At 37.6% G+C, this 72,089-nt stretch overlaps 1 protein-coding gene across 1 annotated transcript; it reads left to right on the top strand.

Moving 5' to 3' along the window:
• The first annotated feature begins 46,707 nt into the window (after positions 1-46,707).
• Positions 46,708-48,993, top strand: LOC143547188 (uncharacterized). The gene has a single exon (XM_077038674.1). The coding sequence runs from the start codon at positions 46,708-46,710 to the stop codon at positions 48,991-48,993; it is 2,286 nt and encodes a 761-aa protein (XP_076894789.1).
• The last annotated feature ends 23,096 nt before the right edge of the window (positions 48,994-72,089 follow it).

Raw genomic sequence — 72,089 nt, 5'->3', positions numbered from 1 at the left:
AATCTGAAACAACTGGTACTTCTTCCAACTTCTTTGATTCGGGTTCTTTGGTTACAAAAGCCATAAAAGCAAGACATCCCTTACCTAAACAACAACGAGCTTTTATCTTTGAAATTATTCCAACTTTTCCTGCCTCTTTATCTCCAACTATCCGAATGATTTTACTATTTGGTGTTCGAATTTCAATTGCCTTATCACTACATAGGATACAGGCTTGGTTCATTGCCAACCAATCCATACCTAAAACTACATCGAATCATGCTAAGGTCATGGGTAACAGTCGTACAGGTATATCATAACTAGCTAATGAAATTGTTGCATTACTTAAGGCCTTAGTTATTTTAATCAATTCACCATTAGCAGTTTCAACTTCAAAATGATCATTCAATTTACTAGAGGTGTATTTAATAGACTACAAAACTTATGGTCTATGAAAATTTGATTAGCACCGGAGTCAAATAACACTCTAGCATAAACGTTATTAATAGGAAACGTACCGGTAATCATGTCCGGTATATCTGCTGCCTTTTGTGTATCGAGCATAAAGACTCGATCGTTTCCCTTTCGACCATCTTTTTTTGCACCACTTCCACTTGCTCCAGCGGTGGTGACCATTGGCTTCCTCTTTGGGCATTCTGTACTAAAGTGCCCCTTCTCTTCACAATCAAAACATACTACCGTTTTTCTCTTGCAATCAGCTTCCAGGTGACCAGGCTTTTTACAAAAGTTACAGATGACGTTGTTGACTGGTCGTAAACATTTACCATAGTGCCTTCTTCCACATGACTTACAAAAGGGACGAGTGTACATAAATGTGCCTTCCTTTTTCTTCTCGACCTTCCTTATCTTCCCTCCAACAGGCGACTTCTCCTCAATCTTCTTTCTCTCGTCATGATTCCGGATCATCCCATCCATCAAATGTAAGACCCCAAATCCCGGGAATCCTACAGTTGGTATTCATCCATAATACTTATAAAAATACTTAAAGTTGAAAACAGTTCATTCCATTAAAGCAACCAATTCAGAGTATAATTCAGCGGAAAACCATAAGTAATAAAATAAGTTCGCAAAACCCGGGAATTATGCCCAAAACCAATTTAAATGTATTTGATAAAACTTGTAAAAAGTAATGTTCAATATTTAAATCTTCCATCCCCGTATGCCCTTCACCGTCCAATTAGCTTCGTGCACGTCCAAGCGGTAAGGCATCCTCCTCCTAACCTGAAACTCACACTAACATGCACACAAAGTCGGCTTGAGCTGAGTGAGTTCAAGTTTTAATAAATAACATCAATAATTAATAATCATAACAGTCATTCCAAGGATCTTAAAAATAAAAAGGATACATCAGTTAGGCCATCATCATCAATAAATAATCATCCTTATATAATATATACATATATATATAAACATCTTTATAAGTACATCCCTATATATATATATATAAACATCCAAGTAATAACATCAGGGTTGAGCACACGTACAACCCAAACACGTAACATCTTATCCAACGTATGCAAACACGAAGTAGGCATACGTAAACATCCGTAGGCGATAACGACTACTAAACATCGCCAAATATTGGCCATACAATAATATATGTACAAAAATACTTACATCATACAATAATATCATCTCAAGGCCTACCCTATACAAGTAAGCCTATCCAAAATAATTTAAACAATTCATCAAGCAAAATCGCTTAGGTGTGCATGCTAGCCAAAAATCTTAAAAAAGGGTAAAAAGGGGCATCATGAATTCACCTGACACAAGGCACAATTTCACCACAAGCTAGAGGACCCCTAAGTAATCCCAAAACTCAAACACCTGTCGGTTTACATTTAAACATTACTAATGGCATCGAAAGGACTCGTTTATCCTACGAGACGTTCTAACATGGTTCGGGTTACTTAAAGCCTCGACCTCATCAAAATCAATCGTAACAGCCCCCGGGGCCTTACATACACCAACACGACCCTTAGATACTCCCGAGAATAAAGAATTTCCCATTTACCCCCGGAAGCACTAGGTGACACTAACACGCGCGTTTAAGAGTCGTTTAGGCCATTAACATCCAACTCAGCCCCGTGAGGACCCAATATGATAAATTCACAGCCAACAAGTCCACACGACGCTACACGAGTCAAATAGGTCGTTAACTCGCAAGTACAACGCACCAACTATTCAATAAACGCAATTGCAAGTTATACCAACCCGTTTGAGTAACTGACAACCAATTCAGCCCCATAACTTATAAAAATGATTTTTCAACAGCCCGTACATCAAACCAAGTTCACCCGAGCTGAATTGGTCGTTAATCACTTGAACCCTCGCATTAAACGCAACAATCAATAATTCTAGTCAACCGAACACAATCTTTCAAACTACAACTAGTTGACCAATCTAATGAACACCAATGAACATGATTTTTAATTATGATATACTAGACATACCTAGGAGGATTTTGCTGCAAAAGCCTCAACCAAAACAGTCCCGAAAAGGTTAGAATTGACAGCCACCCGATAAGCCTACAACACGCAATTTAACGATCAATACGCGTGATATCAAGATCAATTAAGATGTAAAAGACTTGGGGAATCGTAGAACTAAACTTCAATTGATGTTTTATGCTCAAAACTTAGCTGGAGAGAAGAAAATCGCAGGGGGGGGGCTTCTTGCTGCCGATCGGAATAAGAGAGGGGAAAGGGGTTAGGGTTAGGTTTATGATATAAAATTTTTTGACATCTAGCCCTTCAAATTTCAAAGAATTAACATCTTGGCTGAAAAGTTAAATGTTTAAACGAACCGGGATGACGAGAAGGTTTCCGAGAATTGTTGGTTAAATCCCGAGAAATATACATACTTTACAAGCTTCGAATCCTTGAACCGAAAATTAACGGGCGTTACAAGTCCACCCTCCTTACAATGGGATTCGTCCCCGAATCCCGATGCTACAGGAACAACTGCGGATATAGTTTCCTCATCTCGTCTTCGGACTCCCAATTAACCTCGGAACCCCTGCGGTGCCTCCACTGCACCTTCACCTGACTAACCACTTTATTTTTCAAACGCCTTTCCTGACATTCAAGAATAGTGATAGGCTCTTTAACGTAGTTCAGCTTACTATCAAGCTCAATATCATCAAGAGGCACATGGGCCTCCTCATCAGCTAAACATTTCCTCAAATGGGACACGTGGAAAGTAGGATGAATCCCCTCAAGCTCATCTGGCAACTCCAGTCTATACGCTACCTCACCAACATGGGACAATATACGGAACGGACCAATGAACCTCGGACTAAGCTTCCCCCTCTTACGAAAACGAATAATACCCTTCCAGGGAGAAACTTTAAACATAACCCGATCCCCAGCCTCAAACACAATAGGTCTTCGCCTTTTATCCGCATAGGACTTTTGACGATCCTGAGCGGCCTTCATAAAAGCCTTAATCTTATTGAGCTTCTCAATCGTAGCCTCAACCACCTCCAAACTACCCAACTGTTTCTGACCAATGGAACCCCAACAGACTGGAGTCCTACACCTCCTACCATACAACATCTCAAACGGTGGCATCCCAATCGTGGCGTGATAATTGTTATTATAAGAGAACTCGACTAACGGTAAATGACGATCCCAACTACCACCAAAATCGATAACACAAGCTCGCAACATATCCTCGAGAGTCTGAATGGTCCTCTCGGATTGACCATCCGTCTGCGGGTGATAAGCGGTGCTGATGAGGAGTTTGGTACCCATCTCCTCATGAAACTTCTTCCAAAATCTGGAGGTAAGACGCGTATCCCTATCCGAAACAATAGATACCGGCACCCCGTGCCTAGAAACGATCTCACGAATAAATACATCGGCCAACTGCTCGGAATTAAAAGTTTCTCGGATCGGCAAGAAATGAGCGCTCTTGGTTAGTCTATCAATGATTACCCAAATGGTGTTATAACTACCCCTAGGAGTACGAGGCAGTTTAGTCACAAAATCCATCGTCAGATGCTCCACTTCCACTCAGGTATTTCCAAGGGTTGAAGTTTCCCGAAAGGCTTCTGGTGCTCGGCCTTAACTTGCAGACATGTCAAATACTTACTCACATACTGAGCCACCTCAAACTTCATCGCAGGCCACCAATAAATCTTCTTCAGATCTTGGTACATCTTGGTCGCGCCCAGATGAATGGATTAGCGCGACTTGTGTGCTTCATCCAAAATTTTACCTTTCAATCCCCCATACCTCGGTACCCATAAACGCCCATCTTTATACTTCACCCCATCACCGACGTCTTCCAAAAATTTCTCTTGACCCCAAATACCCTCTGACATAATCCATTCCACCTGTAAAGGTTCATTCTGGATGTTGGCTATCTGTCTTAAAATATCGGGTTTAAGAATAAGCTGATAAGATTTCACACAAATAGGTTTCGGTCTCTCCTTCTGGCTCAACGCGTCGGCTACCACGTTAGCCTTACCGGGATGGTACATAATCTCCAGATAATAATCCTTAATCAACTCTAACCATCGACGTTGTCGCATATTCAGTTCCTTTTGTTCGAAGAAATACTTTAAGCTCTTATGATCGGTATAGATAACACAAGGAACACCGTACAAATAATGCCTCCACAACTTAAGCGCAAATACGACCGCCGCCATCTCCAAATCGTGAGTAGGATAATTCGCCTCATGAGGCTTTAACTGCAGTGAGGCATAAGCGATGACTCGACCTCGCTGCATCAGAACACACCCAAGCCCCTAGTAAGAGGCATCAGAATAAACCACCAGATCATCAGTGCCATCGGGTAAAGCTAGAATAGGGGCATGCGTCAACCTGTTCTTCAACTCAAGAAAAGACTCCTCCTTCTCATTACCCCAAACAAACTTAACGCTCTTCTTAGTCAACTTGGTCAATGATGAAGCAATTTTCGAAAAGTAGGGATTGAAGCGGCAAGAATACCCTACCAAGCCCATAAAACTTCGAATTTCGGATGGAGACTTAGGAGATTCCCATTCGTTTACGGCCTTCACCTTTGTAGGGTCAACCAAAATACCACTCGGGTTAATAACATGACCCAAGAACTGAACCTTGCGTAACAAAAAGGAACACGTAGAAAATTTAGCATACAACTTATTCTTTCGCAGAGCTTCCAAAACTTCTGTGAGATGACGGCGTGATCGGATTCGCTTTTGGAATACGCAAGAATGTCATCGATGAACACAATAACCGAACGGTCAAGCATCGGCCTACACACCCGGTTCATAAGATCCATGCACCCGGTGCGATGGTCAAACCGAAAGACATCCCAAGGAATTCATAATGCCTATAACGAGTGTGGAAGGCAGTCATAGGAATATCTTCCTCCCGAATTTTCAACTAATGATACCCGGACCTAAGGTCGATCTTCGAGAACCAACTAGCTCCTTGGAGCTGATCAAATAAGTCTTCGATCCTTGGGAGAGGGTACCGATTTTTAATAGTGAGTTTATTCAATTCACGGTAGTCAATGCACATCCGCATGCTACCATCCTTCTTCTTAACGAATAGGACCGGGGCACCCCAAGGTGAGATGCTCGGTCGAATGAAGCCCTTTTCGAGCAAGTCTTCCAATTGAGCCATAATTTCTTTCATTTCATTCGGTGCTAGACGGTAAGGGGCTCGAGCAACGGGTTTGGCGCCTAGTACAAGGTCTATCTGGAACTCGACCTCGCGATCCGGCGGCACATCTGACAAATCATCTGGAAATACATCCGGGAAATCCCGAACAATAGGAACATCACCGACGGTAGCCACCTCAGTATTCACGTTTAATGTTACGCCATATACGCCCCGCACCCCCGCTGCATCAACTTTCCCGCCTTAAGCATGGATATGATATGTGGCGTCGCACCATTCCGATCACCGAAGACCGTAATTTGGGTCCCATCCGGGGCCCTTAGACGTACAAGTTTCTGACCACAAACGATCTGAGCATCAACACTTGCGAGCCAATCCATCCCAAGCACCACATCGAAACAGCCAAGCGGCATCAAGTACAACCACACCGGAAATCTATACCCATACAACTCGATGGAACAACACTAAATAGCCCTAGGCACGGAAACGGACTTTCCTACAGCGACCTCAACCTCAAACCATTGACTACGCGCTCAGGTGATTTATTCAACGAGGAATAGAAAGCGGTAGACACAAAACTTCTGCTGGCACCCGAATCAAATAAGACTGATGCCTGCAATTCATCAAGTAAAAAGGTACCTGAGATAATATTACACTACTTCATAGCTACATGATAATCACATACTATTCCAAAGGAATGAGAAATTATAACGGTGGAATAAAAGATGAATAAGGAAAAAGTACCTGAAACAACGTCCGCGTCGTCCTTCACCCATCTCTTAGAGATGTTGAAGGCCCTCGCTCTGACCTTCGGCTTTTCTTCCACCTTCCCCCTCGAGGAAGTCTCCTGACCGGACCCCCCCCCCCCCCCGCTTTGCTGGTAGGACAGTTCGATGCCAAGTGGCCGGCACCCTTACTGCGTAAACAAGTCAACGTCGGACACTCGAAATGGGGTTGTCCAACCTTATCACATCGGAAACAAGAACCAGACCCACTTTACATTCCCCCTTGTGCGGTCTCCCACACTTCTTGCAATTTCCAACCCCTGCATCTCTTTTAAATTCTGAAGGCTTAGTCATTACTCTCTTTTCGGACGAATTAAAATTGTTTCCCCCTGGCCGCTTACCATACGAATTTGAGTTCCATGTCTTCCTCGTCTCAGCCGGTGGTAACTTCTCCCTCTGATCATACAATGTACCTGCTAGGGTAACCACCGAGTGAAACGAGCTCATGTCGGTGGTCACCACACCCCTACGAACATCCACCTGAAAACCTTTCACATACTTCTTAATCCTCTTAGCTTCAGGAGTAATCAAATCGGGACATAGTCGAGCCATCTTATTTACTTCGTGGTATACTCCCGATCCGTCATACTACCCCCCTCCAAGGTCAAGAATTCATGTTCAATATTATCCAATTCATGTGGAGGACAAAACTGATCAAGAACCAATTTCTTCAATTCATCCCACGTCATCCTCCTAATCGAACGATCACCCATGGCCTGCGCCAGATTATTCCACCAACATAGTGCCTCGGAACAAACCAGGCAGTAGCATAAGTCACCATGTCATCCCCCTTGCACTTACTAACTCTCAGAACGGCCTCCATCTCCCTCACCCACTGATGTGCTGCTAACGCATCTTTAGTACCATCGAAAGAAGGAGGATCACATTTCTTAAAGTCACCGTACGAACAACCCCAGGTAGACACACTAATAGTCCACACATCGTCTTCATCCCCACTCGGCACATACACCTCCTCTTCCTCCTCGACCTGCGTCTCCTTACCCTTTCTTTCCTTACCCGAACTCTTACTGCTAACGACTCCTCCATGGCCTTAACGGCCTCAGCAACGATCTCGGGAATGGCTCTATGGAGCACCTGGTAAACCTCGTCCGCGATAGCCGCGCGCATAGCAGGATCTAAGGCGGGGTTATCCCACTCCTCATGAATCGGGTTTTCTTCCTGCTGGGAAGTAGGGTTCTCACTCTGGGCTTCGGCACGTGGCTTACGACCACGACCACGAACACTAGGACAGCCTCTCTTAGCTGCACGAGTGTTAACCATGACTTATCCCTACAAAGACAGAATTTTAACACGGTCAAGTACAAGTGGCATTTAAAACATGTAAGGTAAGGGTAAACTGCTAATGACATTGATCAGGTGTAATTAGTCGTTTACTTTACCAGCCCGTCCTAATCACCCCCTGCCCCTAACCACATTAGCATTCTATCTAACACTTAATCAATTAATCACATAGTGGAACTTTAAAATTCAAAGGAATGACTAAACAATTTAAAGTTACCTCTTGGCGTGCAGCTACTCACGGTGGGCATACTAGTCTCTTATCTTACAGTTCGAGTCCAAGCATTCGGGGATGCTCGGATCCCTCGAACCATGGCTCTGATACCAACTTGTAAGATCCCGAATCTCGGGAATCCTACAGTTGGTATTCATCCATAATACTTATAAAAATACTTAAACTTGAAAACAGTTCATTCCATTAAAGCAACCAATTCAGAGTATAATTTAGCGGAAACCATAAGTAATAAAATAAGTTCCCAAAACCCGGGAATTATGCCCAAAACCAATTTAAATGTATTTGATAAAACATTTAAAAAGTAATGTTCAATATTTAAATCTTCCATCCCCGTATGCCCTTCACCGTCCAAGTAGCTTCGTGCACGTCCAAGCGATAAGGCATCCTCTTCTTAATTTGAAACTCACACTAACATGCACACAAAGTCAGCTTGAGCTGAGTGAGTTCAAGTTTTAATAAATAACATCAATAATTAATAATCATAACAGTCATTCCAAGGATTTTAAAAATAAAAGGGATACATCAGTTAGGCCATCATCATCAATAAATAATCATCCTTATATAATATATACATATATATATATATATATATATATATAAATAAACATCTTTATAAGTACATCCCTATATATATATATATATATATATATATATATAAACATCCAAGTAATAACATCAGGGTCGAGCACACGTACAACCCAAACACGTAACATCTCATCCAACGTATGCAAACACGAAGTAGGCATACGTAAACATCCGTAGTCGATAACGACTACTAAACATCGCCAAATATTGGCCATACAATAATATATGTACAAACATACTTACATCATACAATAATATCATCTCAAGGCCTACCCTATACAAGTAAGCCTATCCAAAATAATTTAAACAATTCATCAAGCAAAATCGCTTAGGTGTGCATGTTAGCCAAAAATCTTAAAAAGAGTAAAAAGGGGCATCACGAACTCACCTGACACAAGGCATGATTTCACCACAAGCTAGAGGACCCCTAAGTAATCCCAAAACTCAAACACCTGTCGGTTTACATTCAAACATTACTAATGACATCGAAAGGACTCACTTATCCTACGAGACGTTCTAACATGGTTCAGGTTACTTAAAGCCTCTACCTTATCAAACTCAATCATAACAGCCCCCGGGGCCTTACATACACCAACACGACCCTTAGATACTCCCGGGAATAAAGAATTCCCAATTTACCCCCGGAAGCACAAGGTGACACTAACACGCGCGTTTAAGAGTCGTTTAGGCCATTAACATCCAACTCAGCCCCGTGTGGACCCAATATGATAAATTCACAGCCAGCAAGTCCACACGATGCTACACGAGTCAAATGGGCCGGTTACTCGCAAGTACAACGCACCAACTATTCAATAAACGCAATTGCGCGTTATACCGACCCGTTTGAGTAACTGACAACCAATTCAGCCCCTTAACACAGCCCATCAAACCAAGTTCACCCGAGCTGAATTGGTCGTTAATCACTTCAACCCTCGCATTAAACGCAACAATCAACAATTCTAGTCAACCGAACACAATCTTTCAAACTACAACTAGTTGACCAATCTAACGAACACCAATGAACATGATTTTTAAGTGTGATATACTAGACATGCCTAGGAGGATTTTTGTGCGAAAGCCTCAACCAAAATAGTCCTGAAAAGGTTAGAATTGACAGCCACCCGGTACGCCTACAACACGCAATTTAACGATCGATACGCATGATATAAAGATCAATTAAGGTGTGAAAGACTTGGAGAATCGTAGAACTAACCTTCAGTTGATGTTTTATTCTCAAACCTTGGCTGGAAAGAAGAAAATCACAGGGGAGGGGGGGCCTTCTTGCTGCCGATCTGAATAAGATAGGGGATAGGGGTTAGGGTTAGGTTTATGATATAAAAATTTTTCACATCTAGCCCTTCAAATTTCAAAGAATTAACATCTTGGCGGAATAGTTAAATGTTTTAACATACCGGGATGACGAGAAGGTTTCCGAGAAATGTCGGTTAATTCAGAGAAATATACATACTTTACAAGCTTCGAATCCTTGAACCGAAAATTAACGGGTGTTACATCAAATATTCGGCCAACTCTATTGCTGATTCAATTGTCGCAGGCATGTGTGAACGAACCAGATCTTGGATTTTGATTGGTAATCCGTAAATGTATCTAGTTACTTTGTTAAACTCAGGGGTGACTAGATGTGGAACAATGCGACAATACTCCAAAAACTTTGTGTTATATTCTTTAAATTAGTTCTAATAACCCGATGATTCAACAACATTGTTTGAATTTAGCCAATTTCATTGATTGGGCAGAATCTTCTCAAAACCATTTCCTTAAACACCTTCCGCTCCAAATTGTATAAATTCTCTCTACCTTTAACTTCGATGAGAATATTCCACCACTCTAGTGCCTCTCCCTTAAACATCTGGGAGGTATATTGAACTTTCTCAGTTTCAGAACATTTGCTGATAATCACAATCGATTCCATCTCCTCCAACCATCGGAGGGTTACAATCGCTCCCTTATCTCCATGAAATTATTTGGGGCTATAAACTTTGAATACCATAAAATCACATCCTTCTTGAAGTTTTAATTTCTTTGTTTTATTTGGTAGCTCGTTTTCTGCAGTCGAGCTATTAAAACTTACTTCTTCTTTCTTTTCTGGTTCTTTCTTTTCTGTTTCCTTCTTTTTAGACTCTTTCTTTTCGGTTTCTTTCTTAGTTTCCCTTTTTGACTGTTCAGTTTCATTTTTGCTTTGACTTGGTCTTTTGGAACAGAATGATGCTCTACTTGGATTATTTTTCATCAATTCAACTAATGGGTTAATAGCTTCCTTAACCATATCACGAATACCACACACGTACTCGGGGGGTATTGCTCGAATATTTTCCTCTACTTTCCTTTCATTATTGTTATTATCTTGGACATTTGGGTTACTATCAGCTTTCTCTTTTCCGGACATGTTGTAAAATAAAGATAATAATAGTTTAAGACACAGTAGTATGACTTTTCCATTTCACTTTGATTTATGATACATTGGAAAGGGAAATACAACAACATTACATAATAGTTCATTCTAATCTTTGACCCACTTTTTGACAAGACTTTTCATCTTATCACACTTCTTTATTATTTTATTCCCTATTTTCTTTTTATCTTGTTGATACATGTTTTGTACGTCTCGATCTTTATCAGGGTTATTAATGTAATAGTTTAATGTATAGGGGTTATAATGTAAATATGGCTAAATAAGGCACATTCGTTACCCTGTAACGAATGTGTCACATTCGTTTAATGTACATCCCATTCATTAACCCATATTAACAAATGGAACATAACGAATGTTGGCCATTCGCTATCTTTAATGTAATAACGAATAAGGTTGTTTATTCGTTAAGTAAGTGTAACGAATGACTCATTCGTTAAGTTTATCTTAACAAATGAGGTCGTCTCCCTATATATACCCCTGTAATCTATTCTATTTATAACAGTTCTGATATTTACAATTTCTCTCTCGTTACTCTGTCGAATTGTTCACTCAACATACACACTACACACACATAACGTATGCAAGCCTAATCGTATCAAAATCAACATGTGTATCGTTGTTATCAAGATCTAGATCCGTATAGGTTCTTTCAAGTGGTATCAGAGCATAGGGATCTGATCTTCGATACTAATTGTTGGATTAATACTATAATTGAACGTATATTTGATTAGTTTCATGATGAATTGACAGAGATTGAAGTTCAATTGAAGGTTTGAGAAACAGAGACTGAGTAGAGTTGCAATTAAACAAGTCTAATGGGTGATCGTAAGTTCGGACTAGTTCAGTGAGTTTGGATTTGGTTTAGGAACAATTTGGTTTAGATTTTAGGTGCTACGGACGGATATGGACGAATCTGGACTTAGTTGAAAAGTTTGAATGTTTGAAGACTGATTCGTTAAGGTTTGAAGATTGATTCGTTAGAGTTGTAGACATTCGCTAATATATTCGTTATGATCTAATCAAGATTCGCTAAATCTCAGTCGCTAAACTTCATTCGCTAAACGAATTACCATTCATTTGTTAAGCCATTCGTTAAGCCATTCATTCGTTAAGGAATCGTCTCATTCATTACTGTGTCCATTCGTGTGAACAGTAGCCAATTAACTTTGAAGATTTGACAAAATTGCTCCTTGAAGTTTAAAAAGTTGTTTATTCATGGCTTCGCAAACGCGTCTTACTATGCGTTAGCTTCTCAGAACGTATTATTGCAACAAATGCTGACCATGGATAATGAAATCGGAAGTTATAACAAATGTCCCAAATTGTTAAAATTGTCAGACTTTGCTCGCTGGGAACCGAGGTTCCGTGCTCATTTGGGATCTGTGCATCCTAGTAGTTCACGGTTTCTCGATGATGTGTATGCAGCACCGTTGATAGGAAGCGACAACATGGGATGGACTCTGAAACCATTCAAAGAGTATGAGACTCAAGAGCTAAAAGATTTTGAGAGTGAAACTAAAGCGTACTCAACTCTCACCATGGCATTACCAGAACAGATTTTTCATCAATATAGTCCTATCAAGATCTGTGCTTCATTGTTCACAACTCTGAAGACGAGAAGTTTGGAAAACACTCTTGAGATTAAAAAGACTCTCGTAAAATTTCAATTCAGAAATTTTATTTTGATGAAAAACGAGACAGTTGAAGAGATGATTAACCGTTTTAGTCATCTGATTGTGGAGATGCCAAGTGTCAATCTCGAGCCAACTGAGACAGATAAGATTGATACACTGAAGAATGCTTTACCTTCCTTATACTCGACTTTCTTGTTTGTATTGAAAGAAAACGGTTTCTTTCAAAACACTGAGCTTACTGCTGTGCAATTTATAAACAGGATTGAGGAAAGGGAATTTGATATCAAATGTCAAAATTCATTGAAAGAAAATCAAAACCAACATTCTTCAACTCAGAATCCTTTACTTTTTGGAGGTGCTTTGCCTGCAAATCATTCTTCAAGTTCTGTGCCAATCAATGCATTCTTTGCTCAATCTCAAGACGATTCTAATGTAAACTGTTCTCCTGATGTATGCTTTATGGCTAATGGAGCAAATGCAAACTCAAATGCTCCATCATCAAGCTTTCCTAAAGTAAATCTGCAAGATGCTGAAAAACAATTTGCATTCTTGTGTGCTTTCATGACTTCTTATGAACAGCTTGTTGGAAGCAAGATTGCTACGAGCGAACTGACGGATGAAGATTATGATCAAATCGACCTGGATGATCTTGAATTAATGGACCTTAAATGGAACATGGCCATGATTGTTCGTAAAGTCAAGAGGTTTATGCAACGAACTGGGAAAGATCTTCCTACGTTGAATAAAAGGGTCGGATTTGATAAGCTGAAGGTAAAATGCTATAATTACGGGGATTTTGGCCATTTTGCCAAAGAGTCTGATAACCCAAGAAAAGAATATTCTGGCCCACGCAATTCTGAAAGGTCTTCAGGAAAGAATTCATCTGGTGGGGATAAGAGTAAAACGAATACATCTGGTGACCAAGATAAATCTCCTGCTACTCAAGCTCTGGTGGTTAATGAAGTTGTTGATTGGTCTCAACATCTATTGGGAAATCAAGCAAATGTGGCAATTGTTGAACCAGAAGAGAAATTCGAAGATGCTAGCAGTGATAATGTATCAGAGGGAAGTGATTCATCTGACTCTGAGACAGATACTGATCAAAGCCTGTCTTCTCCAACTGAATCAATCCCTGATAAAGTTGAAACTTATGCCTGTATGGCTAAGATTGATGAGGTATGTTTCAAACCTCAATCTAAAATATCTGAACCTTCATCTGAAGTGATTAATTGTGCTGAATGTGCTGTATTAAAAGTCAAACTTGAAACAGCAGTTAATCAGACAATACTCTCACAAAAGATCACTTTATGATCAATGAATGCTACAAACAGAAAACAAAATTATTAGAGCAATCGACTCTTAAAATTCAAACTCTGTCTGAAAGCAATCATGATCTTAAAGCTAAGGTTCATTGCAAGATCATTGAAGTTGATCAACATTTTAAGGAGATTCTACGACTCCGAACCTGTATTTCCAATCTTGAAAACGAAGTAATGGAACTTAAAAATAAGCTTGGAAAATTCAGAGATTCTTCATTTCTATTGAATGAAATAATCGAAGTTAATCATTTATATAAGAAAAATGGAAAACAAGGTTTGGGATATGTCGAAATTCCACCTCCTTTTAAGCATGATTACAGTAGCATTCCCGATGTGAAAAAATGTTTAGATATGCCTACTGTTAAATCTGAAAATGTTGATACAACTGAAACTACTCGTGAACCGATTCATATCGAAAGTATAAGAGTTTTTTCCGAACATGAATTGGATGGTTCAATCGAGGAGTTGTCTGAACCAGATGTTATTGTCAAAAATAAAAACATTCCAATTGACAATCACATTTTGTGTGAACCTAAAGATTTTGAACAAGCTGTGTATGGTTCAAAATCTTCGGGTGTTTTTTCAAACACATCAAATAATCCTAAGGTAAATCCTAAAGTAATTCCTAAGGAAAAATCTAATGTATCTAAATCAGAAAAGCCTTCGGTGTCTGATGAGGAGTTGATGCGATTCGTTAATCCTCACCTGAAATCATCAAATGGAAATGTTTTTAAATTAAAGGGTTTATCAAAAGTGTTTTCTGACAAAGAAGTTCCTTTAAATCTTCTTAAACCTGAAATGATTGAAAGTGTATTTCAGGATGACACTTCAAAAATGACTAAACTTGAACAAAAATTTTATCAATAAAAAATTGTTAATGTTCAAGAAAAACCAAAAACTAATGTTTTTAAACCTATCACGTTCATAAAATCATCAGGTTTGGAAAATTCTTCGAATTTAACAAATCTGGAATTCTATAAGAAAAGAAGGGGTTTAAAACTCGAAACACCGAAGAAAGTTACAATTGAGAAACCCAAAGATGATATTCAGAATTCTTTGCTATCAAAGACTACATGTACTTTGCCACAAAACACTTTGGACTCTAGATTATGTTTCAAATGTGGTGAACCGAGTCATGTTTCCAAAAAGTGCAAAGCAAAGATTGATGATATCAAAGACTCATCAACTCGAAAGATTCACTCATTATCAAACTTAAAAGAAAATCAAGTTGATGAGTGTGTTATAATGTATTCGAATATTAATCCGAAGAAAGTTATTCGGATTGATTCGGATAATGTAGCAACCAAATGTGTTGACTGTGCTCAACCAATTTGTTCAAATGTTGATTCGGGAAGAATACATGATGGATACTTAAAGAAGAAAACTAATAAAACCGTCACATATTCTCAAGTCCCGAATGTTAGCATTAATTTAAATATTTCTCCTAAAGTATCAAAGGAAGAGCCCAAGATTGAGGCTTGGGCTGCCTTTTTGAACTAATCATTTTATTTGTTTGTGCAGAGTTCATCTAGGTCTGTGTCTAATCACAAATGGATATTGGATAGTGGATGTTCTCGGCATATCACCGGCAACCTGGATCTTCTGAATAACGTCAAAGATATTCAAGGGGGTTATGTTGCGTTTGCTGGTAACCAGGGTGGAATGATTACGAAAGAGGGAGAATTTTCAAATGGGAAAGTGACGTTTGAGAAGGTTAATTATTGTGAAAAGGTGGATCATAATCTGTTGAGCGTGTCACAGATTTGTGATAAGAAATTTACCACTATTTTCACCGACAAGGAATGTGTCATCCTTCAACCGGGATACACGATTCTAGAAGACATGGTTGTCATGCGATCACCTCGATCAAATGATATTTATATACTTGACATGAGTTATGATGTACCGGTTTCACCCTCAGCTACTTACTTAATGTCAAAAGCTACTGAAAAAGATTCTATTCTTTGGCATAGACGCATGGGACACATCCACTTACGAAAGATGAACTTTCTAATGTCAAATGATTTAGTGGATGGTGTGTCACTCAAGAATTTCAAGTTCAATGATCACTGCGTCGCGTGCAAGAAGGGGAAACAAAAGAAGAAATCACATCCAAGCAAGTCACTAAACACTATTGTTACTCCTCTGGAACGACTTCATATGAATCTCTTTGGTCCGGTGAACCGTGCTAGTATTGCTGGAGATTTTTACTGTTTAGTAGTAACGGATGATTTATCACGTTACTCATGTGTGTTATTTATGGGATCGAATGATCAGACTCCTGTCTTAATTCAGAATCTTATCACAAAGATCGAATCACTTTATAAACTGAAAGTGCAAGAATAATGTATTGGATTTCTTTTGCATTCAAAAAGGAATTCAACGGGAATTCAGTGCACCTTATGTTCCACAACAGAATGGTGTATCTGAAAGAAAGAATCGTATGCTGATTGAAGCTGCAAGAACAATGCTCACTGATTCAAAGCTACATGTTCAATTCTGGAACGAAGCTGTGAATACTGCATGTTATACACTGAATCGCGTACTAATTTTAAAGATGCTCAAGAAGACGAGTTACGAGCTTCTGAATAATCGTAAACCGAACTTAAAGTATTTGGAGCCATTCGGGTGTCCGTGTACTATTTTGAAGAAAGTTGTTGGAAAATTCGATCAGAAAGCTTTTGAGGGTTATTTCTTGGGATACAACTCTCCTAAGAAGGGAATATTCAATATTTCTTCAGGTTGTGTGGAAGAATGGTATCACATTGATTGCCAAAGTTATTCTACTCCGCCAACTGGTACTGGTCCCGATTGGATGTTTGATTACGATGGTTTATTTAATTCGTTTACATTAAATGTCGAAGAAGTCCCTGAAGATCTAATTAGATCTTATTTGGAGGAACAATGTCTTCCGAATCTAAGGTGTTCTTCAGTTAATGTAAATGACTCTCCTAATGTATCAGAAACGTCGAACGAAGTTTCTGATTCTTCCGATGATGTTGAGTTTGTGGATTCATCGTCTGTTATATTAGATGAAGCTCCAGAGACAACTGAGCCAATTCTACTTAGTGATGATTCACCATCTGTCTCTTTCGATTCAGCGGCTGAAAATATTACCAATTCCTTAAGGATTCATTCGAGTCATCCGCTGGAACAAATAATTGGCGATGTGAACGATGGGGTTCGCGCAAGACACCAATTGGCTAATGTATGTGATGATTAGGTTGATTGTAATGTATCTCCTACTGAGGATTCGATAGTTTGTGCTTATGCGGATTTGCACTCATTGGGTATCCTTAGTATCGCACAATACACCTGCTTCCTATCATAGATAGAACCGACTAGTGTTGCAATGTCACTCAAGGAACCATCTTGGATTGAAGCTATGCAGGAGGAGCTGCAACAGTTTATAAGACTGGGTGTATGGGACTTAATAGATAAACCCGATCGCGTAAAAAAGGCGATTCCAACTAAATGGGTCTTTAAGTGCAAAAGGGACGACCGCGAGGTAATCGTGAGAAACAAACATGATTGGTCGTACTTGGATTCAATCAACAAGAAGGCATAGATTAAACTGAAGTATATGCTCCGGTGGCCCGACTGGAGGCTATACGTATCTTTCTTGCCTATGCAGCCTACAAGAATTTTAAGGTTTATCAAATGGATGTGAAATAGACATTCTTAAATGGAGCTATTCATGAAGAAGTATACGTGAAGCAGCCTCCCGGTTTCGAGGATTCAGACTTTCCCGAGCGTGTTTATCGATTAAATAAGGCTCTTTATGGTTTACATCAGGCCCCAAGAGCCTAGTACAGCACGTTGGCTGACCATCTCCTAGAGAGTGGATTCACGAGAGGGACTGTGGATTGTACGTTATTTTATAAGAGCGTGGGTGATAATTTGCTCCTCGTCCAAATCTACGTGGACGATATTATTTTCGGTTCAACAAACGACAGCTTGTGTAAAGATTTTGAAAAGATGATGCAAACCAAATTCGAGATGAGCTCGATGGGAGAGATGAACTTTTTCTTAGGATTGCAAGTTCACCAGTCTGATTCCGGGATTTTTATCCATCAGACAAAATATGTGAACGATGTCTTGAGCCGATTCAAGATATCCAACGGCAAAACTCCTTCGACACCTCTTCCCGTGGGTCACAATTTATCACCGGATGAATTGGAGGATATCATTGATCCAACCCTATATCGTACTATGATTGGTTCTCTCATGTATTTGACTGCATCGCGACCTGATATTATGTTTGTTGTTTGTTTGTGTGCTAGGTACCAATCGAGTCCCCGAGTGACTCACCTGGCGGCAGTAAAGCGCATCTTACATTATCTGAGAGGAAATCCAGACATCGGGTTATGGTACCCCAAAGACGATAAGTTCGATCTCAACGCTTTTACTGATTCGGACTATGGAGGATACAAAATCAACTTCAAGTCTACTACAGCGGGATGTCAATTCTTAGGAAACCGGTTTGTTTCCTGGCTGTGTAAGAAGCAGACAACGGTCTCAACTTCAACAGCCGAAGCGGAGTATGTGGCGGCCTCGAGTTGCTGCTCACAGGTTCTCTGGATCCAGCAACACTTGCGGGATTACGGTTTGAAGTTTCTTACTACTCCCATTTATATTGATAATTCTGCTGCAATTTCAATCACCAAAAATCCGGTTCACCATTCGAAAAACAAACATATTGAAATCCGTTATCACTTCATACGTGATTGTTTTGAAAAGAAATTAATATCAATTGATAAAATTCACACGGATTTTCAAAAGGCTGATCTTTATACCAAAGCATTTGACAAAACACGTTTTCAATATTTGCTGGGTATAAATGGTTTAGAAACTTTACAAGATATTCAAAAGCTTGGTTAAATCATTTTCTTTCTTGTTTTGTTTTGATTTTTGTTGTTTTTAGGGGGAGAAAATATAAAATCCAAAAACATTGTGTTTCAGTTTGTAAAGAGAAATTTGAAAAACTCCAAAAACATTCAAATATTGAAAATTTTCAAAAACATTGAAAAATACTCCTCAAAATGAGTTTTGAAGCAAAAAGGGAAAATGATAGTACATTGATGGGATTGATCTAGTACATGGATAAACTAGATTAAAAATTACCGTAAGGCCAGCAATATGATATGCAAAGATAGGCTTGACAGACTATATAGGAACTGATAAGATATAAAGATAATGAATGCCGAACCTAGTGGAATTATATCTTGAAAGATTGATACTATATCTGATGTAAAGAAAAGTCAAAAGTCAAAATGATTACTGTGTGTGCATGTTTTCATTTTTGAAGAAAATTCTGCTTTGTTTTATTTTATTTTGCAAAGAAATTCAACTTTATTTTTTCTTTATTTTTATTCAAATATTGGATCCTCTCCTGCGCGATAAGATTATCCGACCTGAGGGTTAATATTTGGGTATTTTGCTTTATTTTCTTGGTGTTTCGTATAAAATCTTAGACTTTTTCCGCGCGATAATACGGTATTATCCGAATTGAGAGTTAAGATTTTATGCAATTTCAGCTTATTTTTATCTTTTTATTTTGTTAAAATGGAACCTTATTTGCGTGTAGTCATACCGACCTTAAGGGAAAATTTTAACCTTCTGTTTTATTTTTCCTTTTATTATTTTTCCATGAGTCACAGTTAATCAAAATTTGGAAAATCAAAAGAAAAACGTACATGTGTTATTCACTGTATAAGAGATAAAAATGCTATATCTGATTGATGGGTTCCACATATGGTTTCGTGCCTAATTGAACCAAATTAAAGCATATCGTAAAGTTTTCGACAAGTCTGTGAAAAGTTTAAGAGGACAATTATATTTGCACTCATCGTTGGGTTACGCGTATCATAATCATCGAAATTGAAGTGTTACTTAGTGATATTTTCGTCAATATGATTCCCTGCTCAACTCACAAAAATATGTACTGCTTTAATTGTTTAGTCGTTTATTATTTTTCGTTATTTGTTATTTGAAAATTTTCGAAAATCCAAAAAGATTTTTCTTTCTTTTTCTTTCTGTTCTAGTTTCGATTTACCAAGCTAGTGAATAAATTCAAAAGAAAACGAAAAAGATTGTTCCCCAAAAAGTTTTAAGTTAATCGTGCTTAACGTATTATCAATTGGTATCAGTTGATGTATTTGACGTAAAAATCCGTTTAAGTTAAACATTACCGATCCTTGATTGATCGGGTATTTTAATGTATGCGATTAAACCCTAAAATTGGATTTAATTGATTATTTAATTCATTATTAAAACCCTAATTGGTTTTAATATTATTTAATTCCTTAAAAGAGATTTGCATCTCATTCGCTAAGGAAAACAGAGTGATTCGTTAAAATGTTTAACGAATGTAAAGTCATTCGTTATTTAAAACATAATGAATGAGTTTCTCATTCGTTATAAAGACATCCGCTTCCGTTGTGCATAACGAATGGAGGACATTCGTTTAAACATTTAACGAATAGAATGTATAATGTATCATTTGTTAAAGATTAACGAATAACTTCTTTATTCGTTGAAAGATTTGACGAATCAGGATCATAAGTTAACGAATGAGGCCATTCGTTAGTTCAAATTTTGAACGATGACCTCGGGAAATGTGAAATTATTGAGTTTATAATCCCAAGGGCAGACGAATGACCCTTCATTCGTCCGTTCCTATTACATTGTCTTCTCAAGCCAACCTCTTGCCAAATTTTTTTAAGAATTTAGAACGTGCATTTCAGATCATTTGAATAACAATTTCTTATTCTACAGGTAAAGGCGATCTCAAGGATATATTAAACATGTGATTTCATCGGATAACTAGGGATCAACAGTTTGAATTTTTTTGTGCATGTTAATCGCTCAGTTAAACTTCAATTAAACCTCATAATCAAATCAATTTTTGAATAAATGATTGATGAATGGTGCATTAAATTGATTATCGATTGTACTGGTTATGATTGATTGTGAAATGTTTGAGTAATCGATGATTTCGTCATATAATCTTCATCGTGTTTGACTTTGATTAGTCAAAATTAAAAGTAAATTGACTCTGGTTTAGTCAAAGTGATTATATGTATCAGATTCGTTATAATAATAACGAATGAAAAATGATTCGTTATCAGTATGACGAATGATAGTCTGATTCGTTGATTAGTTAACGAATAACTATCTGATTCGTTAAGGTAACGAATAGATAATTAATCTTTATAACGAATTAGAATTGATTCGTTAAAGGAATTGATAACGAATGGAGTGTAACGAATCTGAGCTGATTTGTTTGAATGTTGAACTTGATTCGTTAATTGTTACGAAACGATTAAGGATAATTCGTTACTTGTAACGAATGTACCATTTAATGTATGAATGTCTCATTCGTTTATACCTTTTAACGAATGAGATTGACATTCGTTAATCAGATTATTATTTTTGAATATTTTACTAATGTTTACTCGTATTTAACAGATATGGCTGACAAGAATATTCAAAACCCTGTTCCCGAGAAACAACCAGTAGATAATCCTGAGCCACAGCCTGAAATTCAAGCAGAACCTGTTCAAGCTCCCGTCATGCTGTCATGGAACAACAGCCATAATATTTGTGCCTATATTGAGCCGAACTTTGAAGATTCTCCGATATTCGGGGGAATGATTAGTTTTCTGATTCGCTCGAGAATCTACAAGGCCATTTCTACCCGTACAGTTGTTTATCAGAAGATAATACAAGAGTTTTGGAATACTGCTAAGTTCAATGAAGAAGATAATCAGATAGAAGCGGTTATTCAAGAAAAATGGGTGGTGATCGATTTTGGCGTAATCAGAGACTCACTGGGATTTAATGACACAATTGATGACAGATGTGAGTTGGATAGAGCATTGATCAGAGGGTTATTTGGCCGTGTAAAGTATAATGGTGATTTGGGCAGATCTATGTACAACAAAGCGAACTTGTGTGAACAATACAAGTATCTGCTTCACGTATTGATTCATTGTCTCGGTGGACGTAAGGGTGGATTTGACGAGTGCTGAGTGATGCTTCAATCTGCGTTTGTTGCCCTTGTTCTTAATAAACCATTCAATTTCTCAGAATTGGTTTATTATCATTTGAAAGAAAACATCACCAGCAGACATAAGTTCTTAATGTATCCCAGATTTTTGCAAATGATGATTAATGATCTGTTGCCTGACTTGGAAAAAGATCAAGCAGACGTGATGAAGCTCGATCATATGAATGAAGAGACGATGCGACGTTTGAGATCGTACAGAGGTCAAAGCTTGGCAGATCGACCAAAGTTTAAACGTTTGATTGGTCATCTGGCGAATATTGATTATATTGCACCACCTAATGATCGTTGGGCTCATGACGATTCAGATTCAGAACGTGAAGGTGGTGATGGTGGTGATGATTGAGATTATGGTGGTAATGGTGGTCCAGGACCACAAGCCGAATTAACTTATGAGCAACAGCGTAAGCGTAAGGGAAAGGAACCGATGGTTGATAAGGGTGAGAAACTGAAGAAGCAACGTGTTCGACGTGGTTCGGGTATTGAGATACCGAGTCAGCCATTTGTGCCTTCTACTGCTGTTTCTACTCCGATTATTACTTCTACTGCTTCTCCAATTCCATAAATTCCACGATCTCCTATTCCTATTACATATTTTCCTCGTTCCCGAACACCTGTGCAGATGCCTACTTCTCCAATGCCTCCAACTATGACTTTGGCTACTACTGTGAGGCCTGATCCTCATTTTGGAGACATATTACATACTGTATTGGCACGGCTGCCTACACCACAGCCAACTACTCCTGTTTCTCCTGTTACTTCGACAATGTTACCGAGACCTGAGCATTCTTTTATGTCATTCAGTCGTCCTCAGGGACCTATGCAACTGGTGCATCCGAATTTCTATCTTATGGCTCCCCAAGCTCAATGGTTTCACATGATAAATCTATTGCATATACAGCACACTCAAATGCAAGCAGACAGAGCTGCAAATGAGCTAGCGCAACGGAATTTGCCAAGGCATCTTCTATCGGCTCAACGTGATAATAGGGAACTTCAAGCCCTGATTGCTGCTCAGGGGGAGAGATTAGATAAGCAGGATGAGATCATTCTTCAGTTGACTTGTAAAGAAGATGAATTGAAGAAATTAAAAAATGATGAAGATGATCAAGATGATGCAGGGGGTGGGGTAGATTAGCAACCGGGCGGAAGTTCCACACCGTCGGCGGGTAATAAGACTGATGCGAGTGTTGGTGGTGGGTCTGAAGCTAGTAATCTACAGATTGTCCCATATAAAGATTACACGAGAGCCAAGCCAATAGATGTGATTCCGGCTAACATGCTTTTGTTTGTAGGAATGGATGGAGTTGTGTACAGTATGGTGAATGCAGATGAGATCGAAGAAGGTGAATTTGTTGATCACTCAGAAACAAAAGAACAAATTGTCTTGCTTCTGGATCTAAATGAGGAAGAGGTAGATGTGTTGGATAAGAATATGGATGTGGAAATGGAAGAGAGTGATAATACAGGTATTTCTCATGGGAATGTGCCTGATGATTTTGAAGAAGTAGAAATTGAAGACGTTACTGCTGAGGATTACCCTGAGTTTTATACCGACAATAGTACCAACGACTCAGGTATTCCGTTTTTCACGACTGAACACTTTAATGCAGCAGAACGTCGTTTACAAGAAGAAAAAGATAAACTTAAAGCTGCTGAATCAAGTCATGTATCTGCTACTGATAAAAAGCGTAAACGTTCTTTGGATGGTATGTTTGAACACAATGTAGCAAAGATGAACAAGATGATCGAGATTTTCCGATATCATGATCGTGAAGAAGTTAAAGTTGAGAAGGCTCAAGCATCGGCATACCAAATGAAAAAGTACAAGCCTGCGAAAGACGTGAAAAGAGACTTGGTGGCATGGCAGTATGATTCAGATCTTAAGGTATATATCGTGAAGTGGGAGAATGGTATTTATTATTTCAAATGCCCACACGATATCTTATCTATGCCTAGATGGGATGTGAGAACCCTAGCCAATCGACCGTTTATGAATCGTGGGGATGATAAGTAGGCTAGTTGGTTTTATAAACAGTTATTGCATGAAACCCGATTTGGTTTCAAGTTCTTCAAGCCTCAGGTGCCTACTCATAAGTACATCGATGAGATTGATACTCGTACAGGCTAGAGAAAATTAATTTTACAGGTAAAGCCGCCAAAGACTATGTAGAGGGTTCCTATGAAGATATTTCCTCAAAGTCTGTTCACCTCATTTAATTATTGGTACTTTGACAATCATATAAGTGAAGCGGTTATTGTATATGGTCACGGTTCTAACACGAAGACAATACATGTGATTGATCCAATGTGGCTGGTTAACTTATCTGAGTCTAACAACGATGCGCTATTTACTGGTCAGATCAGATTTGCTAACGTAAGAGACTATGAGCTTGCTATGCAGTTTCAGAAGGTGGTTAGAGTCTGTTACGCATACAAGATTCACAGTTGTGTTGACTGGAAGACGAAGTTATTCCAGAACTAAGAGATAAAGAGCTCGAGACGAGGGGGAGTTTGTTGATACATGGTTTGTACGTCTCGATCTTTATCAGGGTTATTAATGTAATAGTTTAACGTATAGGGGTTACAATGTAAATATGCCTAAATGTAAGGCACATTCGTTACCCTATAACGAATGTGTCACATTCGTCTAATGTACGTCCCATTCGTTAACCCAGATTAACAAATGGAACATAACGAATGTTGGCCATTTGCTATCTTTAATGTAATAACGAATAAGGTTGTTTATTCGTTAAGTAAGTGTAACGAATGACTCATTCGTTAAGTTTATATTAACGAGTGAGGTCATCTCCCTATATATCCCCCTGTAATCTGTTTTATTTATAACAGTTCTGATATTTACAATTTCTCTCTCGTTACTCTGTCGAATTGTTCACTCAACATACACACTATACACACATAACGTATGCAAGCCTAATCGTATCAGAATCAACATGTGTATCATTTTTATCAAGATCTAGATACGTATAGGTTCTTTCATATCTACCCTTTCATTCCTAAGTTCATCCATCACCGCGTTGGGCGGATTTGGATACTTCGTGGTTGCTGATGCAGCAGGGAATAAATATGCATTTTCTCTAGGATATAAGTGGGAGTTTGCTACATATGCTTGCATTTCTTCATCAGGTATGTTGTTGGTGTAAAATTCCTCAATCAAACGTCCTTCTTCTCTTATCTCGTTAGTTTGTTCCGAGTTGTTGGGATGGGACTTACATACAGGGGAAATGGAGGATGAAACTCTTCTTCTTCCTCAGGATCTGATTCATCTTCTGGCATCTGTGGTTGTACAGGATTTGGGTAACTTGGTCCTGCTAAAATTTGAGCATTCGGGGGTGGCGATCCGAAATGCCATCTTCTTGGGTCTGAGTGACAATTCATCCAGCTAGAGGAATCAGTATAAATTTCCTGCTTAAATCTACTCTGAACTTCTACTTCCTCTATCGGGTGATACTGTGGATTGTTCTCAGTTGTGTCATCCGATATCTCAATCGGCATTTGTTGGCTACCAAGTAAGTATATTGGTTGAGTCCCGTATGGTAAATTCGGAACTAACGGCTGCTCCCGGCCGAAGAAGCTAGTATAGTAACTATTATTGTTGCTGCTAGCCATATCTGGTGGATTAGGGATAGGTGTGGGATTAGTTCTTCTAGCGACTCGATGCTTATGACAAAGATAATTAACATACGACATATGCACTTAATTAGTCTTAGGGATAGAAAAGATTACCAATCCTATCTTATACCTACATAATAGTAATAATAATAATAATAATAATAATAATAATAATAATAATAATCTTAAGGTTAAAGCTTAGGTACTACTATCATAATACCTAATTCGCTAAAACCGATGGCTCTGATGCCAACCTTTCACACCCTAACTTAGGGCCTAGGCGTGTGATCAATAGTTGGTACCTGTTTTGAAAATATATCAGAGTTGCGGGTTTATTTTAGCGGAACACTTAAAGGTTTTAATAAAATATTAATTTATATTGAAAATTTCTTGGGAATTAAATAACTAAGTTGATGTTTTACAAAATATTGTTTTTATCATTACAAGGATTTATAACAAAATTTGAGCCATCATGCGGTGCGAACTTCTATCTTCTGGGATGACTCTATTCCTTGTATCTAGTAATCATCAAACTTAATTACCTGCAAGAAGGGTTAAAATACGTCAGCTATGTGCTGGTGAATCGTTATGACTCTAAAAGCATTTAAATAACAATCATAATACAAATATAGTTTTCTTGACAATCTCAGTAGATATATTGCTATACCCGGTATATGTAACACTGCCCCCTACACACACACAAGTCTCCGAGCCACGTAGCCCATACAGGAGAAACTATATATGACCATTAGCCCGCGGCCATATAGCCTTTGACTGTTTAGGCATAAAGGTTATGTTTGGATCCAGAAACGTGTATTTTGTCTGGGTTGTTTTATTCTCTACATTGTATTATAATGTTTTAGAGATCACGTAATCTCATGTAAATTTTGACTGACTCTATAAGACAACAACCTGTTTATCTTATAGACTATAAATCTGTTTGACTGTTTATAAAGGTATAACGTATTCATCTGTACCGATGATGTGATTGTTTGAAAACCTTTCTTTATTGCGATTGATTGTTAACCTATGAAAAAATAGGTTTGAATGATCACCCTGATGGTGTTTCTCGATTAGACTGCGGGCTTTAAGTCTGGTTTTAACCTTGATTAGGTTTGTGAATGTATTTTGAAATTATGATTGTATTTGTGTAACGTTTGGTGTAGCATGCTTTGGCCTAATAGGGTTTATCACGTTGGCAAACTTCTCCAGGTAAGTAAACAAGCCCCGCGGTTGATTGGGATGTGTACGAATTACTTAGCCCCTTCCAGTTACTACATTCCCGTCAAAATATAGTTTTGTATAACATTATATTTATAAAAATAATGCCTGATTGACATCTGTTTGTGAATGCTTTTGAAAATACTTTCAAGGTTAAAGGCCATAGCCTTGACTGAGTCTAAGCTTAATATAATAGGATTGACAATAACTTAAACTGAGATTCTACCTTAATGAATACTTGGAATACTTATGCTAAGGCAGAATGATTGCTTAGTTGGCAGAACTTCGCTCCTAGCTCGCTTAACTGCTCTACGGCTCGTTATAACTCCAATACTTGCACGAACTTCACGAGAACGAACCTAGGAACTTCACGGCAAAGCTAGCACGCTTCCCAACACAAAGTGTGTGTTTGTGAATGTGATTGTGGGATGAATGGGGTTTAAACCCGTAGCCCCCTTTTATAGGCAAATTTTTGGGGACCGTCGCGTAGCGCGATGGTCGTTTCCTTAGGCCATCGCGTAGCGAGACGCGGCAATTAACAAGGTGATGCCGCGTGTTGACACGTGGTTTGCCATGTGGACTTGATTACTTAATTAGGTATCGCATAGCGCGATGCCCATCTGGCTCCGGGTCGTCACATAGCGCGGCGCCCCCTTTTTCTTGGCTTTCTGAGAATCTGCATCGCGTAGCGCGATGATCCTATTTATCTACCCATCGCGTAGCGCGATGGGTCTGAAAAATCCAATTTTTTATTTTCAATCCTTTAGGTTTCAGAATTGTCACTTTTGGCCCAAAATTGATCAGGGTGTTCCCGAGATGTTACACCCTACCGGTGCGGATGCAGAAGGAAAAAAGATAACTTGTTTCCCTTGGGTCCAGGTGAGGATTTGCTACATAAGCCTGCATTTCTTCGTCGGGAATATTCGTCGTATAAAATTCCTCAACGAGATGGGCCTCCTCCCGTATCTCGTTTGCTTGCTCAACGTCAGTCGGTACAGGACCTCGGTATGGTGGAAAATTTGGAACCTTAGAATAATGGATTGGTCCTTGACTTGGTCCAGCTATAATCTAGTCACCTGGTGGTGGTGATCCAAAGTGCCACATACTCTGGTTGGAATGGTAGTCCATCCAACAAGATGATTCAGTACTCATTTCATGTTTTACCCTACTCTGAACTTCCATATCCCCATATGGATAGTAGTTTGTAGTGTCAGTCAACGGAATACCTTCCGAAGTGTCGCTCGATATTTCTATCTGCATTTCAGGGCTACCCGGAGCATACATTGGTTGGCTTCCGTAAGCCAAATAGGGATCGATTTGATCAACTGCATATTGGTTCGTCAAGTATATCGGAATTGGAGTCATCGGGTTGTTCAGATCAGCCGGATTTGAATACACCGGTTCAGTCGGATTTACCGATACAGTTGCTCGTTTGGGACAAAAATTTGTACTAGCCTTGTCAGACGGCTCAGACGAGGGTGCAGGGTTTGATCGTCTTGCTACCCGTCATTTTTGTCCGTAATAGTTCGTATATGACATCTGCATAAGTATATACTTAGGGATAGGTAGACTACCAATCATAACTTATCCCTAATTTATCATACAAATGGTTAAAGCTTAGGTACTAATTATGTTAATACCAAATTCGATGAAACTGATGTCTCTGATACCAACCTGTCACACCCCGACTCAGGGCCTGGGTGCGACGTCCCGATTTGGTACCTGTTTTCTAAATATATCAGAGTAGCGGGTTCATTTTAGCGGAAGCCTTTATATATTAAAATATTAATTTACATTACCAAAATTACTCGAGAATTAATACCCGAGTTTTAGTTTACAAAACAGTGTTATTTTATTATTATAAAAGGATTTTATAATATGAAAAATAGAGCCATCTCGAGCGATCTTTTAATGACTCCATATCTTGCATATTATCCATCATTACTTAATTACCTGCATGGGTTGAAAAAACACGTCAGCTATATGCTGGTGAAACGTTGACTCAATAAAATAGTTTATTAAATACAAATATAGTTTTATGTTTCACAAACTCAGTAGGAACGCCTGTCATTCCTGGGATTTGTACCACTACCCTACACACATAATTCAAAGGTTCCTCGAGTACATAGCCCGTGTTCGGAGACAACCTTCCCCTAGGCTACGTGACCTTGTTGGAGAACTGGTTATGACTGACTTGGTTTTGTATGCCAATTATCAGTTATGGTATGGATCCAGACACATATGTATTCGGTTTGAGTTGGTTTTTATTATCTATTTTATATTGTAACGATTTTAGAGACAATAATCTCATGCAAACATTTATCAGACTCTTTCCAATAAACAACCTGTCTATTACAAGAGTAAAATCAGTTCAGACCATAAAAGGTTAACACGTTCACCTTGTATTATCAGTTGGTGATGTCAGAATCCTTATCTTCATTATGCTATTAACCTATATATCATAATAGGTATGCATAAGTACCTAGTTGGTAATATTCAGCAGACTTTAAGCCTGTTTCAGTTTAGCAGACTCAAGGTCTGAACAGCAGACTCTCAGGTCTGATTCAGTTCAGCAGACTCTTAAGTCTGACCTAACCTTAGTAGAGTTATAGTCATTTTATGAAAATATTTTGTATTTACATATGACGTTTGGAATAGCACGCTTTGGCGTAATAAAGGATATCACGTTGGCAAACTTCTCCAAGTAAGTAAATAGGTCCCGCGGTTGATTGGGATGTGTACGAATTACTTTCGTTAGGCAAGAAAATTCTACTAATGATATCCCCCTTCCATTACTACGTGCTCGTCAAAATAATAGTTTGGATAACATTACTTCACGTAGAAGTAACATTATTATATTCAATAAAACATTATTTGGAAAATCAGTTAAGTTTAACGACTATATCCGTAACTAGGTTCTTATAGCTAAATAATTAGGGAACTTAACCATAATCCTACCTTAATCGGCTAGTCGAGAGTAAGGATTAAGAAAATCGGCAGCGGGTCAGCTCGTGCTTTGCCTATAGGAACAACAGACCGTTAACAGCGCCTCGGCACTTCGTTTCTTCACGGAATCAAGCCCTCGGAACCTCAGAACACCCTAGCATGCTTCCCTAGGCTAACTATGTGAGAATGAAGGTGAAAATGGGATGAATGAGGCTGAACATGTGCAGCGCGATGGGCTTTCTCCCATGGTCATCGCGTAGCGCGACGCTGCAACTTACCAGATTGTGCCACATGTTGCCACGTGGTTGGCCACGTGTCTCGGGTTACTTAACCTGGTCATCGCGTAGCGCGATGGACCAGTTGGGTTGACCGTTGCGTAGCGCGGCGCCCCACATTTTCTTGATTTGTGTGATACACTGTTGCGTAGCGCGATGGTGTTTATCAGGTGACCATCGCATAGCACGATGTGTCTCAAAACTCAGATTTTTCACTTTCGGTCCTTCAACTTCCAGAATGTACATTTTTAGTCCAAAATTAGATGGGGTACTTTCACGGTGTTACAAGTTACAATATACAAGTTGAGAGTTTGCGTGATGTAGTAGGCTACGCGTACAACCTGACCTCAAACACATAACTAGTATTTGTACATGTGTCACCTGATGATGGTGCGCACGTAACCCAAAATTGGGCGTAATTTGTGCAAAGCTAGTATGCATGTGACCAAAGATTGAATATGCGTAACCGGCATCAGAATGCATATTACCAGCATTAAACATGCGTAACCAACACCACACACACAATCACACCGAAACTAGTGATGGGAGCTAGGTTAAGTGCTTAACAATGTTGGGTTATGCACGTCACGTGGCGCTTGACACATGTTTATCGGCCCCCGTACATGTAAACAAATGGCGAAAATCAATAAACCAAGCTGAAATATACAGTAAATTCAAATAAATCATTTTTAAACCAACCTATTTGGACCTAAATCTTGTTCTAACTCGACAATGTTTTAACCTGAAACCTGTTCTACCCTAGCCCCTTTGACTAGAACCCATACCGACCCAACCTGAACCAAATTAACCCATTTTTGTATCGACTCGTTCCGACCACGATCAAGTCTTACACATGACCCAAGTTCGACCGACTTAACCTGTTTTCGGTCCTAGCTGTTAATCGCGTAATATGCTAATTTCTTAAACTAAAGAAGTATGACAATACCATACTAAAATTAAAGAGAATAAAATGCTCGTTTTTATGGTGTAACGTTTCTTATTTTAAATATTAACGTGTGAAAAAATTATGATCGTTAAAAAGTCACGGGTGGTAATTGGTTTTGAATAAAGAGTAAATGTTTGACTATTTTATAAATTAGCATGATGTTAATTAAAGTTGAATGACCAAACTTGTAAGTGGTGCTCTAAAGATCATAATTTTGTGCACTACACGTTATACCTTTTGCATGAAATTTTGTACTTCATAAAATTTAATAGATCAGTAACTCATGTATTATTATATTATTATATTATATATAGATAATTAATCTTGGAGATCGAGCATGAGAAGTATAAACAGTGCAAGGCATGAAAAAAACTCATGGGCTGTGTGGGAGGGTTGGTGACGCTAATCGATCTCAAGAACAAAGATGTTTTGCCTTGGTGGAGTAATCGGTCGTAGAGGTGTTGCTAAGGTAGTAAGTTAACCGGAGTTAGGTTCTAGTGTAGCGACGGTGACTATAACTTTTAATTTTGCGGCTCGGACAACGAACTTCAGTGTGGGGATTTTGTAGTCGAAGTAATGGTGGTATAGTGGCGTTGGATGGGCCAATGGTGCGGTTAGATCTCTATTGAAAGGGAAGAAGACTATATTGTTGGTACTCAAGTGCAACCATAAGGAAAAAAAGTTGAAAGCTAGGACGCAATAAAGATCACACCTTTTATTTAATGAAAATTAAATCATTGACGGATCACCAATGGATCCCGAATGTAAAGTCAATATAAATTTACACGAATTAACGACGAAAACAAGTGAGCATAAGAAACAAATCATGCAGGCAATTTGTTTTGATGATATATCGACCATACACTGAAAACCAATGGAATTACTCTTGTAATGAGTCTAATTATATGTTAATGATTTATATTGGGGTATGTTAGTATGATGATAAGTCAACCAATGAGTTATATTAGCCTATTAGGTTATACAAAATAATGTTACGCTGTACAAAGCCACTTAGGTGTTAATAACCTATAGGTTATGTTTGTAGAAAGTCAACTACTTCAATGTAAGTTCGTTTTATCTTGTGTGTTAATGAGTTATATTAGGTTAACGGTAAGTCGTTTTAGATTATAACATGTTATTTAGTTGTTAATGACCTATGCTCGATTATATGTCTACTAATTTATAATTCGTTGGCCATACCGTATGTTAATGAGTCATATTGGAGTTAGTGATAAGTTAACTACATTAATTCACTATCAGTGCGTCTTAATGAGCTCTATTTTTTTATTTTTTATTTTGAGTTATATTATGTTACAATAAGTCACTTTAAGTTATAACAAGTTACCTGGGGTGCTAAATACACTATATATTGATGATAACTTCACTAAATCACTATTAATTATGCCATACTATGTGATAATTAGTTATATCATCAAGTCATTTTAGGTTATAACAAGTCATTGAAGCCTTTAGGACATTTTTTTTTACATATATAATAAGTTTACTAATAATTTTTGATGTGTCATATTTATTTGTTGATGAGCTATCTTATGTTACACTAAATAATTTTAAATTATTACAATTCACTTAGGGCACGTTCGTTCTCATAATCAATATTGCTCTATTTATAGATTATCAACAAACAAATATACATCTATTTTATTTATTTTTAATTTCAATATTTTTATCTAAATTACGCATACACACTTCAAAATACCACCTACACGGTATATAAATTAACCTGCACGCGATAAAAATTACACGTACGTAATTCGAAATACCTCCTACACAGTACATATATGAACCTACACATGATAAAAATTACACATACATAATTCAGAATACCACATACACGATATATTTATGAACCTACATAGTGCATACATGAATGTACATACAATAAAAATTACACAAGCAATTCAAAATACCACCTATACAGTACATAAATGAACTTATAAGTACATAAATAAACCTGCACATGATATAAGTTACACATATAAAATTCGAAATATCACTTGCACAGTACACATATGAACCTGCACAATACAAAATAATCATTTCTTTATTACATAAATGAACTTATAAGTACATAAATAAACCTACACATGATATAAGTTACACATATAAAATTCGAAATATCACTTGCACAGTACACATATGAACCTGCACAATTCAAAATAATCATTTCTTTATTACATTAAACTGCATATAACAAATAACGGAGAATACTAATAGCCTACACTTGTAAAATTTTCACATACACATTCGTGATACCACCTACACAATACATATATAAACGCTACACCGTATTAAATGAACGATTTTTTTTATTTTTCACATTGGAGTGCATATAATAAATAGCGTGTCATATTAATAGCTTACAATTGTAAAATTTTCACGTACACATTCGTGACTTCACCTACGTAATATATGAATCTGTTTAGGCAATACACGATATTTGATGCTTTGAATAAATATAATTGAAGACATTATGGTATTTGATTAAAATTATATTTGTTTAACATTAGTTTGATTTGATAATATCAATTAAAAAAAATAGCAATTAAAAATTTTACATGTAACTTTCAATTAGTTAGTAATAATAACAAATAAATGATACTAATGACTTAAGTTTCACTTTAAACACTCCCCAAATCAAAGACCTAACTACCATTATTCATTAAATTCTTGGTAAATTGATCTCTTCATAATTACTAGTTTACCTTAACCAATCTAATCCGTTGATTACACATAGCCAATGTTTATCAATGGTTCAGATTGATTTCTCGCACTTCTCGCTATAACTTGACTTCTTGCATGATCTCTCTTTCTCTCTCTCTCTCTCTCTCTCTCTCTCTCTATATATATATATATATATATATATGGGAGATTTCAAATGAGAACCACTTTGAGTTTTAAGAACTCGAAAGAACTCAGTGTAACAATTTTTTTGAATTTTTTTTACACATGCGTAATATATGTAGGTTACATATACATAAAAAAATTACATAATTTTTTACGCACCGAGTCGACTTTTGCATCTGTGTGACGGACGTAAAAATTAGTGTAATCATTTATATCTTTATTCTATCTCCTACTTTGATTTCTTAATCAGATTTAATCTTAACCACATGATCTATCCATTTAATTAAATATGTGGCCAAGAATGGAGTTTTAAGTTCAAAACTCAACAAGGTTCTCAAACATCCCTCCCCTATATATATATATATATATATATATATATATATATATATATATATATATATATATAGGCTAAGTATAAAATGAAAACCCACTTGAGTTGTGAAAACTCTAGAAACTCATTCTCAACCACATGTTTTTAATTAATATTTAAATCTTGTGGTCCACAATTAAAGTGAATAAAAAATGTAAATATAAATATAACTTTTTCTCTCTCCTGAAAACATATATAAAAATTAGTTAAAAAATATTAAAAAATAGCAAAACATTTTTTTTTTGATGTTTCGATATTTTGTATTAAATGTTACAACATATATTACATGTAACAAAAAAAAACGATGTTACATAGGGTTTTCGCGGGTTTCACAACTCAAATGAGTTTTCATTTTAACCTTACCATATATATATATATATATATATATATATATATATATGCGCGTGTGTGTTTTTTGAAACACCAAGAAATTTTTAAAACACTTGACAATAATATAATTTCTTGTTAACGAAGAAATTAGAAAACAAGTGACATTTCAAAACTTTTGTAATTATTTTTGGGATTTTTTTTGCACGAAAAACGTCAATTTCTCATCCCCATACTTAAAGTCTACATTTTCTCCAACGTAGGAGTAGAAAGTGATAAAAAAATTAAAGCAGAATAAAAATCAAAGCAAAAGAACGCAAGTAAAGTGGAACACACTCCCCTAGTAATAGTGTAGTTTTCTTCCCAAGTTATGTTCCTTATTAGGCGACCGTATAACATTTCATTCGCGTTCGCAGCTTTTGGGTGTCCTCTATAATATGATAGGCTCAAAAAATCCTCGTCAGAATGGAGAATTAGTATGAACAAAAATATCTAATCCTACAAAATAAAACACAAAACAACCCAAAGCAGATATCAAATAGAGTTTAAAAACTAAAATAGACTCAAGAGAATATATATTAAAGAAGAATAAAAATAAAATGAAACATTGCAAATGAATCTTATATAAACTCTACAACCCGGGTGAGTTTCTGAGTGTGCTCTCTGTTTCTAATTCTCTGGCGAATCAAGGTAGATTGTCACATCCTCGCGATAACCAAGTGGACCTCCAATGGATTTCTTAAGCCCATGCCGATTCATCTTCCACGAACGTCCATCCTCAGCCTCTATCTCACCAGCTCCATAATGAATTTAATTTACCCGGAAACAACTTCAACCGAGAATTATACAAAATCACCTTATCCCCGTACTTAAACTCATTGGACTCCTTAAGATGTTAATCATGGAGTTCCTTTTCCCTCTCCTTATACCTCCACGGCCTCTTATAAGCCTCATTCCTTAACTCATCTACCCTTTGAATATGCAAGAAACGACTTTTCCCTACTGCGGTTAAGTGGGATTTACAGCTCGCAAAGCCCAATACTCATGATGTTCTAATTCAACGGGAAGATGACACACTTTTCCATAGATTAGCTGAATGGGAATGGTCTCGATAAGCATTTTGAATGCAAAACGGAATTTGTCGAATTGTTTTCTTCGCTGTTTTTTTTTTCTACGTCTTCGTATTTCAACCCTTTATCATATCATCTTCCAATATCTTTATTTCAAATCCATTTGTATTTTCTATTTTTATTCTTTCACCCTCGTGCATTCTCCCATATGCTCGTTGCTCTATGATTTAGCCTCGTTTTCGCTCCTTCCATGCACGGGTATATGGATATATGAAAATATGTAAATACATGCTAATTATGACAAATAAACAATAAGCTTTAACATGAAAATACATCAAAACGGGTATGGAATTGCATGTGTTTTACAATGCTTCAGCCCACTTATAACGATTTGATACCAAAAATCTTAAAAATGCTATAGTGTGTGTGTAATAAATAAATTAGTTTTATTTATTAACGTTTGTTTTATTTTTTAGTCGAAGTTGAAATGAAACTTTGAAGGGATCAACTTTTATCAAAAATAGCAGTTAAATCTCTTACTTGGACCCACCATAGATTGTGTGGGCCCATATCATGTCGAGTCCGAGAACTCTTTAAGTATAAAAGCTCATGGATCTCGGGAGTTCATTATCATCATCTTCATTAACACAAATTCTTTCACACAAGAACCGTATGAAACTTACTTCAACCATCATAATCAACTATTTTGTTAAAGTGGATTTCAATGTATTATATCTATATTTCTTAATTATGTTTTGTGAGGATTTGCAGGTTGTATGCATAATTGGATGTGATTTAGGGTTTTTGACCATTGAGTGTTTGATGAAACTAAGTAAAATTTGATTGGTGTGATTGGTTTTTGTAGTGTGAACTTGAATATGCAGTCAATTGTATGATTTAGAGGAGTTTTGAGGTCATATAGAAGGATTTACATGTTTACAATGGTGTTTTGGTTGCTTAGGGAGGATGGCAAAAATCGAGGAGTCTCCGATTTTCGGGAACTAATATAACCTGAAAACCTCCAAACCCCAAAAACTAATAAAACCCGAAAACCCATACAATAACGAAAACCCCATAAAATCAAGAAACCCATGGAGAGCTCGAGTATATCTTTCATACCGAATACTAAGTTTTTTCGAATAATATTGAAATCTCATTTTGGATTCTTTTCATTTGAGAATTTTCCTATTATATTATTAAAGTTATTTTCTAACATGAAAGTTTTGTGCAAACTATGGCATATCAAGTGTAGCATTCGTCAAATTTTTGGTTCGCTTTTGTATTTGTGAACCCGACCCGATGGGTCGTTCTGATGTATTATTGATCATTTATTAAAGTGTTCCCAACGTTTAAAGTTCAACGTTCGATATTATTATAGTTTCCGAGTCTTAAACTTTAATTGAGTCGTGCTGGTTAAACGCGTAAACAATCCAAAACCAAATGTTATATAATTCGGTTATAAAGTTTAAAGCCAAAAATGTTAACATCGAAAACTTATATTAACTTAAAAGATATTTAAATTCCATTTAAAATGTTAATGAAACTTGAGGGACCTGAATGTAAATTATTCGAATATAATATATTAATTAATATAATCAATACCCAGCCCCCCACCCTTCCCGTCCACGTTTTTCCGGCGGGGGCCGCCACCCCCATAAAACACATTTTTATCCAAATTAAATATATAAAAGCGATTTGCCGTCAACACTAAACAATATCCAACTAATTAATTACGTTATAACATCCTAAAAATAGCAAATCAACCCCGTAATCTCGCCGGATTTTCTGGATAATCAAATTAATTACATTAACGCGTAGACGCTCCTTCCACCAATATAAATAGGTGCCTAAACCTCTAACCAACTCGCTCACACTTCTCAATCCCCCTCTAATACACCGAGTTTCTGTAATTGAGAGTTCTTATTAATTATTTTCCGGCAACCTTAATCTCGGCCAAATCAAAACATCTAAAGGTAATTGATATGCGCTTTCTAATGTCGATTAACTGATGAACAATAACCCTAAACAAATTTGAATGAACATAGAACAGTTTTTCCAATTGAAAAATCTAGGGTTCATGTAAAGAAGATGAACCTGAAGTATATTATATATATATTCTTTCTTATACCTTAACTGAATTACTTGCTAGTCCAACTGGTTAACTTTGTTGTCTGGTAACCAACAGACCCGGGTTCACCCGGGTCAAGCTTTTTCTTTTTGTAAACTGTTCATTGTTATTATTATTATTATTATTATTAATTAAAACTATTAAAAACTAATACTATATATATATAATTGAAACCATGTTCATAACGAATATGAGGCCTAGCTCAGTTGGTTAAACATGAAACTAATAACCTCCGGACCCGGGTTCGAAACCCGGGTCAGTCACGTTTTTTTATATATATATTATTTAATAACAGTTTATTTATTTATAACTAATAAATCATTTTAAGCAATTAAAAATCAAAATAAAATTATAAAAACTTTTTTTAAGTTAAATAAAAATTATATAAATTAACAATAAAATGTATCTCACCATTTTACACTAGAAACCGAGTTTTTCATTCTCGTAAGCCGTAACAAAAAATTGTATATTAATTGCGACGTAAACTTTAATATATTAAAAATCATCTCGTTAAAACAAAAATTATATTTTTTCGACTTGTAAACATTAGTTCAGGTATTTCAAAGATACAAACTTCGTATCCCCGCCGTTAACATACTTAAACCATATTAATAACCGATTTCCGTTAAAACATAAATATTAATATAACAATCAAAGAGCCGTAAAGTTTGTAATAAAACAATAACTAACTTCTAAATCTATTCATTTAACCAACTTTAAAGTTCCGTTAGAATAGTCATTAAAAGTCGTATTTATTCTTATTTATAGTTCGTACAGATTGACCGCTTCGGTTTCCTTTGACGCCTTCGAGTTATTCTTATTTTCTTTTCTCACGTCGATTACTAAGGTGAGTTTTTCACCACCCATTTTTAATGTTTTAATGTTTTGAGGTAGCATATGTATCCTTATAAAAATTCAAGTATTATTTCTTCTATTACAAAACTATAATTCGTATATGGACTTGTGTGTTACTTGTATTACTTGCACGAATATTACTTGCACGATTGGGAAGCCTCATTAAGTATGATCATATGCCCCCCTTTGCACTCCAGTCCATTTGTATTGAGTGGAAAAGGGCCTCATTATCCAAATACGTTGGTTGTTACCAATTAGAAAGGGCCTTACTTGCGCGATTATCCAAGTACGTTGGTTGTACCAACTGGAAAGGACTTACTTGCTCGTTTATTACATGTCTATGAATTGTATGGTTTTTATGTACATATTTAAACTGTGGAAACTCACCAGCTATATTTATAGCTGACCATATTTTATACATATGTTACAGGTACCGTGATTAGAGGATGAAGGACTAGAAGACACTTAGAATACCTAGGTTATTTAATAAACGAGACATTTGTTTTTATTATTGTTTATCTTTGATTTAAACTCGTATTGTTTACTTGATTGAACTTGTGTACTTGGCTATTTAATGAATTAATGTTATTATGGTCACTTAATAGTGCCACGTGTGTTTGAGCAATTTGTACGTCACACTCAGGCGTTTCCGCTTAAGTCGGGGTGTTACATCAAGCTCCATTGAAATTTGTGGATACTCACAACTATGTTGGTTATTTGTTTGATCCTCCTGAGGCACATAGAGAGTTCAAGTCACTTATCGTAGGTTTGTAACACTTGTCTAATTACACACGCCATACGAGAAACCCCAGTCATTTACAATGATTTGATCAATGATTTTTGGAAGTCTACTTCTCACAATCCATAGAGAGCAGGGGACCTGTTACTATTAAAGCTGTGGTCAGAAAGAAGAAGGTGGTTATTTAAAAGGCCATTATTCGTGAAGCTTTTCTATTTAGAGATTTACCTACTCATCCAACTTAGTATCCCAAAGAAACTATTATTGAGATCTTGTAGAGAATGGATTATGAAGGAAGTTATCCTCCTCTTGTAGAGAAGTTGTTGCCTCTATATTGGAGATTTCTGGCTTATGTGTTTGTGATGTGTATGGCTGGAAAAGGGAGGAATAGGTGATTTGAATCAAGTTCAGTCTTCTGCTATGGTTTCTTTAACAATGGATTGGGATTTCAAGTATTCATAGTGTGTGATTGATGAGATTGTGGGGAATTTGATAGGAAAGAAGAAAGAGATGTTTTTGATGCATCCAAGATTTTTTTCAAATGATTTTTGATGCCAAATATCCAAGATGTTTTTGATGCATCCTCGTATAACGTTTTTACAATAGTAACGAATAAGACCTCTCATTTGTTAACAAGGTTAATGAATAAGGTCTTTCCATAGCCCATTCGCTAAACACCCTTAGCGAATGGGTATACCTTAATGAATGAGCTTCCATTCGTTACACTGTAGTAACGAATGGGCTCTTACATTAACGAATAGCCTAGTATCTAACGAATGTGACCTCATTCGCTAAACATGCTTAGCGAAAGAGACTTTATACATTAAGTGTAAAGACTAAACTACCCCTAGCCTATTCAAACAGCTGCGGACACCTCCGTGCACATACACAGTTAACACTCTAGATGATAAGGGTATAGGGCTAAATACTTTTGGTTTAATGAACAAGCAAGAAAGGGGGTCAAGGTTACATATAGATGTATTCATGCTTTACAAAAGTTCAGGAAATTTGTAGAGACTAAGAAAGTTGAAGAGGCCGAACCAGAAGTTGTAATGAATGTTGAGGTTGCTGAAGAACATGTTATACCTCCTCAAACTGTAGCTGATCCTGAGTCAGAAAATGTTATACTATCTAATGATGAGGAAGAAATTCATGAAGAATCTCTAACACAACCTATGGAGATACAACATCAAGTAAATATTCAAAAGCAGGTACCTACACAAGAGCAGATTGCTGTTGTTAAACTATCGGTGCAGAGAACAACATTGAAACCTCCTCAATCTGTTCTCGTTATTCAAAGTGATCGAGATGAAGTTGACACTGGTCTTATTCCGTGGTAAAGAAGAAGAAGAGATCCAAGACCAGGTGTTTTAATACAAAGTCAAGACCAAAGCCAGTCAGGTATGCCTATGATGCGTGAACGTGAACATGAAGTTCAGCCTATTATTCCTACTCATGTTGACAAGACACCCACTATCACTAAGCCTGCCATTTGTGAGCTGTACATTTTATCCGCTCAAGCTGCTTCTAAAATTTCTATTGCTACTGACGCATTTTCTCATATTCTTAGTTTAAAAGAAGACTTTCTGCAATCACAGGGTAAGGGTTATTTAATTTGAACCTGAACCTATTGATGTTCATGCATTACAACGCAGGGTCTTTACACTTAAGAAAGAATCCACGATGAAAAATATTAGAATCAATGATTTAGAGAAGAGTAATGCTGAGAAAGATGCAAAGATCATGGAATTGGAAGCTAATTTTGGTTGTTTAACTGCCATGTTTTTTGATATGAAGCAAAACTAGAACAAAGTATTTGAAAGGATATTGTTGACCAAGTAAAACATGATAAGCCAGATGATCAAGGTTCTGGATGATCAGGATCCGAATCTGGAAATGCTGTGTTTAAAGAGTCTATTACTCCTAAAGATGATTCTCGTCCTACAACTGGTGATCCTATTGAGTCCATGGAATTTAATCACTATTTAGCAGGTGAAGCTGATACTCCAGGTTCTCAGCATACTAAGGACAAGACGTTGATTATGAAGAATTCTAATCAAAATTTCACATCGTCTAAGCATCCAGAAAGAATTTTTGTGGATGTGAACAAAGGTTACTATGATATGTATGGGGATTGATAAGGAATTTTAATGTGGGAATTTCATTATAAGAAGAATTTATGAATTGTGAAGAGGAAGAGTGGTAGAACTGAGTATTACAAGGATGAAATAAACTTTAGTTCCTAGATAAAGGTGGGTTTGACTGGACTATTTCATGCACCATTTTAAAATCAACGGAATGTTAATAAGACATGGAATTTCTTTTACTTTCTTAAAAGACAAGTTAAATCTGGTTTTCAGGGATGAAGACCACACAATCATTTGTGAAGAAAACGGAAGGAGTTATTGATCCTTATACCAACAAGACTGTTAAGAGTGTCATGTGGCATTCTACGAAGAAATTCAAGTCACTGCCAATTACTAAAAGGATAGAGGATGGATCACTAGATGATATGCAGTTTTGGTGTTATGATTTAGAAACAGCTTGTGCTATTGTTTGTCTTGGAAAAATTCAGTTCAAATTTGTTGATCCTAAAGATTTACTGAAGTTTGGAGAACGAGTTTGGAGAACGAGATATACACACTTTAGCACATTTTCAAATTGAGGCAGAACCAATTTGTGAAGCGGCAGCTAAAGAATATACTACAATGGCGGCAACAATAATAAATAACATGATATGGGCTGGGGTAAGGGCTGGCGAAGGAGTGGATGTGCATTTGATAAGAAGACCTTAAGTAAGAAAAAGCATAAACCAAAGGGGAGATTTTTAGTGTTAAATTAGTGGTTTAAGCTTATGTAGTATGTTTTCGGTTTTGTATGTGGGACATGGAAATCACTATGGTGATTTTGGTGGGTTCTATGGGCTTTGGGCTTGTCTACAATCCTATATATAGTCATGTTTAGTTTATTATTAGGGTTGTTCATTAAGTGTGATTACAGCTTTTTTACCATGCGATTACTTAATAATATCAGGTGCACTAAAGCTTATATACGTGTTCATCTAGTTCTTATTCATTTATTACTTGTTCTTGAATCATTATAACTACTAGATTCCGCCTAGTAGTTGTGTTACTTGATATCATATTGAAAGATTCACAGACTTGGGACTTACATATTAACTTATCATTCGCTGGGACAGATACATATTTATAGAGGTATGAGCTCATTCGCTAACATTCTAAGAAAACGAGGCTCCAAACGCCTCCTAAACTAACTCATACACTGACTATAAGCGTATGAGTTCTCAAAAATAGTGAATGGCTACATACGCCTACATTTCAGGTGTATGTCATACAAACCTAAGCGTATAGGTCTCATTCGCCAACTAGATAGACGAATGAGCCTTTAACAAAATTACATAAATGCCCTTGACAAGTTATAGATTAAATCTACGTGTTTACAAAATACAAGACAGACGTATAATGCATCAACAATATATTATTTTAAATGTTCTGCATGTTGAATTTTGATATGAAGATCGAAGAAAATTTAGTTGGACTTTTAGGTTATTATAAATAAATAATGGTTGTCTAGTGCGATGTACTATTATTTGATTTATCGAAATTGTGTACTTGTGATTTGATGAAATAAATTAAATATTAATGTCACATTAATAATATCTACGAGTTATAAACAATTAACGTACCACCCCGATGTATAATCCGCCATTGGTCAAGGTGTTACACTAGCGTTTCGCCAACCTTAATAATTGGGACTTTTATTAGAAAAAAAGTTTCTAAAGGTCTGATCTAAGGTTTCAAAGAGGCTTGGGAAAAAAATGTTGAGTTTTCTAGCTAAAAAGAGTTTTCGGCCAAAATCACGACAACTAGAGACTAACATAGTTAAGCTTTTATTATTCGTGACTTGTTGGGAACAAATATTTTAAAAGATGGCACCGTCAACAGTCCTCTCGTTAGTTGCTAATAAACCATAATTGATATTATTTAAATTCAATTGTTCTTCCTTTAATCATAAATGAGATAGTAGCAATTAGGCTAATTGAGGGGTGTGGGGCTTCAACGGGGGCGCTAGAGCCCCTCCGCTCGCGCCCCCAGGTGCTAACACCACACCACCAGGGCGCTAGCGGGGGCGTTAACGCGAAAAACAATGCAGGCGTGAGCCGGTTAGCGGGAGAAGAGAGAGGGCTGCACAACTTTTGATGGTTTTTTGACCGTTGGGAGCCGAACAAACCAAAAAAAAAATATTTTTCCTATATAATTATACCCCATTTCACCCATTTTTATACCAAAACTTCAAACCTTCACCCAAAATCAATTCATCTTCTCAACTTTTTTTTAAAAAAATGGCTGGAAATTGGTTCCAAACCTTGATTCAGATTATCTTGACGATGATTTATGGTCGTCACCGCACCAACCGATGTTTTATTCGGAGCCGCAAGAATCATCCGGCTTTCAACCATCCAACACACAACCGTCTCCTAACTTTGTTGTTCCGGAGACACAAGAATCACATGGTGAAGCTACGGGACCAAAAAGACTTCAGTAACCTAAATCCGGTCGATCAAATGCTAATGGAAAAGCAAAAGGAACGTATCCGAAAGAGGTTGATCGAAGAAGACCAAGCCGAAGAATAAGAAGAATGTTTTTTTTAGTACTTTAATTTTTATTTTATTTTTAGATATTAATGTGTTTTTTTATTGATGTGTGTTTTTTTTAATAATTTATGAGTTTTTTTAATAATACGTTGTTTGAATATATTTATAAAAAAATAAAAAAAAAATCGCTGGAGCCCCTCCACACCAGGGCCAGAGGCTCCAACGGGGGCTCCAACACCCCCCTTATCCAGTTTCTCTCTCTGCCACACGTCATAATATTATTGGTTGGAGCCCCCATTAAAGCCCCCAACACCCCTCAGCCTTAGTGTTTGCGAATAAGATTTTTTATTTTATTATTTGTGTGTGTGTGTTATGTTTGTGTGAGGTGATGGTTTAGATAATGTAAGAAAAGGTGTTAGTCAAATACCTTAATTATATATATATATTAGTGAATAAGGAACATTCATATTTCATCCATCAATTGATCCCTTATCTAACTTTTTTTAAAAAAAATTCTATTAAAAACTCATTGCAGCCCATCTACCATTTTTCAAACCCCCCCCCCCCCCCCTCCCTCTTGATATTTTGTAAAATTGTTATATGAAAACCTACTATTCATCTTCTATCAAATTATTGTAAATGTATAAATAATAAGAAATATAATAAAATAAGTGTTTGTGAATAAGATAAAGATAAAATGGTGGATGGGACGCGAAAATTTTTTTAAAATGCGACATAAGATTTTGAAAAGTATTAGTTTTAGTTAAATTATATGATTGAAAATGATGGATGTGTGTGAATACTCTTAATTCTATTTGGTATTGGCAGATAACACCAAACCGTATGGACCATGCTTTGCTGATCTCAGGCCTACGTGCCCATCAGGGTCAATGGCATACACCACCTCGCCCATGTTGGTGGTGGTAATCGGTGAATTAGTTGTGGGAATTCCGCAGATAAAACCACCAATTCTTTTTTCTAAACTATTTAAGTAGGTAAAACTAGTTTTTGTTAAAGTTAAAAAAACTAAATATATATGTTTGCATAATTTTTTATGTATGGACATCTTGGTAAAAATTTATCGATAACGAATTTGTTTAGAAAAAAAAATTTGGTTTCAAAATCGACTTTGACACGTGTTTGGACCGGTTAGTTTGGCGAAATATATTTACGTTTTTGATTATCCAACAACGATGTGTACTCGAAATTTAATATTTTGCTAACTTTACATTTATACTTTTTAATTATTAATGAACTAGGTAGAGTCCCGGCGCGTTGCGCAGAGTTGATCTTATTAACAGTTGTACAACTTATCAAACGTGTGGTGCGGCTGCGAGTTTAGATAAATTCGATCGGTGCCAGGTTACGAAACTTGAAACAAACCTAAAAAAAACTTTGTTAACGCCCAAATACAATAAATTAACATAACAAAAATCGCAAGTTGTGTTGGCGAATCGACAACACTTCGATTGGTATTTGGTTATGATGCCAAAAGTAAAGCATAAAGTCATCCACACCTAAATACAACAATTTAACATATTTAAATTATAAAAAATGCGGCAAATGAAAAAAAAATATGCGCATTTTAGTTGCGAACTAATACGAATTCGTTGATTCCGAAATCAAAGGACAAAAAAAACGTGGTAAAACAAATCACGTGTTTCGTTCACAAACTGGCGCAAATTTGGTCAGAATTGACGTTTTCGGCACTAAATCGTACAAAGAAAACCACACGTTGTGGTGGTCAATCGACATGTGTTCGGTCGGTATCAGATTACAGCATCGAAATTAAAGTAATAAGTTAATTCGTCCACACCCAGAATACAACAAATTTACATATTTAAATAAAAAAAACCGCGGCGAAAACCAAAAATATACACGCTTTGCGGCCACGAACTGATACGAATTCGCCCGGAATCGACAAACAAAAAAATTCGTGTGGAAAAAAAACCGGGCTCGACCACGAGTTGACGCAAATTCAGACGGACTCATTTGACGGTATTAACAGGAAAAAACCCGCGTTTTACGAATGCGAACTGTTATTTGATAATATCATATACAAGTAACTCTTATTTGTCAGTAACATATAAAATGATGGTTTTTAACTAATTTTCTTACATTCTGAACCATTATTTGCACTACTAATAAAAAGTAATAAAACACTTATTCCCGAATACTATATGCTACTCTCCCAAAGGTTAAAACATATGCTACGTATAGTATAAGAGACATAAATGTTATACAAAACTATGTTGTATTTAAAATACAATATTTTCTGGTTTTTTCTTTGTTATGCTATAGTGATTGTCGATACAATAACGCACGACCGATACGGACCATCACACGGGTTTCATTAACTAGCATAGTACTAAAAACTCACTAATCAAAAACCCTTAAAATTGTCTAAATCCATATAATGGATATGTATTGCTTTATTCCTCATTATTTTTATTTATGATTATCCAATAAACCACCCTCCATAAAACAATCTTGATTTTCAACCAATAAAGTAACACTTATACATATAATAATAATAATAATTTAATCCTAAAGATACCCCACACCCAACAATACCCCTTTTTCATTAAAAATGTGTCCTAAAAACAAGCACCAAAAACGACTCACATTTGACACCCTCACACCAACTCTCACTACCCCAAATTCATCAAATTCCGGCATACCCTTCATCATGGGTACCCAAAGATCCACCCAAAAAACCAATCTTTATAACAATTTGAACGTCATGATGGCGGCAGAGACCAGCTCATCCACCGTCCAACCACCGCCGGAGGAGTCAACGGACGAGTCAACAGTGAAAAAGGTTAATAAAAGATATCAAGGGCTGATGATGATAAGAACTAAAGCTATTAAAGGGAAAGGCGCTTGGTATTGGGCCCATCTGGAGCCGCTTCTGGTTCCGAATCCGGATTCGGGTCAGCCCAAAGCCGTTAAGCTCCGGTGCGCCCTATGCGACGCCGTTTTCTCCGCATCTAATCCTTCCAGAACGGCGTCGGAGCATCTTAAAAGAGGCACGTGCCGGAACTTTCATTCCGAAAATACCCCTAGACCGCTTACGTCAGTCTCACCCACCGGAATCGTCACGCTCAATTCTCCCACGTCATCCTCCTCACCCACCCGCCGGAAACGTGGTCGCCGGAATTACGCCGGCGACAATTCCGACACGCCTTCTCCGACGTACTCCGTTCCTCCGGTGACCATGATCGAACCGGCGAGTTCAGCTCCGGCGAGTGCACTTCCGGCATTGCCGGCGGTGGCGTACATGCTGTCCGGCGGGAAGGAGGATCTGGGTGCTTTAGCTATGTTTGAAGATAGTGTTAAAAAGCTTAAAAACCCTAAATTGTTATCTTATCAGACCCTAACAAAACCCCAAATTGATTCATCACTGGAGTTATTATCCGATTGGGTGTACGAACACGGTGGGTCGGTTCCGTTTTCGAGCCTCGAGCACCCGAAATTCACCAATTTCTTGAATTTAATCGGGTTGCCGCCGGTGACTCGCCGGGACTTCGCTGGAGAACGGTTGGATTCGAAATACCAAGAGGCGAAATTGGAGTCCGAAGCTCGAATTCGTGAGGCGATGTTCTTTCAAATCACATCGGACGGGTGGAAATCAGGTGGCGGTGATCAAGGTGAATTTGAGAATTTGGTGAATTTGTATGTGAATTTGCCTAATGGGACTAGGGTTTATAGAAGAGGGGTTTTTACTAGTGGGTATGTGTTTGCCAATAATGCTGAGGATGTGTTCATGGAAACAATTAGGGAAATATGTGGGAATAATTTGCATCAGTGTGTCGGGATTGTGTCCGATCGGTTCAAGTCGACGGCTTTAACGAATCTCGAAAACGAGCACCGGTGGATGATCAATCTCACTTGTCAATCTCAAGGGGTTTATGGGTTGATCAAAGATTTTAGTAAAGAATTACCATTGTTCAATAGTGTGAGTAATAATTGCTTCAAAGTTGCAAACTTTGTTAATAATAAGTCTTATGTGAAGAAGTCTTTTGTTAAATACCAGCTGCAAGAATACGGGCGGGCCGGGTTGTTACGGGTACCCATTTTTGGTGGGAACCGGTTTGTGTTTGCGTTTGAGCCCGTGTTTAATTTGGTGGAGGATGTGTTAAGCTCAGCCCGAGCATTGCAGTTGGTTTTGCTTGATGAAGGATACAAGATGGTTTCTTCGGAGGATCATGTTGGGAGGGAGATTGATGAAATGATGAGGAATCCTCGGTTTTGGAAAGAATTAGAGGCAGTTCATTCGGTGGTCAAGTTGGTTAAAGGGATGGCCGAGGAGATTGAGAAAGAGAGACCGCGAATCGGGCAATGTTTGCCGCTTTGGGAGGAGCTAAGATTGAAAATTAAGAGTTGGTGTGTTGAGTTTCATGTGATTGAAGATCATGTAGACAGGTTGTTTGATAAAAGGTTTAAGAGAAACTATCATCCGGCTTGGGCTGCTGCGTTTATACTAGATCCGCTTTATTTGATTCGAGAGGCGAGCGGGAAGTACTTGCCCCCTTTCAAATACTTAACTTCCGAGCAAGAAAAAGATGTTGACAAGCTTATAACAAGGCTTGTGTCAAGAGAAGAAGCTCATATTGCTTTAATGGAGCTTATGAAGTGGAGGACTGAAGGGCTTGACCCGGTGTATGCACAAGCGGTTCAGTTGAAGCAACGAGACCCTGTTACGGGGAAAATGAGGATAGTGAACCCACAAAGTAGTAGGTTGGTTTGGGAAACTTATTTAACCGAATTCAAACTTTTGAGAAAAGTGGCGGTGAGGTTGATCTTTCTTCATGCTACTTCTTGTGGGTTCAAATGGAATTGGTCATTCTCAAAAGGGGTTCAGTCAAGAAACTCGATTGAGAAGGCGCAAAAGTTGATCTTTGTTGCTGCGCATTCGAAGCTTATGAAACGGGGGTTATCGAATGATGAAGATAAAGATTCATTCTTTGCGGTCGGGAACGGTGATGATGATGTACTTAATGATGTATTGTTTGATGCATCTTCATTATAAAGATGCAGTCTTTTTTCTTGCTTTTGATGGTTGTTTTATTTATCTTTAGAAGATTTTTGCACCTATGATTGTTATAGAAAGGGTATTATTTTTAGTGTTCTGAATTCTTTAGAGGCTAAGGTGGGAATTTAATTTAAAGAAATATGACCAAATGAAGAAGTGTAGTAATCTTTTCAAAATTCTTGAAAATCAGAATATACATTTCATAAATCCTTAATTAGGAGTTATTTACTATTACTAGATCCATTCATTGATGGCAACATGTCATTAGATTCTTTTTCCCTGAACAGCCAGTTTTATTAAAACAAAAAAGTACCCTAGTAAACGTACAACACCACTCAATTACAAGTTCTCCACAGGAAAATTTACCCCATGTTTCCAATCAAGTTCTACCCATTTCCTTTTATTTTGACCGATAGAAACGTACACCTGTTAATCTCCTCTTTGATTCGGTCTATCAAGACACTTGCATTGTTGAAAACTGTCTCGTTCCTCGCCTTCCGTAAACTCCAACACGTTGTTAGTATAACACTGCATGGATGGCTCCTTTTTTGTATTTGTGAGCCTCGATGTTTAGTTAAAGTAAGAATTGCTGTTCTTTTAGTCCAACCATCTAGTTTCCTTTTGCGGGACGTGATTCCTTTCAAGATTCATCGATTAGAATCCTATTTTTAGTACATAACTTTTGCTTTTTTTTAGCTAACTATTGCTCTTATCCAAATTCTCTTGTTTTCATCTCAACCTTACCGAGAATTCTCTCTAAAGAAAAGGGATTCTAAATAGAATTCTCGAATTTTGAATTCTATTTATTAGTTATTATAAAATTATTAGTTATTATAAATTGGTCGAAAGTGAAATCGAGAGGGAATGTTACACCAATTGCTAACAAATTTTCAAATGATTGTTGCCACATAACATGAGATCACAATGTGTTCAACAGACTAGTGCTTCACCACATAAAGGACACCAACTTTGATCTTCGATCACCCTTCGCCTACATAAAGCATCGGAGGTGGGTAGAATTCTTGCTAAAACCCCAGCCAGCCACCCCAAAAAGACTTCATAGGGAAAATATCGTTGCCATCTAAATACCAGGCCCGCTTATCTTTCATTATTCCCAACCGGTTTCTAGCATTAGTTCTAAACAATCCCACAGCTCCTCCACCTCCACGGCTCCACGGTAGAGGAGGGTTCTCGACTTCTCTCGTCCACGTCGAAACCCATCCATTTATGGACGAACAATCCCTCGTTTTATCCCAGATCGTGCAGTGTTTGTTTCTCTCAATATTGAATACCATAGTTATAAATATAATAATAGTTGTTGCTTAAAATCTATAAGTTGTTAGATATGATGTTAAAAATATTAATTCAACTAGACAACTAGTGTAGATAGGGGTTGGCTCGTTTTAGAACCATATACAAATATGAATCTTTATTGAAAAATCTAATGAAAATTTCAGTAACAGTGCGTGAATAAAATAGAATCACAGGTGAATAACATGATAACTTTTGTACGCATATATTAATTGGTTAAATGAACATAGCGTGGATGCGTTCTCTCTGGCCCTCGGATGATAGAGGTAAAACAAAGTTTTTGTAGAACCGTGGGCAAAAAAATACGCATTTGATGTTATCAAATGAAAACTGAGGATTGGTTGTACATTCTATACAATGATTAAAAATATTACAGTAACCGTTGCTTAAAATCTATAGGGCACTAGATAGATGCAATGCTAAATATATTAATTCAAGTGATACACATAACAGTTGGTTCCTTTTGCAATCATATAAAAACTTATATATGAATCTTTGTTTCGAAATCTATAAGGATAAAATTCATTAGTCATACGTGAATAACATATATATCACATGTGCATAAAGTGACAACTTTTTTACGTGTACGTTAATATTTTGAAGGCAACGTGCTTGTGCATATTTATATTTTAATGCCGGTACTTAAATCTTAGTCATTGGACATCTGGTGGTAAGTTGCCTTCATTTAATAAGGTATACGCGATTTAATAAGAGTAGATTAGGAGCTATGTTAAACAAAATTGTATCGTAAAGCTTTTGATTGTATCAAATGCAAGGTTTACAATGATTAATTTGAAAATAATATAGTAATTGTTATGGTAATTGATGTTATAAAATGAAAAGCGGGGATTGGTTATATACAATGATTAAGTATTGTAGTAATCGATGCTTAAAATATATAGCATTCTCATCCTACCACCTCATTTAATGTGAGGGGTGTTTTTATAATTTAGAGAGTGATTCAGGGTGTTGTGAGTAAATAGTTTTTATATTTTAGAAAAAGTTGTGATTTTTCTGTATATTTGAAAAGCTACTGTTAACCTCCTATAATTTTTTAATATATTTTGAAAGTGATTGTGAGTGAAGAAAAGAGAAAAGGTAATGATAAAAGGTATAAAAAGTATTATTTAATTGAAATAAATAGAGAAAATATAGTGAGTTTTAGTGTAATTTTTGGTTTATAGATAGAGAGTGGAATGAGAATACTCTTAGATAGATATAATGCTAAAATATCAACTGTAATAAGTATAGTATATGTAAAATGGTAAAGGTTGGTTGATTTTAGAACCACATTGAAAAATCTTAGGTTAAAATTCAAAATTTAATGATATAATTCAGTAATCTTACATGAATAATATATATCAATCACGTGTGAATAAAGTGTCAACCTTTGTTCGTATCTATATATTCTAAAAAATAAAATAAAATAACTTAACTGACACGGAGGACACATGTACATTGGTAATTCTTTCTTAACCGAAATTTTCCGTTCAAACTTTTTTCATATTTTTAACGACAACTTATTTATATCAGTGTAATCAACACATATCAGTCTGTTATTTAATCAAATTACTAATTACTTAATTATAGAGACTAAATATATGCGGGTATTTATGCCAGTATAATAAAAATATTTATATCTTTAATAAAATCATATCTAGCTTTTATAATTAAATCAATTTATAAAAACTTTTCAGTCTAGGAGATGAATACGATAAAAATTAATAAATGGTATTTATAACTCTAAGAAGATAAAAATAAGACGAAATTATGAATGAATAATAATTTGTAATACATCTATAGATTCATGGAGTTCTCATCCAACTCTTTCAAATCTTTAATACAACAACGTGTTTTATTCATGCTAATTTTATATATGATGTTCTCTTTTTATGTCATTTGTAAAGAAACATATGTAATATTCATTATTCCATTAAAAATATAATTACAAATTATAAAATTACTAGGCGCGTCTTGTTCGTGATCATGAAGAAATTGCGTGAGAATGCACCATGTATTCGTATGAATATTCCATTAGAAATATAATTTGAACTTATTAAAATATTTAATTTGATAAAATATAGGTTTTTTTTGTAATTCAAACATTTAAATTCTATAGTTTAATTGTATTCTTTTTGAGTTTCTCGTGTATCACATGGGTTCTAAAGCTAGTTTAACAATATACTAAATGAATATGACACGTTTATGCATAATTATATAAAAACTAGGGAACAACTTGTCGCGTTGCAGCGATGGACATGGATTCTGTTGGTATTAGATAGGTTCGTACTCGTACAAACATTAAACCCAAAACACAAATTAGTAAACACCAAGAATAGTAATGATAATAGTATAGCATATGATACAAAATTTTACATTTTTAAAACAACGTTTATTCAGTCGGTAATTAAAACACACTCGTTGCATTTGGTCGGTGTCAGCTAGCGCTATTACGTTTCAGAACTAAACCCAAAAAATAGTTCCGTCAAGTTAACATTATAAAACAAAAACATTGACGTTACAGCGAGTCGATGCGAATTATATCAGTATCAATTAGGTTCATTACATATCAATTAGGTTCATTACATGCACAAGAACTAAACCTAAAATATAATTTTGTCATATTTAAAAGAAATAAACAAATAAAACCTATAACAAAAAAAAGCCCAAAAATTGGGAAAATTCTTGTAAGGCCCCGTTACCGGTAACCCTATTTTCGTGTTGGATTTATTCATAAACACAGTTCTAAATATCAGAGTTACTTAAAACATTTACGCGGAATATAAAACTTTCATAAAACATTACAATATTTCATAACTTGTCTCAAAACATCCTTTGTCTTTCACATTCAAACATTAAAATTAAAACATCATAAGTCTTCAGATGCCAGACTCTTGTTCAGTGCCATGTGTCTCCTCAAGCGAGCTGCCTCATCCTACTCACCTGCGTGCATACTAAAAGTCAGCTACGCTGAGTGAGTTCTAGATAATCACATAATCATACCATTCACATAACATTATATTCTTGCATTCATACTTTCATACTTTTAATACTTTCTTACTTTCTTACTTTCATACTTTCTTTTGTATTAACTTACCTTCATATCTTACGTTATAAAGAGCATTACGCCCTACATTCCTCGAGTATTATTAGGGCTCGGTACCCTCTTTCCTCGAGTATTATTAGGGCTCGGTACCCTCTTTCCTCGAGTATTATTAGGGCTCGGTACCCTCCTTCCTCGAGTATTATTAGGGCTCGGTACCCTCTTTCCTCGAATATTAGTAGGGTTCGGTTCCCTAGTTCTCGAATATTAGTAGGGTTCGATTCCCTCTTCGTTACCATACAACCATACATTATCATTTCTTTCTTTTCTTATCTTCATCACATTTATACACATAAACATACATAACATACTTACCTTATACATAACGTTACAACCTGACAGTACGTGCAATATCCGAAGATCGTTCACGTATCATCAAGCATTCATTCATACATTTCACATTACCCACATAAGCATACACTTATCTCTTAGGATAAGTGTATTAACAAACATATTGAGTATGCACACAGTGTAACACCCCGACCAAAGGCGGATTATACATCGGGGCGCCACATATTGTTTCATTACTCGTGACACTATTGGGTGTCAATATTTAATAAATACATTCATTCGCGCACGCGCAAATTAAACACAAGATAACATAAATCATCATAAATCAATATATCATAATATTCGAACAACAATAACTTGTCTTGATACATTTTAATCTAGGTCCAAAATAAAGAAAACTCCCTACGTGTCCTCGAACTCCAAAACAGCTACTGCAAACCTGAACATGTGTTAAAATAAACGTCAAACACTTGCGTGTTGGTGAGAAATCAAGTTTAATACAATACATAGATAACCATAAATCTGCGCGCAACATGTGTATGTCTGGTTTTCAACAAGGGTGTAATCTGATCGGGACCAACTCTAAGATTCATAGACTGCCAGTGCTCACAATTGAGCTCACAAACAAGACAAACTGTGCATGTGCAAACAAAAGAGAAAATCATAAACGATAGTTCTCCCGTGTTCATCTAATGGTACCATGAGAACTGCGGAATAGACCGACAAGACGGTTAATGATCCACACATACAAATAAACAGCCAAGTCTACGTCCTCAACACATGGGATACTGCGCGACTAAAGTTCATAAACAAGTTTAAGACTCTAAGTTTGTATGAACACATGAACATCCCAAAACATTAAAAATAAAAAGGGATTAGGTACGAGATTACTCACTTGATAAACGATGCGGTGTAAGATAAAGCAAGAACCAACTTTAAACAAGCACAAGTTAACCTATAAATAAGATTATTGTTTTAATGATTTGATTTAAGTCTTGATTATAAGTTAGCATAATTAATAAGTAAATTATTATATATAATATATATTACCGGAAAAGCAGGACAGAACAGGGAGGAAGACGGAGGCAGAGAGGGAGGCGGCAGAGAGAGCAAGGAGGACAGGAGAGATTAAGTGTTTTGTGTGTGTAGTGTTATGAAAATATTATTATTATTTATAGGAAAACCCTAGGAGACATAATCCCTAGAAAAGGGGAAAAGATCTTTAACAGGATCAAGCAAAAGATATCAAAAAGCATAAGAATCCAAAAGCAAAAGATATGGAAAGATATGGCAGCTGCAGAGGCAAGATAAAGCTGTCAGGGAACAGTAAAAAGCATGGGCGGGTCAGATAAAGGTACTGGTCAAGCATGGAAAAAGCAGATCTCAAAAGATAATGTCAGTCACTTTTTCTGCCAACCAATGGGGTTGGTGCGCATGCTGCGCCGAAAGTAACTTTTCAGACATAAAGCAGATTAGGTCAACAGTACAGGAGATAAGACAACACAAAAGCAAACGGCTAGATTCAACAGAAGAAAACTCAAAGGGTTTAGCGCGAGAAGGCTGACACAGAAGGTCAAGAGAGCGCGAGCGCGAAGGCAGACAGAAACAACCTTAACGCGTCGCGGAAAGAACTACATTTCTAAGCGCGCCGCGGGAAGAATCACATTTCTTAGCGCGCCGCGGGAGGAACTAAAATTCCTAGCGCGCCGCGGGAAGAACTAAAATTCTTCGCGCGTCGAGGGATGAACTACGATTCTTAGCGCGCTGCGAGAAGAACTACAAATCCTTAGCGCGCTGCGAGAAGAGTTCGTCTCGCGTATCGCTGAAACAGGTGGTCTTCACGCAGGCTTCCTTGAAAGGAGTCTGGCGCGTGGAGCTGCGCAGACAACCTTAGGCGGGAAGAAACAAAGGACAAGGAAAGAGTTGGAAGAAAGAGGGAAACAAGGCTTAAGGGCGGAACGACGGCAAGAGAGAGAAAAAGGCGGGACGGCGACAAGAGGGAAAAGAAGGCGGGGAGAAGAAGAGGGACGGGACGGCGGAAAGGAAAAGAGAGGAAGAGGCGGGAAGGAAAACATTATTATTAAAAATAAAGTATAAGTATAAATAAATATTAAATCATAAAAGAAAGAGATCGGATAAGAGAAACGGGTACCTGGGTCGGGTCGGATCGGGGCAGATGTTACAGTCTCCCCTACTTTAAGAAATTTCGTCCCGAAATTTATCTCGAAGTAGGTTGCGCAGAGAACAGGTACGGGTACTTGATCTTCATTTGATCTTCCCTTTCCCATGTAAACTCGGCTCCGCGCTTGGACTCCCAGCGAACTTTCACGATAGGGATACGACTGCGCTTGGTTTGCTTAACCTCGCGATCCATAATCTCAACAGGCTTCTCAACGAAATGCATAGTTTCATCAACTTGAACTTCATCAAGTGGAATGTGAAGGTTCTCGTCAGCTAAACACTTCTTGAGATTGGATACATGGAACGTTGGATGCACATTACTGAGCGCGGGCGGCAGGTCAAGTCTGTAGGCAACTTTTCCTATACGCTCGAGAATCTTGAATGGACCAACATAACGAGGAGCAAGCTTACCTTTCTTCCCAAAGCGGACAACACCCTTCCAGGGCGACACCTTGAGGAGAACAAGATCACCAACTTGAAATTCGAGAGGCTTTCGCCTGCGATCTGCGTAACTCTTCTGTCGGCTTCTGGCAGTCAGCAGATGATCACGGATCTTGGCGATTTTATCGGTTGTCTCTTGAACAAGTTCGGGTCCTGTGATTTGAGTTTCACCCACTTCGCTCCAACAGATCGGGGAGCGGCACTTACGACCGTAAAGTGCTTCAAATGGGGCCATACCAATACTGGAATGATAGCTGTTATTATAAGAGAACTCGATCAAAGGCAGGTGTGAATCCCAATTACCTCCAAAATCAAGAACACAAGATCGGAGCATATCCTCAAGAGTTTGAATAGTTCGCTCAGACTGACCGTCAGTCTGAGGATGATATGCCGTACTCATGTCCAAGCGAGTTCCTAGCGCAGATTGGAGAGATTTCCAAAAGCGAGATATAAAACGGCCATCGCGATCGGATATGATGCTCAAAGGAGTACCATGGCGGCAGACAATTTCCTTGACATAAAGCTGCGCGAGTTGCTCAACACGGTAGTTTTCACGAATGGGCAGAAAGTGAGCAGACTTAGTCAAACGATCCACTATTACCCAAATGCTATCATGTTTGCTTGCTGTCAAAGGTAACTTGGTAATAAAGTCCATCGCTACACATTCCCATTTCCACGTAGGAATTTCTGGTTGTTCGAGCAAACCAGATGGGCGTTGGTGTTCAGCTTTCACTTTAGAACAAGTCAGACATTTAGCTACGAACACAGCAATATCCTTTTTCATACCGGGCCACCAATAAGTAATGCGCAAATCCTTGTACATCTTATCAGCGCCAGGATGAATAGAATACCGAGATTTATGCGCTTCACTCAGGATATCAGCGCGAAGATTCTCATCAAAGGGAATCCAGATGCGATTAAGATAGCAGAGAATTCCACTCAGATTAGGGACAAAATGCGCTTCCGCGCCACACGCTAACTCGGCGCGAAGGTTACCATTACTGATGGATGCGCGCTGCGCGTCACGAATGCGCGATTCAAGGTTGCTTTGGATCGGCGCGAAGTGAAGCTGCGTGCGCGGCAAGATACAGTTAAGCTGGCAGGGTTTTCGGCTGAGCGCATCGGCTACCACATTAGCCTTACCAGGATGATACCGGATCTCACAATCGTAATCGCTGATGAGTTCGTTCCATCGGCGTTGCCTCATGTTAAGTTCCTTCTGATCAAAGATATGCTGAAGGCTTTTATGGTCAGTGTAGAGGATACACTTAGTACCATAAAGGTAGTGTCTCCAGATCTTCAAGGCAAATACCACTGCGCCTAGTTCGAGGTCGTGAGTTGTATAATTCTTTTCATGAACCTTAAGTTGCCTTGATGCGTAAGCGATAACCTTGCCTCGTTGCATAAGAACACAACCGAGACCTTGGTTGGATGCATCGCAATACACGACAAAATCATCATTACCCTCAGGTAGCGCAAGAACAGGAGCTTCACACAACAAACGCTTGAGCGTTAGAAAGGCTTCTTCTTGCTTCGAGCCCCAAATATATGGTTTACCTTTGTGCGTTAGAGCTGTTAAAGGCAAAGCGATCTTTGAGAAGTTCGAAATAAATCGCCGGTAGTAACCAGCTAAGCCCAAGAAGGAACGGATCTCGGAAGGAGAGGATGGCGTAATCCAGTTCTTGATTGCTCCAATTTTGGATGGGTCGACATGAATACCCATCTTGTTCACAACATGGCCGAGAAACTGTACTTCATCAGACCAAAATTCACACTTGGAAAACTTAGCATAGAGTTGCTCAGCTCTAAGCTTTTGCAACACCAACCGAAGATGTTGCTCATGCTCGGCCTTGGTCTTAGAATACACCAGAACATCATCGATAAACAAAATCACGAATTTATCCAAGAAAGGCCTACACACCCGATTCATTAGATCCATGAAAACGGCGGGTGCGTTGGTTAAACCGAAGGACATGACCAAGAATTCAAAATGGCCATAACGAGTTCGAAAAGCAGTCTTCGGAACATCTTCATCGCGGATGCGCAACTGGTGATAGCCAGAGCGGAGATCAATCTTGGAGAAACAAGAGGCACCTTGGAGTTGATCAAAGAGGTCGTCAATACGCGGTAAGGGATACCGGTTTTTAATGGTGAGTTTGTTCAACTCGCGGTAATCTATACACATGCGAAACGATCCATCTTTCTTTTTAACGAACAACACCGGAGCACCCCAGGGCGAAGAGCTAGGGCGAATGAATCCTTTAGCAGTCAACTCTTGAAGTTGGCTTGCCAATTCTTGCATCTCAGCGGGCGCAAGACGGTAAGGAGATTTAGCTACGGGGGAAGCACCAGGGACAAGATCAATACGGAACTCGACTTCACGAGCGGGAGGGATACCAGGAAGATCATCAGGAAAAACTTCAGGAAAATCGCGCACAACAGGGATATCGCGAAGCTTCTTTTCTTCAGCAGGTTTAACCACATGGGCTAGAAATGCAATACACTTCTTCCGCATGAGTCTTTGGGCTTCGGCGCAAGACATAAGTTTAAGACCACTGGAGGGTTTTTCGCCGTAGATATGAAGATCACCATTTTCTCGAGGTATGCGAATCATCTTCTTGGCGCAAATAACTTCGGCGCGATTATGCGTAAGCCAGTCCATACCAATGATAACATCAAAGCTTCCAAGAGGCATGGGGATGAGGTCGATCAGGAAATCGTTTTCGTTAAGGTTAAGCGTGCAATCTTTAATCACAGAGTTAATTAAAACAGTTTCACCGTTAGCCAATTCAACTGAAAAATCTTCTTTTAAGTTATCGCGCGGTCGCGCAAGCTTCTGCTCGAAGGCGCGAGAGATAAAACTTCGATCGGCGCCAGTATCAAAAAGTATAGAAGCATAAAATCCGTTAAGCAAAAATGTACCATTAACTACGTCATTATTCGCTTGCGCTTGGTGCGCGGTTATGTTAAAAGCTCGTCCACGCGTTACTTCGTTTGAAATCTGGTTCACCGGATTCGCTTGTGTGATTTGCACTTGTAGTCTCGGGCACGCGTTCCGGAAATGACTGGGATCACTGCAGTTAAAGCACGATCTGGGTCGTGGGTTTTGGTAGGTTGGTTGTGGGTTCTGCGGGTAGACTGGTGGTGTTGGCGCGATTGGATTGGCGGAAAGGACTCTACAGTTTTCTGCAAGGTGACCAGCGCGGCCACATCGGGTACAAAGTCGACATGGGACTTGAGGTGGGTGGTGGAGTCTACAGGTTGGGCAAAAGGGGTGGTTTCCTGTGTAAGGTTTCTTAGTTGGCGGGGCAGGGAGTGCTGGATTGGTTAAGGCATAGTTGTGGGCTACAGGAGGTGTTGGGTAAGCTGACAGAGGGTTAGGCGCGTAAACTGGGGGTTGGTAGATAGGTTGCTGGACAATGGGCGGGTTGGTAAGCGCATAGGCCTTGCGCCTGCGCTTGAGGTTGTTACGGTTTGAGGGTTCAGGTTTGGTTTCTGTTGGTTCAGGGGCAGTCTTGGGTTTGATCTTTTCTGTTCCCCGCAGGAACAGGGTTCCTGCTCTGACATGGTTGTCGCTGAGCACAGCGGCCAACTCAATGGCGTCAGAGAGGGTTACTGGGTTTCTGGCCCATACAGAATCTTGAATTTCCATGGGGAGACCCCCAAGGAATTTCTCTATGGCTCGGCGGGAAGGGGTAACAAGGTGAGGGACCAGTAAGCTTAGCTCGTGGAAGCGCGTCGCGTACTCGCGCGCTTCACCGCTGTATTGCTTAAGATTCCAAAATTCCTCCTCCAGGCGCATAACTTCGTTGGGAGGGCAGAATTCTCGCGTCAGAATTTCCTTGAATTCCTCCCATGTCATGCTAGAAGCAGTTTCTGCGCCACGCGCATGAGCTACTCCATTCCACCATGTAAGCGCTCTGGATTCCCGGACACTGGAAGCATACAGGGTTCGTCTGTCTGAGGGGCATTGGGTGTGGAGGAAAGTGTTTTCTATTTTCTCAAGCCACTGGAGCATCACGGTGGCTCCTTCAAGACCTGTGAACTTTGGAGGGTTACCCGCGTTAAAGGACTTAATGTTGTAACCAGAGGTGTTGGTATTGTTTTGGCTCAAAGCTTGGGCTATTGCGGCGGCCATTTCCTGGGAACGTTGCTGTCTACGCATGCGCGAGGCTTCTCTTCTCTGAAATCGGCGAGATAGCGGAGGCATTCTATAAAAGTTTTAATTTTAGTTAATATCTTGGTTTTAGCGCAAAGTATAACCTCGAAAAGCTTGGTTTCACGGAGTCAGTTACTATCAAAAGTTAAAGTAAAATAAATGACCCTAAATGCAGACTTAATAAAGGTAACAAATTCGAATCAAGAATCGACAATTCATGTATCACCATGACTTTCCGAATTCCCAATTTAAAATATACGAGCAAACGAGTATTGGAGATTGACGATTCATGTATCACCATGACTTTTCAATCCTCAATATAAAATATACAAGAAAATGAGTATTGGAGGTTGACAATTCATGTATCACCATGACTTTTCAAGTCTCCAACCTCAGAACATAATCGTAAATGGAAGTTGAAAATCAACTATTCATGTATCACCATGACTTTTCGGATTTTCAAATCCAACAAACGAATATGTGAGTAAAATCAATAAAAATCGAAATTCAACAAAAATCGAAATATCGCGAAATAAAACATAAAATCATACACTGCGCAAGCGCGAGCATATTCATAAATAACGAGTAATTAACAATAAGCGTGCAAACATGAGATTTCTCTCATGCGCGAGAAGGGACTCTTAGGTATTCTAGGCCGTTACGTCTAACCACCTATCCTAAATATTTTTGTAGAGGTTTTTTTTAGTGGTCCAAAATGGTTCTCAAAGTTCTCAATTTGCCAATGGTTCTCTTAGGATCCTTACCCTATATGTGTGTGGGGGGGGGGGGTACTCGCGGAATTACATATATGTATCTCGTGAAGTTACATAAGTATCTCATACTAGGTAAATATACGTCACTACTAAAAAATTCATTGACTTCCTACATCATTTTTCGTTAGAAATGCATAGGAAATCATTATTTCCAACACATTTCCAACAAAAACGGGTTTGTGGGAAATTGCCGTGGGAAATATTTTTCTACACATTACCAACAAAAATATGAAATTTCCATTGCATTTCTGACCCAAATAGTTAGAGCTTTTGTTATACTTTCTTACGCATTTCCTACACATGATAATATATTTTCTTACGTATTTCTTACGAGAGAAAATATTTTTTTATGACCCAATATAATTACTTTTCCTTTTTATTCTCTTAAATTTTTCAATGGATTTCCTACACATCTAAACAATTTTTATTTTTTTATTTCTTTAGGCATTTCCAACATATATAATATTTTTATTTCCTATTCATTATATGCATCTAATATTAGTTTTAATTTTAATATTTATTTTTCCTACACATTCCAAAAATTAAATTCTAAATAATGAAACAAGAAAAACTTAATCTTTTCTGTTAAAAATGAAAAAAGTAAAAAGTTAAATATAATTCAAAATATGTTTTACAAATTAACCACAAATACGATAAACTTAAAATAAAAGGTTCACAATATAGTACGTTTTAAGAAGGCTTGATTGCAAAATCACTATTATTAATTTGCAGAAGATTGAAAATTTCTAACAAACTTTTCAAATTTTTGTATCCTTTCCCCATTTTCCTTACACTCATTTTCCTTACACTCATTTTCCATTTCTCTTACTCGTTGTTCCAAATCTTCTCTTGCCTTTCGGTCATTTTCCAATTTATTTTTCATTTGTAGTCGAACTTCTTGTATCTAAAAATTTGTTAACACATACATAACAGTTAGTAAACAATCAATACATAATTTATAAACATACTACATTAGTGAATCAACAATTATTAAATGACTAGAATACTTTATTATAAAGCATACAACCAGAGTTGACCTGGCTATTTGTTGTTTGTGCACATTTTACAATACCATAAATCAAAACACTTCACATCAAACAATATTAGTAATAAAACAAACAAAAAAAATAATGCATAATCAGCACTTGTATTTGATTACCTAACTTATATTATAGAAAGTTAAAATTCTATAAGCATATACCTAGATTGAAGTTTATGTATTTGTGTTAAGATTATTTACTGGGAGTTAATACCCAACTTAGAATACTATAAAGCAAAACACTTTAAAGTCAAGCAATGTCACTAATAAGACTCAAAAAATAGTCCGTGGTCAACTTCCAAACCTACAACTTCAACATACTTAATTTAAAGTAAATATCTTTTATTACTAAGTATATGTAATTTGCTTACAAAAGTAGTGAAGAAGCAATTCTTTATTCAACTATCACAAAATATATCATTTATACCTCACGGCAACAAAAATATATCATTTATATATCATTTATACCTCAATTGATGTAGGGAATTCAAATTTTAGCATTTTTCACGTACTAGCAATGCATGACAAAACTGTACCAAAGATCAAACAAGTTCATTTAAAGAGTAATTTATGAAACAAAAGTTGACAACATGTGGTAATTTATTTAAAGGGTAATTTTTCAAATACATGTGTGGTAATCAATCTGTGGTTGATGAAATGCAGAGGTGCACAAACCGGTTTGGGTTAAAAGCGGGTCGGTTTGGTAAACAAAAGTCAAAACCGGTTTATGATTGGTTTCGGTTCGGTTTGAAACTGGTTTTTTACAATATTGCGATAGGTTTCGGTTCAGGTTTTGACCAGTTTTGGCTGGTTTCGGTTCGGTTAACCGGTTTGGAACCGGTTTTGGTGAAGAAAATTACAAACCGATTCCAAACCTAAGGTTTCAATCGGTTCCAAACCGGTTTCTACGTAATGGATTACAAACCGGTTCGGTTTCAGTTCAGTTTTCAAGTCAGTTTGGTTAACCTGTTTATTTGCCCACCTCTAATGGAATGTGTCAATCCTGATTGTCAAATTTTGTTCCATAAATTACCCTTTAAATAAACTAGTTTTTCTTTGGTACGATTTTGACATGAATTGCTAGTAAGTGAAAAATGATAAACATGAAATCCCTACGTCTATAAAAGTAAAACAAATATATCATTCAACTATACCACCAAGACCCCAACGGTTTATCCGAAAACGGGTAATATAAGCTTAACCAGATTGATGTGGACACCGGTTCCTAGTCTAAACATATATACTATTACTTTTACAATATTAAAAAAGTTATATAAATATAAAGGACCTATTATGAATGCTAAACTATGCTATTATCCTATTATTATCCATACGAAAGTTTTAGTCCACTACTTTCTGATAAAATATTAATAAATAGTATTTGTTTGAACTATATTTCAAATATAAAGTGATTGATTGGAGGGCCAAAATAAAATAATAATTACAAAACCATAGAGTTTTCCGAAAAACATATGGGTGATCATCACAAATGAATTATTCTAAAAAGGATATGACTGATAAGGGTTATATCATAATTCCACCTTCATAATTAAAAGAATTCAAAATGGCCATAACGAGTTCGAAAAGCAGTCTTCGGAACATCTTCATCGCGGATGCGCAACTGGTGATAGCCAGAGCGGAGATCAATCTTGGAGAAACAAGAGGCACCTTGGAGTTGATCAAAGAGGTCGTCAATACGCGGTAAGGGATACCGGTTTTTAATGGTGAGTTTGTTCAACTCGCGGTAATCTATACACATGCGAAACGATCCATCTTTCTTTTTAACGAACAACACCGGAGCACCCCAGGGCGAAGAGCTAGGGCGAATGAATCCTTTAGCAGTCAACTCTTGAAGTTGGCTTGCCAATTCTTGCATCTCAGCGGGCGCAAGACGGTAAGGAGATTTAGCTACGGGGGAAGCACCAGGGACAAGATCAATACGGAACTCGACTTCACGAGCGGGAGGGATACCAGGAAGATCATCAGGAAAAACTTCAGGAAAATCGCGCACAACAGGGATATCGCGAAGCTTCTTTTCTTCAGCAGGTTTAACCACATGGGCTAGAAATGCAATACACTTCTTCCGCATGAGTCTTTGGGCTTCGGCGCAAGACATAAGTTTAAGACCACTGGAGGGTTTTTCGCCGTAGATATGAAGATCACCATTTTCTCGAGGTATGCGAATCATCTTCTTGGCGCAAATAACTTCGGCGCGATTATGCGTAAGCCAGTCCATACCAATGATAACATCAAAGCTTCCAAGAGGCATGGGGATGAGGTCGATCAGGAAATCGTTTTCGTTAAGGTTAAGCGTGCAATCTTTAATCACAGAGTTAATTAAAACAGTTTCACCGTTAGCCAATTCAACTGAAAAATCTTCTTTTAAGTTATCGCGCGGTCGCGCAAGCTTCTGCTCGAAGGCGCGAGAGATAAAACTTCGATCGGCGCCAGTATCAAAAAGTATAGAAGCATAAAATCCGTTAAGCAAAAATGTACCATTAACTACGTCATTATTCGCTTGCGCTTGGTGCGCGGTTATGTTAAAAGCTCGTCCACGCGTTACTTCGTTTGAAATCTGGTTCACCGGATTCGCTTGTGTGATTTGCACTTGTAGTCTCGGGCACGCGTTCCGGAAATGACTGGGATCACTGCAGTTAAAGCACGATCTGGGTCGTGGGTTTTGGTAGGTTGGTTGTGGGTTCTGCGGGTAGACTGGTGGTGTTGGCGCGATTGGATTGGCGGAAAGGACTCTACAGTTTTCTGCAAGGTGACCAGCGCGGCCACATCGGGTACAAAGTCGACATGGGACTTGAGGTGGGTGGTGGAGTCTACAGGTTGGGCAAAAGGGGTGGTTTCCTGTGTAAGGTTTCTTAGTTGGCGGGGCAGGGAGTGCTGGATTGGTTAAGGCATAGTTGTGGGCTACAGGAGGTGTTGGGTAAGCTGACAGAGGGTTAGGCGCGTAAACTGGGGGTTGGTAGATAGGTTGCTGGACAATGGGCGGGTTGGTAAGCGCATAGGCCTTGCGCCTGCGCTTGAGGTTGTTACGGTTTGAGGGTTCAGGTTTGGTTTCTGTTGGTTCAGGGGCAGTCTTGGGTTTGATCTTTTCTGTTCCCCGCAGGAACAGGGTTCCTGCTCTGACATGGTTGTCGCTGAGCACAGCGGCCAACTCAATGGCGTCAGAGAGGGTTACTGGGTTTCTGGCCCATACAGAATCTTGAATTTCCATGGGGAGACCCCCAAGGAATTTCTCTATGGCTCGGCGGGAAGGGGTAACAAGGTGAGGGACCAGTAAGCTTAGCTCGTGGAAGCGCGTCGCGTACTCGCGCGCTTCACCGCTGTATTGCTTAAGATTCCAAAATTCCTCCTCCAGGCGCATAACTTCGTTGGGAGGGCAGAATTCTCGCGTCAGAATTTCCTTGAATTCCTCCCATGTCATGCTAGAAGCAGTTTCTGCGCCACGCGCATGAGCTACTCCATTCCACCATGTAAGCGCTCTGGATTCCCGGACACTGGAAGCATACAGGGTTCGTCTGTCTGAGGGGCATTGGGTGTGGAGGAAAGTGTTTTCTATTTTCTCAAGCCACTGGAGCATCACGGTGGCTCCTTCAAGACCTGTGAACTTTGGAGGGTTACCCGCGTTAAAGGACTTAATGTTGTAACCAGAGGTGTTGGTATTGTTTTGGCTCAAAGCTTGGGCTATTGCGGCGGCCATTTCCTGGGAACGTTGCTGTCTACGCATGCGCGAGGCTTCTCTTCTCTGAAATCGGCGAGATAGCGGAGGCATTCTATAAAAGTTTTAATTTTAGTTAATATCTTGGTTTTAGCGCAAAGTATAACCTCGAAAAGCTTGGTTTCACGGAGTCAGTTACTATCAAAAGTTAAAGTAAAATAAATGACCCTAAATGCAGACTTAATAAAGGTAACAAATTCGAATCAAGAATCGACAATTCATGTATCACCATGACTTTCCGAATTCCCAATTTAAAATATACGAGCAAACGAGTATTGGAGATTGACGATTCATGTATCACCATGACTTTTCAATCCTCAATATAAAATATACAAGAAAATGAGTATTGGAGGTTGACAATTCATGTATCACCATGACTTTTCAAGTCTCCAACCTCAGAACATAATCGTAAATGGAAGTTGAAAATCAACTATTCATGTATCACCATGACTTTTCGGATTTTCAAATCCAACAAACGAATATGTGAGTAAAATCAATAAAAATCGAAATTCAACAAAAATCGAAATATCGCGAAATAAAACATAAAATCATACACTGCGCAAGCGCGAGCATATTCATAAATAACGAGTAATTAACAATAAGCGTGCAAACATGAGATTTCTCTCATGCGCGAGAAGGGACTCTTAGGTATTCTAGGCCGTTACGTCTAACCACCTATCCTAAATATTTTTGTAGAGGTTTTTTTTAGTGGTCCAAAATGGTTCTCAAAGTTCTCAATTTGCCAATGGTTCTCTTAGGATCCTTACCCTATATGTGTGTGGGGGGGGGGGGGGTACTCGCGGAATTACATATATGTATCTCGTGAAGTTACATAAGTATCTCATACTAGGTAAATATACGTCACTACTAAAAAATTCATTGACTTCCTACATCATTTTTCGTTAGAAATGCATAGGAAATCATTATTTCCAACACATTTCCAACAAAAACGGGTTTGTGGGAAATTGCCGTGGGAAATATTTTTCTACACATTACCAACAAAAATATGAAATTTCCATTGCATTTCTGACCCAAATAGTTAGAGCTTTTGTTATACTTTCTTACGCATTTCCTACACATGATAATATATTTTCTTACGTATTTCTTACGAGAGAAAATATTTTTTTATGACCCAATATAATTACTTTTCCTTTTTATTCTCTTAAATTTTTCAATGGATTTCCTACACATCTAAACAATTTTTATTTTTTTATTTCTTTAGGCATTTCCAACATATATAATATTTTTATTTCCTATTCATTATATGCATCTAATATTAGTTTTAATTTTAATATTTATTTTTCCTACACATTCCAAAAATTAAATTCTAAATAATGAAACAAGAAAAACTTAATCTTTTCTGTTAAAAATGAAAAAAGTAAAAAGTTAAATATAATTCAAAATATGTTTTACAAATTAACCACAAATACGATAAACTTAAAATAAAAGGTTCACAATATAGTACGTTTTAAGAAGGCTTGATTGCAAAATCACTATTATTAATTTGCAGAAGATTGAAAATTTCTAACAAACTTTTCAAATTTTTGTATCCTTTCCCCATTTTCCTTACACTCATTTTCCTTACACTCATTTTCCATTTCCCTTACTCGTTGTTCCAAATCTTCTCTTGCCTTTCGGTCATTTTCCAATTTATTTTTCATTTGTAGTCGAACTTCTTGTATCTAAAAATTTGTTAACACATACATAACAGTTAGTAAACAATCAATACATAATTTATAAACATACTACATTAGTGAATCAACAATTATTAAATGACTAGAATACTTTATTATAAAGCATACAACCAGAGTTGACCTGGCTATTTGTTGTTTGTGCACATTTTACAATACCATAAATCAAAACACTTCACATCAAACAATATTAGTAATAAAACAAACAAAAAAAATAATGCATAATCAGCACTTGTATTTGATTACCTAACTTATATTATAGAAAGTTAAAATTCTATAAGCATATACCTAGATTGAAGTTTATGTATTTGTGTTAAGATTATTTACTGGGAGTTAATACCCAACTTAGAATACTATAAAGCAAAACACTTTAAAGTCAAGCAATGTCACTAATAAGACTCAAAAAATAGTCCGTGGTCAACTTCCAAACCTACAACTTCAACATACTTAATTTAAAGTAAATATCTTTTATTACTAAGTATATGTAATTTGCTTACAAAAGTAGTGAAGAAGCAATTCTTTATTCAACTATCACAAAATATATCATTTATACCTCACGGCAACAAAAATATATCATTTATATATCATTTATACCTCAATTGATGTAGGGAATTCAAATTTTAGCATTTTTCACGTACTAGCAATGCATGACAAAACTGTACCAAAGATCAAACAAGTTCATTTAAAGAGTAATTTATGAAACAAAAGTTGACAACATGTGGTAATTTATTTAAAGGGTAATTTTTCAAATACATGTGTGGTAATCAATCTGTGGTTGATGAAATGCAGAGGTGCACAAACCGGTTTGGGTTAAAAGCGGGTCGGTTTGGTAAACAAAAGTCAAAACCGGTTTATGATTGGTTTCGGTTCGGTTTGAAACTGGTTTTTTACAATATTGCGATAGGTTTCGGTTCAGGTTTTGACCAGTTTTGGCTGGTTTCGGTTCGGTTAACCGGTTTGGAACCGGTTTTGGTGAAGAAAATTACAAACCGATTCCAAACCTAAGGTTTCAATCGGTTCCAAACCGGTTTCTACGTAATGGATTACAAACCGGTTCGGTTTCAGTTCAGTTTTCAAGTCAGTTTGGTTAACCTGTTTATTTGCCCACCTCTAATGGAATGTGTCAATCCTGATTGTCAAATTTTGTTCCATAAATTACCCTTTAAATAAACTAGTTTTTCTTTGGTACGATTTTGACATGAATTGCTAGTAAGTGAAAAATGATAAACATGAAATCCCTACGTCTATAAAAGTAAAACAAATATATCATTCAACTATACCACCAAGACCCCAACGGTTTATCCGAAAACGGGTAATATAAGCTTAACCAGATTGATGTGGACACCGGTTCCTAGTCTAAACATATATACTATTACTTTTACAATATTAAAAAAGTTATATAAATATAAAGGACCTATTATGAATGCTAAACTATGCTATTATCCTATTATTATCCATACGAAAGTTTTAGTCCACTACTTTCTGATAAAATATTAATAAATAGTATTTGTTTGAACTATATTTCAAATATAAAGTGATTGATTGGAGGGCCAAAATAAAATAATAATTACAAAACCATAGAGTTTTCCGAAAAACATATGGGTGATCATCACAAATGAATTATTCTAAAAAGGATATGACTGATAAGGGTTATATCATAATTCCACCTTCATAATTATAAAGTCATACACATTTTGAATACCACATTTAAAAACGTTGGTATTATCTCATAATTTATTAGAAAATTAGATTTTAATAATTTAAAAAAAAAAAATTTTAAATAATTTAAACTATTAAATATTAGCCAATATTAATTCTTACTAAGGCTGAGGGGTGTGGGGGGCGCGAGAGGGGGCGCGAGTGGGGGCGCCAGCCAATAATATTGTGACGTGTGGCAGAGAGAGAAACTTGATAAGATGGGTGTTGGTAGTGGTGCTCGCGCCCCGGGACATGGTGTGGAGGGGCGCGAGAGGGGGCGCGAGCGGTTTTTTTTTTATTTTTTTATAAATGTATTAAAAAAACGTATTATTAAAAAAACTCATAAATTATTTAAAAAAACACACATTAATTAAAAAAACACATTAATATCTAAAAAAAAAAATTAAAGTACTAAAAAAAACATTATTCTTATTCTTCGGCTTGGTCTTCTTCGATCAACCTCTTCCGGATACGTTCCTTTTGTTTTTCCATCAGCATTTGGTCGACCGGATTTAGGTTACTGAAGTCTCTTGTAAGGAAGTCCAAATCTCTCATTCTTTTTTTTTCCTTTTTGTCATTAGAGACCACCTCCATGGTTTTGTTGAATTTATTGAGGGATTCAACAAGATCGTTGATGTTTACGGCTTCCCCCTCAGCCGGTTTTTTGCCCCTGGCGTCCCTTCCCAATGGCCGCCTCCTCGGCGGTGAAGACGTTTCCTCCCCCGCAACGTTTAGGTCGAATCCAACCCGGCAATCCGACCCGGCGGAAGTGCTGTACGCTCCAGACGAACTAGTTTTAGTCCGTTTCGGCCCTACTTCCGCATCAACGTCCGGCGCCACCAGCTCAACCCACTTAGAACACCTTCTCAACCTCTCCCACACCTTTACATCGTCCCACGTCTTCACCGTCCCATACCTCCGCAGGCACTCCTGCTTCCACTCTTCGACAGTGAAATTATAAACCGCCAAATCGTCACTGCCACTTGATCTCATACGACCGGCGTTCCTGTTGAACAGATTAGTAAACAAGCCGACAAATTTTCTGATTTCGGTCCACCGACCCGAAATCATATCGGCGTTCCGCTCTGTACTCCCAACGAGCGAATAGAACGTCTCCCTAACCTTTGTCCAAAAGACCTTGCTCTTTTGGTAGTCCGCTGCAAAATGCATAAATAAATTTGTAAGTCATTTAACTTTTTTATTTAACTTTTTTATTAAAAATCATTTTTAAAAACGTTAAAACAATTACCGCAACGCCGATCCTCAGAAGTGACTATCCAAGCCCGACACAGGGCTTCCTTCTCATCCGATGACCACGGAGTGATTTTCCGTTTCGTCCTTCCGGTCGAAGCCGAACCCGACCCGTCCGTTGCAACTTGTTTTTTCCGGTGGACGCGTCTTCTTTGTCCCGCAGCTTCACCTTCTGGTTCTTGTGTCTCCGGAACTACAAAGTTAGGAGACGGTTGTATGTTGGATGGTTGAAAGCCGGATGGTTGTTGCGACCCCGAATAAAACATCGCTTGGTCCGGTGCCGACCATAAATCGTCGTAACTGTAGTCTGAATCTAGGTTTGGGTACCAATTTCCAGCCATGTTTTTAAAAAAAGGTTTGAAAGATAGGGTGATTTTGGGTTTTGGGTGTGGTATGTGATATTGGTATGTGATATTGGTGTTGGTTTGGGTTTGATATAGGTTTAATAGAGAGAAAATTGTATGTTTTATATTGTGGTTGGTTTGTATTTGATATAGATATATATAGAGAAAAAAAATTTTTTTTTTTTATTAAATAAAGAGCCAACGGCTCATTTTTAAGACTCCAACGGCTCTTTTCACCATTCCCACGCCCCACAGGTCCCACGAACCCCCTTGCGCCTGCCTCTTTTTCCGCGCTCGCGCCCCCTCTCGCGCCCCTCTCGCGCCTCGGTGGTGTGGTGCTCGCGCCCCCGGGGCGCGAGCGGCTGTCCTCTTGCGCCCTGTCTAGCGCTCCACACCCCTCAGCCTAATAGCAATCTCAACTTTTGACTTTATTATCAATAACAATATCAGTGTAAAAAAACTTCCTAAATTTGGGTTTGTCACATGGTGTGTGATTGGACAATTCCTTTGACCATTTCAATTATGAGACTTATTTTTTAGAGTTAATTACCTCGTTCTTTTTTATATAAAATAAGTTTATAATTTATAAAAAAACATGTACACACGCTTACACACATAATCCCACACACACGTGTACGTGCGCACACATAATCACACACATATATAATAAAATGTTTATTTATATAATATAAATTAAGAAAATAATTTTTATTATTACTTATACGGGTCCCACCTTCACCCTATCTTCTTCCTCAATTCTCCCGACCACTTCTCTGCCTACTCAACCCTAACCGTTATCCAACCCACGTGCCTCTCTGATCACCTCATAGTTTCCAGTCACCCCCTTACATGTCCATTCGCACACCGTCGGAGCCACCATCGCACCCACCGTCGTTGTCGCTCCTTCTATAATGATAGTTTATTAAGACTAATATAGTCGGTTATGGCTAGTGGCTGACGGCTTTTCGGTGAAGGGGTTTCTTGGGCTGACTTCAAATCTATGGATTTAAAAGGAAGGGGTGGGGGTGGGGGGGGGGGGGGGGGTGGGGGGGAGACGGAGGGGAGAGTGAGGGAGAGGAAG

Source organism: Bidens hawaiensis, unplaced genomic scaffold, assembly GCF_021521415.1.
Source record: "Bidens hawaiensis isolate Kalapana, Puna unplaced genomic scaffold, B.hawaiensis_p1.1 tig00000905_1, whole genome shotgun sequence".
In the NCBI taxonomy this organism is placed as follows: domain Eukaryota; kingdom Viridiplantae; phylum Streptophyta; class Magnoliopsida; order Asterales; family Asteraceae; genus Bidens; species Bidens hawaiensis.
The sequence above is the reverse complement of the archived record's forward strand: the minus strand, read 5'-3'. Positions and strand labels throughout refer to the sequence as shown.

Excerpts from the sequence above, each read along its gene's own strand:
- LOC143547188 (XM_077038674.1), top strand. The coding sequence starts at position 46,708 with ATGGCGGCAGAGACCAGCTCATCCACCGTCCAACCACCGCCGGAGGAG.